Genomic DNA, 72,089 nt, shown 5'->3' on the forward strand with positions numbered 1-72,089 from the left:
AATTTACCACGTTCTTCCCGTTCATTTTCCTCTCTTGTTTTTCTGACCCCGTGTTTCCACTCCCATTGGGGTAACGTTTACTTTTCCACCTGCCGCCCCTCCTTGTTTGGCGTTGGATGTGGTGGCTCCTTCTCCAGCTTTGCCTCTTCCTCTGCCTTGTCCTCTAAATCCCCTTCCTCTTCCTCTGCCCCGGTCTATCTGCCAGTTCTGTTGTTGAGCTACTTGGGTCATCGTGCGAAATTCCTCCCAAAAATTTGATGGTTTAACTAGGTTCGCCTGTACCGGTATATTGCCATCTTCTGAAGCGTCACTTTCAATCGGTTCGTCTTCAGATACCCCTTCAGTTTGAACTTTGTCTATAGTTGCCTGTATCCCTTTCCTTTTCACATTATCGTACTTGCGGCTAAATGTAAAAATGCGACCTGTTTGATAATCAATTTTGTCTCTAAGGAATTTTCTCTCCTTTTTAGCCACAATCTCATCTTCATGTTTTGCAATTCTTTTCATTATTTTTTCAAATTTTTTGGTTAGGTTCTCAGGCGTATCATCTTTGGATATTTCCTCTTTTAACTCAGCAATTTCTTTGAGTAATGTCGCTCTATCTTTCCAGGCATGCTTAATCAATATAGACAGCATCCTGTTGGAGCAGTCCATCAGGTTCTCAGCCCATTCTTCAGCTAGTTCAACATCTGCTTCCTCATATGAAGGAGCTATAAGAATTCTCAGGCCCCTTGGCACTCTTTTCTCTTCTTGGTATTTTTCAAGTGTAATAGCTTCCCACCATTTCGAAATTTATTTTCGGATTAATTTCTCCAATCTAGAATATTTTTGTTGGATAGATGTGGGAAGACTGGGATTCGCACTGATGTTTTGTTGTGCTTGTGATGTTGTAGATTGAGTGAACATAGATTGTGCTTGCAGTCTCCTGTGCGACTCTATTTCTTCTTCCATTCCCGTTGTTTAGGAGAGTATAATTTATCTCCACATTTTTGAAACTTTGGTTATCAGCGATTTGAAAAAGTTGGCCAGAAAGAAGGGTTGGTCTAAAGACAATTTAAGTAAAAAGGAACGTCTTGCTATCAAATCATTAGAAAGTGATGCCTCCATTGTTATCCGACAGTCGGATAAGGGGGTTAATGTTGTTGTGATGGATGTGAATAAGTACATTGATGAGGGGATGCGACAATTGAGTTGGACAGACTGCTATGAGGTCTCTTCAAGCCAGATGGTTGAAAAAACGAACACAACTTATTATAAGATGTTGAAAGATTGGCAACAAAAAGGTTTATTAGAATGGAATGAGTACTCCTTTCTACTCAATCCCAATCCCAAAGTGGCAGTACTCTATCTGTTGCCTAAGCTCCACAAGAACGCAGAAAAACCACCTGGTAGACCTATTGTCTCCTCCATGGGTTCTTTGTTGGAGAACACGTCCAAATACATTGACTTTCTCCTTCGTCCCTTTGTGGAATCTATACCATCGTATTTTTTTATTTTTTTATTTAGGAGATTTGTTAAGCACTCAACTACCCGTGGGTGTCTCGGCGCTGAGTGAATGAACTGGTCCATGAGGAGTTATTGCATGAACAGCCAGGTTTTTATCTGTCTGCGGAAAGAAAGAAGGGATGTAGAGGTTTTGATGTGAGGTGGAAGACTGTTCCATAGTTTGGTGGTGGTAACTATGAAGGATCTGTCTCCCCAAGAGACTTTCTTGGTCCTGGGGACCTGCATGAGACCAGCGGTTGAGGATCGAAGGGATCTAGCAGGTTTAAACGGGCAAAATGAGTATTTCAGAAACGCTGGACCTTGAGCGTGAATTGCCTTGTAAGCAATGCAAAGAGCTTTAAACTTAGTTCTCTTCTTTACAGGCAACCAATGAAGCTCTCGAAGTGTGCCAGATATGGAGGCATACTTGGGCCATCCAGTAATCAATCTGGCCGCAGCGTTCTGCACCAGTTGCGATTTCTTTAAAACACCTTCTTGAGCATTAACTAGCAGACCATTGCAGTAGTCAATGCGGGCCATGACAAGTGCGCTGATCAGAGTTTTTGCCATATTCATGGGAAGATAGGGTAGAAGTTTTTTTTATCATTCTCATGGTATAGAATGAGGAGGAGACTACCGCATTGACGTGGTGCATGAAGGTGAGTTTGGTATCCGGTATAACTCCGAGATTTCTTGCCTTGGTCACTGGGGGAGGGGGTGGTCCTAGGGCATCAGGCCACCATGTGGGAGACCAGGCAGGGGAGAGGTTGCCTAACAACATCACCTCCATTTTATCGGAGTTCAGTTTCAAGCAATTTCTGGCCATCCAATTACTTATTGCCAGCATTCCCAGATTAAAGTTGGAGGTCACTTCATCTCCATTTTTGTTTATGGCTAAGACAATCTGGGTGTCGTCGGCGTAGGATGTTACCGCCAGGTGATGGATTTTTTATGATCCTCGCTAAGTCTGACACATAAATGTTAAATAGTGTGGGACTTAGCGAGGATCCCTGGGGAACACCACAAGGAAGAGTGAAAGGAGGTGAGTTGAAATTGCCGAAGGCAACGGATTGAACTCGATCGGCAAGAAATGAGGCAATAAGGTCTTTCGCCGCACCTGTGATGCTTGCCGCTGTGACACGGTCGATCAAGGTGGAGTGATCGACCGTATCAAAGGCTGCGGACAGGTCCAGTAAAATGAGCACTGCTGATCCTGCATCATCGAGAGTCTTCCTGATTTCCTCTGTGGCTTTAATAAGCGCAGTTTCCGTACCGTGTCCCCTTCGGAAGCCAAATTGTGTTTCATCCAGACAGTTTTTTTGATCTATAAATTCTGAGATTTGAGTGTTCATGATTTTTTCCACAATTTTGGCGGGGAGCGGGAGGCAAGCAATTGGACGATAATTAGCGACTATCGTCGGATCCAGTGAGCTTTTCTTGATAAGTGGTTTGACAATGGCTTTTTTCCAGATGGAGGGAAAGGTAGTGGACAAGAACATGGCATTAAAAATTTCAGTGAGTTTAGGGCCTATAATTTCAGGAAAGTTTTTGAGAGTGGAGGGGGGGCATGGATCTTCCGGAGATCCGGAGTTCGTGGTACATAAGAGATGAGAGACCAGCTCTGAAGAGATCTGGGTAAATTCCTCGAAGGAACCAGAGGGGCTTGATCGGGGGGGGCTGGTACAAGCCCGGGCCGGTGGAATATGGGCATTAGAAGTGGAGTGGGAATGCCCAATGCCAATAGCATGAGCTTTAAATTGGGAAAAAATATCAGTGACTTTTTTTTGGAAATGATTTGCCAAAGAGTTACATAACTCTTGGGTGTGTGTGATTGGGGTGGTCGCTGCTTGTCCAGAAAGGCGCGTCACTACCTGGAAAAGTTGTTTGGTCGAGTCTTGTGCAAGATTGATTTGATTGCTATGGAAGTTCTCCTTGATGATTAATTGCTTGTAATTAAACAACATGATTTTATAGAGGGCTTTTTGCTCTGGGTCGTAGTCACATCCCCATTTGCGTTCTTGGCGCCTGCATTGTTGTCTTTCCTGTCTAAGAGTGTCATTGAACCAGGGTGAGGACTTAATAGTCCTATTGGAGGATTGTTTCTTTAGTGGGACTGTTAGATTGACAGTGTTTAGTATCCAATTAGTATAGTTATTAGCACCTAGTTCAGGATCAGTCGCAGAGGGTGGCAGGGAGGTTAAAAGTGAGTACTGAGAAGCAGGAATGTAGATACTTTTCCAAGCTCTAAATTGATTCATGGGTGGGGGGTATTAACTCGGGGGGGAGTAGGTTGTAGTGAAAAATCAAAAAGGATGGCAGAGTGGTCCGTCCAGGTGAAGGGAAGGAGATCCTTTATCACTAGAGATTTCTCGCTAGAGAAAAGACCATCCAGAAGATGGCCCGCAGTATGCGTGGAACCAGTGACCAGTTGTGGGAGTCCTATTGCATCTAATTCAGATAACAGGGCAGTGGTATCAGGATTATCCAGCAGCTCAAGGTGGAAGTTAAAATCACCCAGAATGGTATACTGGGTTTCACCTGCCAGTGGTTCTAAAAGCATGGGTAAATTAGCAAGGAAAGGACTGCGAGGTCCAGGGGGGCGGTAGATAAATATGCCTTTGAAAGGGGGAGCATTTGGAACAGAGATAGTGAAAGACAATGCTTCGCAGCATGGGGAGGGAATGATTTCTGTTCGTACTATTAGGTTTCTACGGTATATGATGGCTAGTCCGCCTCCTTTTTTAGGAGGTGGTCTATCCAGTCTGACATTTGAATATCCTTCAGGGGTGGCTGTACCTAAAGGACAGTAGGGACTTCATTAATAAAATCAAGAATTTTGTATGGCAGGACAGTTATCTACTCATTTCGCTTGATGTTTGTAGCCTCTACACTTCTATTCGACACAAAGATGGCATAGATGCTTGTTGTCAATTCCTGAAGAAACGTTCCATCTCCTTTGGAGATCACACTACAATGATTTTAGACATGATGTTGTTTTGTCTCCAAAACAACTTTTTCATCTTTAATGAGGTATATTATAGACAACGACAAGGGACTGCGATGGGAACTTGCTTTGCTCCCAGCTTTGCCAACTTGTTCATGACAGGCTGGGAGCAGCAGGTGGCCGGAACCCATGTGTTATATCGCAGCCATGTGAAAACCTGGCTGCGATATATAGATGACCTATTTATCATCTGGAATGGTCCTCAAACACTGGCAGAAAGTTATATTCGAGATCTAAACCAGAATGATTTAAATTTGGGTCTGGAAGGTAAAATCAATAGCCAGTACATGGAGTTTTTGGATTTAAAAGTTGAAGTTGCTGGCAGTAAACTGGTGACAAAGCTATTCCGCAAAAGTACGGCGGGTAACACACTGCTTCATGCAGAAAGTAGTCACCCCAGATCCCTAATAGGCAGTATTCCGTTTGGTGAATTCCCACGGGCCCGGAGGAATTGCAGTAGGGATGAGGACTTTGTTTTGGAAGGAGAATGTATGAAGGAACGCTTCAAAGAACGTGGATATCATCCACAAGTAATTGAAGAAGCCTTTCTGAAGGCAAACGGGATAAGTCATGAAATGTTGTTGATTCCCAAAGAACAGAAGGAAAGTGAGGCACAGGAGGTGGTTAGATACAACTCCACCTACCACGCTAAATCCTGGCAGGTACAGAGCAGCTTGAAAAAGCACTGGAATGTATTAAAAACAGAACCTACGTTAACTAGTGTAGTTGGCTGCAATCCTAGCATCACATATCGGAAAGCAGATTCCCTTAAAGACAGACTGAGTAAAAACAAAATTACCACCAAACAAGGGAGAACATCTGGTATACAGGGCTTTTTCACGTGCATGACATGCAAGGCGTGTTAATTTAGCCAGAATGTCAAATCAGTATATTATCCAATTGAAGATAGAGAAAAGTCCATTAAACAACATCAAACCTGTCTATCCGAATATGTGGTGTATATTCTTGTGTGCCCGTGTTCCAAAAAATACGTAGGAAGCACGATGTTTCCTGCTAAGAAACGTATTTTGGAACACATGCGGGCAATTGAAAACAAAGATCAAAATTCACTAGTAGCCAGACACTTTGAAGAACTACATCGTAGCAATCGCAATCTGCTCAAGTTCTTTGTGATTGATAAAATTCCCTCCATGAAAAGAGGTGGAGATAGAATACGTAGGCTGCGACAGCTAGAGAGCAAATACATTCTGGACCTAGACACCCGTATACCTAGTGGGCTGAACTCTGAAGAGGATTTGAAATGGCACTTGGGCGAGTAAACTAGTAGAACTGAAATTAGAGCTCAATATATATATATATATATATGTGTTACGTAGTCTCCTGTTTGTGCTTCTCATGTTTTTAACTCACAATTTATGTTTATCACTTTTATTTTTTAATTGTTTGTTATGCACTGCTTTGATTCGAATCATTTAGGATCGATAGTGAATTTCAAAACTCAATAGCTTGTTTCTTTTCATACAGGCATTATCTGCTGAGGAAGAGTGAATGTACAAGATGGAATTTATTAATGGGCAACGTATACAGACACTAATTTGAAATTACCCCACTTGGGCACTATATTGAAGCTGGTTTGCCGAATTTCCCACTTGGGACTTACCAACTTGAACTCTTGTGTTTACGACTGATGGCGATAATTAACTGATAATACAACAAAGCTGCATGGTTAAAAGACAAGATGTTTAATATTTCCCTTCAGGGTCTTTAATTTTGTCAACATAGTCTTGAATGATAGAATTGTTGTCAATTTCACTATTAGGGCACTGTTCCAATATGGCTGCGCCATTCTGATACGAATCATAGTCCTTTGTTTATGTTCACACTAGGAAGTGGTATGTGAAACTTTATTTAATTATGTTTTTGAGGAACACAATTCACCCGTGATCAGACCGAGTGTTCGGTGAAACGCGTTGGGTTGGTTCCATGCACTGTTGTCATGCTGGAATAAAAATTTGGAGAATATGAAATACGATCTTTTGGTCTGAAGAAGTGGTGATTTATGCTCTATCAAGAGTGCATTGTTCGCTTTTTGAAGCGTCTTGTGAAACGGATTATTACTGGCAGGGAACCCTCTGACCCTGCTTTGCACCGCAGTCAATGTGTCCCGGTTTCGTTGGAGGAAGTGAAACGGATATATATATAAATATATATATATATATATATTCACTGAAAAAAACATAGGTTATAGACCATATATAGTTAGGGATTAGCATTTACAAAACCAAGAAAATTCACTGAAAAAACCATTGGTTATAGACCATATATAGTTAGGAATTAGCATTTTCAAAACCTTAATTTACTCGCACAAAACCATAGAAATTCGAATATATAGTTAGTTGCAATAACTATATATCGCGCACCCGCAATCCACTGCTGATGATGTCACATATTACATCATTCATGACATGGTCAGTGACATCACTGATGACATCACTGATGACAACATCCAGTGACTGTAAGTTTCTGTTAAGTTGAAATATGTCTTACATATTGAAGAATGAGTGGATGTATAAGTGTCTGGATGAAGGATTTAGTAGGTGCATGACTGACTGTATGAGAGAATGATTAAATGTGTCTCACTGAGTGCATGGGTTAGTGACTAAACTGTCTTAATTTGTGCATCATTATATCTGTTGTTCTGTAAACTGCTGCATGTGTTGATCAGTAGCTATATGAGTAACTATATGGGTTATTGATTGGTTGCCCAAGTATTTGTATGGGAGAGTGAGTGTGTGTGTGGGGGTGGCTGGGAGGTGTGTGACTCTGTGCATAGATGTGTGAGCAGTTGATTCACTAGATGTATGGGTTCAAACGTGCATGTGGAAACAGCTGTATGGGCAGTTGACTGTGTGCATGAGTGTATTGGTGAGTGAATGGATATCTCAGTGCTACATGTCAAAGTAAGTACATATGTAAAACACAGTACATGTGAGAGTTGACATATATAAATAACTGTGCATAAGAGCCAGTGAATGTGAGAGTGGCTGTATGAATCATTGTGAACTTGTATCAGGGATTGTATAAGAGAGTAAATATGTGTTAGAATATGTTTGAATAAGTAAAGTGTGTATAACTGTATAGTTGAGGAAATGGAGGTGTGATTGATTCTTTGCATGACTGACTAGGTGTGTGAGTAACTCCATGGATGAGTGACAGTCTGTGAGTGTCTGTTTACACTAATTGTATCTAACGTTATATTAGAGTCTGAAGAGGTTCAACGTATTATCACATGAATGATGTCATCAGTGTTGTCATAAGTAATGTCAAATGAGATGTCATCAGTGATGTCATTTGAGATGTCTTCAGTGATGTCATCAGTGATGTCATTTGAGATGTCATCAGTGATGTCACTGACCATGTCATGAATGATGTAATATGTGACATCATCAGCAGTGGATTGCGGGTGCGCGATATATAGTTATTGCAACTAACTATATATTCGAATTTCTATGGTTTTGTGCGAGTAAATTAAGGTTTTGAAAATGCTAATTCCTAACTATATATGGTCTATAACCAATGGTTTTTTCAGTGAATTTTCTTGGTTTTGTAAATGCTAGTCCCTAACTATATATGGTCTATAACCAATGGTTTTTTCAGTGAATTTTCTTGGTTTTGTAAATGCTAGTCCCTAACTATATATGGTCTATAACCTATGGTTTTTTCAGTGAATTTCATTGGTTTTTTAAAAGCTAATATCTATAGCTGTAACATATATTTTTATTCTAATTCACAAATATATTTGATATATATTTGTATTATATTTTTTTAATTCAATTTATATTATAGTTTAAATTATTTTTTCTTGTTTCGCTGCCCATCCGCGAACCGGTAAACGTTCCGTTAGTGCAAATACCGCGTTAGAAAGGCACATCGTGACGCGTCCCGTAAACGCAACATATCGCGTTACTACGTAATGCCCCTTATGACGTGCTGTGTTAGCGCACCCGGAAGCTTTCTGGAACGCGAACCAAGGCGCGAAACGTAAATCCCCGGAATCGATCCGAGGCGCGGCGCGGAACGCGGAACGTAAGCATAACAGGTCATGTGACTAGTTAATAAAACTTTTCATTGGTTGATTTTACTTTTAGTTTCCTAATGATGGAACGCTTGATCATATGACGTAAAACAAACACTTTTCATTGGTTTAGAACATTTTCTTTTCTCAAATGATGAAAGTCCCACCTTTTTTCCTCACTCCGACTTTCATTTTTATGAGAGAAAGACCTGTTTTTGTTTGCTAAGACATGGCATTTGTATTAGCTGCAGCTGGTGGATCTCCACCACCTCCACCACCACCAAATAAGAGAGGACCGACTAGCCAGGTCATCTTCGACCAGGAAGAAGAAGAAGAGGAAGACGAGGAACAGGAGCAAGGGACAAGTGGCATTCTGAAAGAAATGCCAAGAACGTCCCATGTGAAAGTGAATTTTATCTGGCAATTTTTTTCTTTTCCTTCTCATGAAAAGAAAGTTAATGCCAGGTTCGTTACTTGCCTCATCTGCAAAAAAAAACTCTCGAGAGGGACCCAAAAAAAATATAGCTATGGTAATCATACCATGCATCGGCACATGGAGAGGTGGCACCCTCTTAATTATTCTAAAGCTCAACTTCGAGATATGGTGAATAACCCCCGACCGGCAAAAACATCCACCAATGACTTAGCAATAAGTGAGTCAGAGGCAAGGGAAACGGTCCCAAATCTGCAAAAGAACTTTGGGCAGATGAGATTCACTTGTGTAGCATGTGGAAAATTAATTTCATGCGGAGAGATGAGTATTACTTTAATAAATAGATCATATGAAAATCATCAATGTCCAAAACGTCCTAGAAAGTAATTTTTTTTTTGTTGCTCCTGTTGAGCCCTTTGAAGCAAATCAGTTTTTGTTTCCCCTTCCTCAAAAAAAACACAAAAAAATATAAAACATCAAAAATATTAAAAAAAAAGTTCTTTTCAGAACTACCTTCCCTTTTTAAAAAAATTGCTAGAATGTTTAGCACTCTAGCATCCTCTATTTCTTTTGGTACGCTTCCCGGTTTGCGTTCCGGTACGCGAACCGGGAGCGAACTAAAAAAAAATATTTAAAAAAAAAGACGAGTTAATAAACAGAGAGTAATGTGAAAAGAAAGACAAATAGAAGGAGTAACACACAGTTACTGTTGAAAGAGGGACTGATAAAAGAAGTGAAAAGAGTAGTATAAATAAGTAATAGAAAAAGAAATGAAGGAACTAGCAAAGACAGTAACTAAGGGTTATAAAAAAGAAGCAGAGAAACTAATAAAAGTTAAATCTGATAGACATGTAACGTAAAGAGTACTAAACGCTTACCTTATAATTGTCATTACCGTACTGTATTATCATTTTTATACTTTTAATCTGTGTAAGAAAGAACAAAAAAATTTAAATTAATACAAGGTGGTAAAAAAAGAGTGAGCATGAGACAAAATGAATGTTAAATGTTAAATGTGGTATACTAGTAATGCGTACATCTGCCCTAGCAAAGAAGCATCCCGGCGCTGTATACCGCTGGGGAACCAATCCTGGCTTTCCCTGTGAGATGGTCCCTCCTGGGCATCCCCAAGGTGATGCCAGGCATCCCCGGCACTGATGGGGCTGTTAGTTGAGATTAAGCAAGCTATTGCCCAGAGTTGCTGAGTGGGACCCATGGTTGCAGTAGGCACCGAAGCGAGAATTATCGAGTCCGCTCACCATGGCCCAAGATCCTGCCACATCAGGAATCGAACCCTGGTTCCGGCCCGACTTCTGCTTCTGGGTCTGCCGCCTCTAACCAGTGAGCCACACCAATCCATATACATATTAGAAATCACAATTCAAAGTAGAAAATTAATTAAACATATTTAATGGTTTATTTTTGCTGTTATCAGAAAATATCAAATTTCACTGAAAACAGTGAGTTGAAGGTATTCATCATATAACAGCGGGGAAAAAAAAACACAATCAAAATGATTGTGTTTAAAAAACCCAAATAATATAAATAAGCAGAAATAGGAACTTCTCCAAAGTAACTTACTTTCTATGACGTCAAAGGATATCCTATGAACAGCTTATACTCTGTTGTGCTGTTACTATTTTCTGCCCGCCACTTTCTGAAAGATAAACTCAATTGATTTAAGAAAACTGAGACATACAAAGCAATTTCAAACAGCACACTAAGTTACAGCAACACCTAGAATCATTATAGTCCAATTACCTACCCTAAATTCTGACTTCAAAAAACAAGTCAAAAGGCAACATTGCTTCATACTCAATTAGTAATGTTTGCTGAAAGACTAGCCATTTTATAAATTTTAAATAAGCTGTGTAATATCCAGATGTTGTCAAAGGACCAGTATATTATATAATAGCTGCAGTTGCAAATGTTCTTCCTGAAATCGATGACTATGTAGCCAAAACATTTTTAATTAGACTGGACAACTTATTTTCTTCCAGTTTATGTAGTTGAAATTGTAAAATGACATTTCATCCATAAGTTTCCATAAATAATGTGGACAGCATTGCAGACTTACATTTCCTCTACTCCTTATTTTGATCTGCTGCTTGACTTTGCTTATAAAAACAAACAGTTTTCGCTCTGTACTACAATTATCCACAAGGCCATATAGAGTAGGAGCCATTAGAACATCTTGAAATTCCTCTGAACAAATCCCAAGCTTTTTTTCCTAAAATTGTGGTTGTAAGAACACCAGGTAAGAATTTTGAAGGTGGAAAGGCAATCTTTTTTGGAAAGTTAAAACAGAATCATTGCAGAATGACCAACCGTTTCCAGATTTCAAATAAGCTGTATAATGTCCTGAATTAGTTGAAGGACCATTATGATATATAATTGCAGTAGTTTTAAAAGTCCTTCCTGATATTGACAACTGCGAAGCCACAAAATTAATAATTAAAGTTGTCAATTTAGTTCCATCAGGCCTACATCGTTGGAACATTAAAATGACACACTGGCCATAACTTCGTTAAATTAACGTGGACAGCATTCCAGACTTACATTGGCTGCACTCCATATTTTGATCGGCTGCCTTTACTAGCTTATTGAAGGATACTGATTTACTGTCAGGCAAAGTTAAATATATAAATCTTTCTGAGTCTACACTATTAGTACTTGATAGCCTACAGTTCTCGCAGTCATGCTGCCATTGATAAGAAAGGCCAAATAGATAATCTACATCTACACCCTCATCTTGCAATACATCAAGCATATACATTAAAAAATCCTGACAATCCTGCTGAATATTTTCAGAGAATTCTGTTTGACCTGAACATTCGTCTAACAGAAAACGAATTTCAGACACACTTTCTACTCTCGTTTTATCAGCACTACATTTCTCTAACACAGAATTCAACAAACAGCATAAACTTTGTTCCGAATTGATCACAATCTGTTCTTTGAAAGTCTCTAGTGAAAAGAGAACATTAACAACTACATTAGCATAGCAGTTGACACCAGAACTATTTTCAAATTTAAAACCAACAACATTTTCAACAGAATTCATTTTATTCCTGCTTCCACTTTTGGGTTCATCGACTTTTGGTCTTTTTGCTACAACCTCCCTAGTATTACTGATATTTCTTCGTTTCCGGCCTACCACACATTTCTCAATCAAAGGATATTGAGGCAAATGTGGCGCATACTCTCTTCTTAACCTATTGTATTCCTTAACACAATCTAGATCTGCACAAATGTTTGTGACATCACAGTCAATCAAGTATAAACCCCATAAAGTTTTGACTCGTGACAATGCTACATAAGCCATACCCTCTTTGAATACAGAACTGCCAATATTCACTAAAGCAGTGTCTACACTTAAACCTTGCGATTTATGAATTGTCACCACATATGCCAAGCAAACAGGAAACTGCTTACGGCGAACATATAGGTCTTTAACAAGCAAAAACCTAGCAGAGCAACGACCAATTAGCTGTACTTCCTCAATGCCATCAAATTTAATTTTTAAAAATTCAATTCCATCTCTATTTCTGTATTTCTCAAAATCAACAACATTACCCATTGATCCATTTACCAGACCTCTTTCAACATGTAAATTCCTTCTCAAAATGATTCGGCAATTTAAGCACACATTCAAAGTCTTTTCAAAACCCGCAGTTTTGGATATAGTCTTCTCTAATGAATCCAATTTAGATTTCAAATTCTCCGACAAAATAATTGTTGCTCCCATATGCTCTATTTTGTCAATAGCTTCAAGTTTCACAATCTCTTGTTTTTCTAAATTCAACATTTTGTTGTTGAAGATGGAACATTCTGCAAGAGTTGGCATCAAACATATTCCAGATTTCTTCACAGTAATTTTCTGAAAAATATCCTCTGGCAAAACGTCTTCTTCTGGATATAAATTTGACAGTAAGCGTGCATGTAAAGCTTCTTTACCACGCTCAGTCACTCTCCCGATTCTAATATCTTGTAGAATATTCTTGTAATCTTCGTCCTTCGCCTGACGCATATTTTCACGCAGCTCAGCATAACTGAATATTAACCATATGTTAACGTTGCCAATGCTCCCTAGGCACTTCTTGGTATCTTCATGTGTAAGCAGTTTAAACACTGGTTGTCCTTTCACTGGTGTCAGCTGCAGATGATCACCAAAAACAATGATGTGTTTGCCACCGAATAACACATCATACTCTGTTTTAAGAACTTCCTGCATTCTTAAATGCACAAAAGCAAGGATGAGATTGGAAACCATGCTTACTTCGTCAATGATAAGAAGTTTCATCTTCTTCAAAACTCGAGATACTTCACAACAAGCATCTCCAGATAACTTGTGGTATTGTAATTTGTTATCATGCTCCACTGGCAGCATCAGTAACCGATGCAAAGTAATCCCTTTAATGTTATGAGCTGCCAGTCCAGTTGGAGCGGTCACAACACAAGACAGCGATGAATCAGTCCTTTTCTGCATATAACATGAAATTGCTTTAATAAGGAAACTTTTTCCAGTTCCTGCTTCTCCACTCACGTATAGTCGGACAGGCTTCAACGACGTACATGAGCACTCTTCCTTCTCATGACTTAATCCATGCTCAATTTGGTTGGTAACTTCGACATATATTTTCCTCTGCTCAATGTTAAGTTGTCTTTCCAATTCTTCTAAGTTAACCGCATCCTTCTGAGCATGTGCCATGGCTCTTTCCACTTCAATCATGGCAGTGGCAGCTTCATTTTCAATAACTGGTTCTCCTAGTGGATCCTGACTCAATGAAACAGAACTCTGACTGTCCTGAGAACTGTCTCTAGCAATCTCGGCTGCAATTGTTGCTTCCTGCTCAATTTCTGCATTCAACATTTGTAGATATTTTGGAAAAACAGGACATTCTATGGACTCCTTGGCTGCATTGAAAGAGTCTTCGTAACAGAGGAAATCCCCAAGCAGTTCCTCTTCTGCACGCCAAGGCTTGAAAAGTTGCAAAAGAGCTAAATAGAAAAACTCTTTTCTTTCGGGAGATTCGCAATCCAATTTTCGATGATTTATCAATTGACATTTTTTTTGCTTGACCAGACATCCCTCACTTCCAATTACAGCATACACTCCTTTATCAATATCTTCTTTGATGTTCCTCTTGAAAACGTAATTTTGAAGAACTTCATACAGACAAGCATTCTCCAGGTGACTGCTTCTATTTGGATAATATGTATCCAACATGTTGCTCTTCAAAATATCTGTACTGTTTGCCTCCTTCTCCGCCAAATACTCAATTTCCCGTACAGGTTTCAGAACTCGATTACGCGTTGCAGCAAGACCAAGACTCGCCCAAATGATACTCCTAGATTTGGCATAGAGACTTGCTGAAGATAACCGGTCAGAACATTCGTAAGCTCCAATTTCTCGATGCGACAACATCTTCAGACTGAAACTGTACAACTTCTTACTGAGGCTCTTTTCATGGGAAATATCCTCCCACATATCCTTCAGTTCTGTCTTTTCTTTTTTAGTGATGTAAGATGTCACATACCGAGCCACAGCCATACAGTTGTCAGCCACAAACTGTATATCCATGTTAGCATTCCACATGGACAAAATCACTGGGTTGTAGTCGTTGATGTACTTGGACTCTTCGTTTCTTTTTAAATTGTATGTGTTTTTGGGTGATTTCCTCGTCACATTATGTCGCAGCGATGACATCAAATTGTTAACTCTTCCTTTTGATAACACCGACCGTGGAAATGCAAAACGACATTTGGTGTAGTATTTGTCCTTGTTTCTGAATTTACGACGACAGTACTTTCCACAACGATGGCTTTGAAACCGTAAAACTTGTTCTCTTAGACTTTTGTCTTCGTTTGTCTTTGGAACAGCACATGTAGCATACTGTTCTATGAAACTCATCACTAAGTCATCCGGATCTGTTCCAAATTTGGGTGCATCTTTGATCCATAGTAGCATATGTATATGAGGAGCACCTCTTGCTTGATACTCCTTTCTCCAGAAGAAATCCAACACCTCTCCAAGAGGTGGATTTTTCTTGTTCGTGATGAAAGACATCATAGCTTCAAATCTATGATTGAAGTACCTGCATACATTCACAGGATCCAAAGAGCACAGTTCTCCGGGTGTCTTGAATTCAATATTTTCAATGTTTCCATTTACCTCTCGTAGAAATTCAAGTAAGTCTTCCCAGCCATACTCAGCGCAGCTGAGAGTGAGGAACCATGTGGGAGTTCCTAAGTTCCTCAGCATACATTTTAAATCACCATGACGGCGGTACCAATACTCATTAGTACCACGCTGACAAGCCATGAGATTAATCAGGTGAGAATCCAAAATACTGTCTTGCACATTGACTTTACCCATAAAGTCCCTTGCCGAGATATTTCGCAGTTGTATACCACTTTTCAAGATGTGGTTCACTGCATAAGACAATCCAGAGAGATCACTTTCAAACAATAGATGAAATAAATAGGGAATGCATTGTCGAAACCTAGGATCTTCTGTATACAATCGTAAAGTCCGGTATTCTGAAGCAGGAATTTGAACAGGTCGCTCATCATAACGTCCTCCTCGACCTGTGGGAAATAACTGTGGGAAACACCGAGCTTCCAAACTTTCCTCCCAAACACTAATGGGACTCCCTTTGGCTTGTTTCATTTGAAACAACTCAATAGCATTCCCCATGACTTCCTTGGAATGCAAAGGATGAACACTATAATGTTCATATATTTCTTCCTTTTTAGAGGCTTCTACTTTCTCAATTTGACCAGGACACAAATCGCTGTCCTCTTCTTCACTTACTTCCTCTTCTGCAACACATACATTCTTGTAGTACTTATTATTTTTTATCAAATACAATGTTGCCTTTTTAACTTTCCTAACATCCACTAAATCTTGCCAGATTTTCTTTTTCTTTGTCGGAACACCATTAACTATAATAACCAGAGGTTCCTCTTCCACTTTCTCTACTCCAATTGTATTAATGTTTTTCTTCAAATCCAAAGGCAAATAAACAACCCTTCCCTTTAATCCTCTCTGTAAATCTGATGGAGGCAACTTCCCTGTCTTTGGCTCCATTCGTACAATAGCCTGGAAGGGATGGACACTTTGAATCAAAATAGATTCATAAGTATTTAAATCCTTCAATTCATAAGGAATGTCATCTAATTCCAGATTATTATAAACCGCTCTAGCAGGAATCTGGTTTTGGTTTAATATGTTATAGCAATAAGTACACATACGTTGGTCTGCTCCCAAATCAAAACAATTTTCTACCATCAAGTATGTGGCAAAATCCTTCCATTCACTATTGTTTTCCATATCACTCTTTGCATATATATCCACTAACTTAGTCTGATTCTTATAATAAGTCCGTCGACAACACACACCACTGAAATTAGGCCTCTCACTTGATTTCACCATAAACGTGGAAATTTCCTTGTGAAACTTATCTGTACTGAAAATCTGTTCACTGTCTTCCACATTACCATCTTCTAGTGGTTCAATATCAACATTGTTCTCTTTACCAGCAAAATAACAGAACTCAATTTTTTGACAAATATTCTTCACATCTACTTCAGAACCATGCAAAAGAGCTCTGCTTAATTTTTTAAGCATAATTGCTGGACTCTTAGCATAATACAACATTCTAACTAATTTCCACACTTTATTATGATGCACTGCTAGCATCCTGAAATGATGAAATACACTCTGGCATACTCTCCTAGAAAGACAAGCCAGTGAATGACCACGCAAACCTGCCACTTGTCTCACTCTGCAAGGATCTAATTCTTGCAACAACTTTATTTTTTGCTTTACACTTTTCTTATGAAATGTCCGTATAAAATCACAAAGCAAATTGATGGAATCCTGTCGCACACTGCAAATAGAACTACACTTCCAGGTGTACACTGGTCCCTTAGGACGTCTCCCTAAAACCTCATCACTTAGCGCCTCTTCTGCATCTTCAGACACAAGTATTTCTTTTTCAACCGGATGACCATCTTTTACCTCATATGCTCGACCACTGCTGTCAACTGCATGCACCAAAACATTGTCCTGAAAATAACTCTCCTCATTAAAAAATGCCTCACTATTTGAACTATGCATCCATTCTCCTAAGAAAACTTCACAAAAATTACTTCGATTAACTTCTCTCTTCCATCTACTATTAGATTTGAAAACATAGATTACCTTGTTTAGTGTCCTAATTCTATTAATTACCAAAATAAATAACTTTCGCTTGATTTCGAAAGCCTGATCAATAATTTTCTCTACATTTTTCTTTTTCCTATAAAATGACACTTTCTGTTGACCTTTTTTAAATTGTTTTAGCAAATTGACAATTACCCTGTTGCGGAACATTCGCTTACGAATGTCCCTGAAAATATTTGCCCTTCTACTGCCATGCACAGAGTTATCTCCTGCTCTAGCACAAACTTTTTTCACGGGCCTTTCCTTTCCATTTAAATTGGCTCTCTTTTTCTGGACTAAAACTTGTTCTGTAGTTATACTTTTGTTTCTACAAATGTTTTTAAGGAATGATTTCGTTCTCTTACCCGGTGTTCTCTTTGTCCGTTGAGGTAATACTAATGTAGAGGACTGCTGCAAAATGTTAGGTAACTGCTGTCTTTGACGTTTCGTAGCCTTTCGAATTCTATCCTTAGACGGCATTGTCTAATTTCCAAATAATCTGCAGTTGAATCTGTGGTGAAATATAATAAAAAATGTTATTAACCACTATTATCAAACAGTAAATCAATAACAGTAAGAACTAGATTCAACAATGCTATAAAAATAAATAAAATAAAAGTATTCACAAGGGTGCAGGGGGTATCACTTTGACACCCTCTGGCACCCTCAAAACAGGCACAGGTGCCATGTGGCAGGCAAACCAGCCCTAAGGGCAGGTCTGCCTTTCACATGACATAGGTGTGCGAGCACACATGTGCATGCACACCGGAATCGGTATTTTACCATGAAGTTTGATTTCATGCTAAAATACCAATTCGTTAAGGCCTTTGGGACTCAGAAGACTCCCCCCTACATAGCAAATTTACAGAATCGGTAAAATTACCGATTCGGTATTTTACCGAACCAATAATTTTTCCGATTCTGTAAATGTAGATTTACCTACATGTGGCCTTGGATTTAGGCCCCTACATACCGATTGGCCATTTAACGGTCGGAAACGGCCGAAATCGGCCGTAACCGGTCGGTAAATGGCCTGAAACGACCACCTACATCGGGCCCTAAGTGTGCATGCATTTGATTTCAAACAAAGTTTTAAAACATTTTATGTAAAACAATAATACACCTACATTCAAGGGGAACAGACTTAAAATGCCCTAATACACATGAAAACGTTTTTTTAAGGAACTTGCACCTTTTTTTCAATAACTTTTAACATGGCTATGTAACTCAAACAATCAAAATGAAAATTTGCCAAGCACACATGGGGGCGTCTTTACAAGGGCCGTGCACTACGAGGAAAGTGACTTCAAATGACCAGACACACATGGGGACGTATTTACAAGGCCCTTGAACCCGGGGAAAGTGACTTGAAATTGCTAAGCACACTTAGGAGGGTATTTACAATGCCCGTGCAACACTTATGCATCATTTTTTACATATACACCGTAACATTAACAACACAATTGCATCATATATCTGTTTCGCAAAAGCGACGCATTGCAAGAGTCACATCATTTTACCATCAAAAACAATTTCACCGATTCTGTAAATGTAGATTTACCTACATGTGGCCCTGGATTTAGGCCCCTACATACCGATTGGCCATTTACCGGTCGGAAACGGCCGAAATCGGCCGTAACCGGTCGGTAAATGACATGGAACGACCACCTACATCGGGCCCTAAGTGTGCATGCATTTGATTTCAAAAAAAGTTTTTAAACCTTTTATGTAAAACAATAATACACCTAGGGCCAGATGTAGGTAAATCACATTTACCGATTTTGAAATACCGAATATTACCGAATTTTACCGATTCGGTATTTCAAAATCGGTAAATGGGATGTAGGTACCAACATCTGATTTATTACCGATTCCTTAAAAATTCGGTATTTACCGATTCGGTAAATACCGAATCGGTATTTCCTATTGAATCCTTTTGGCCTTGAAGCCCATAGGATTCAATTCAAATACCGATTCGGTATTTACCGAATCAGTAAATACCGAATTTGTCAAGGGTGCAGGGGGTGCCACTTTGACACCCTCTAGCACCCCCAAAACGGGCATGTGTGCAATGTGGCACACAGACATGCCCTAAGGGCACGTCTGTCTGTCACATGGCACATGTGTACATGCACAGATGTGCATGTACACAGGAATCGGTATTTTACCATGGATTTGTATTCCATGGTAAAATACCGATTCTGAAAGCCATGTGCCAATGGAAAATTGGCTACCCACATTTCAATCTTGCATTTTCGGTAAAATTACCGAATCTGTAAAATTACCGAATCGGTAAAATTACCGAATCGGTAAAATTACCGATTTTGTAAAATTACAGAAAATGCAACATTTAAGGGCCCCTACATGTCAATGGCCATTTACCGGTCGGTAACGGCCGAATTCGGCCGTTACCGATCGGTAAATGGCTATTTTCGGCCACCTACATCTGGCCCCTACATTCATGGGGAACAGACTTAAAATGCCCTAATACACATGAAAACGTTTTTTTAAGGAACTTGCACCTTTTTTTCAATAACTTTTAACATGGCTATGTAACTCAAACAATCAAAATGAAAATTTGCCAGGCACACATGGGGGCGTATTTACAAGGGCCTTACACTACGAGGAAAGTGACTTCAAATGACCAGACACACATGGGGACGTATTTACAAGGCCCTTGAACCCGGGGGAAGTGACTTGAAATTGCTAAGCACACATAGGAGAGTATCTACAATGCCCGTGCAACACTTATGCATAATTTTTTACATGTACACCGTAACATTAACAACACAATTACATCATATATCTGTTCCGCAAAAGCGACGCATTGCAGGAGTCACATCATTTTACCATCAAAAACAATTTCACCGATTCTGTAAATGTAGATTTACCTACATGTGGCCCTGGATTTAGGCGCCTACATACCTTTTCGCCATTTACAGGTCGGAAACGACCGAAATCGGCCGTAACCGGTCGGTAAATGGCCTAAACGACCACCTACATCGGGCCCTAAGTGTGCATGCATTTGATTTCAAACAAAGTTTTAAAACCTTTTATGTAAAACAATAATACACCTACATTCATGTAAGGGCAAGTCTGCCTTTCACATGACATACGTGTGCATGCACAAATGTGCATGCACACCGGAATCGGTATTTTACCATGAAGTTTGATTTCATGCTAAAATACCGATTCGTTAAGTCATTTGAGACTCAGAAGAGTCCCCCCTACATAGCAAATTTACAGAATCGGTAAAATTACCGATTCGGTATTTTACCGAACCAATAATTGTTCTGATTCTGTAAATGAAGAATGCAAAATCGCCTTTGAAAGCAGAATGCAAACACTTGACGCAAAACATCATTTTAAATACACAGCTGACTTTCTTATTTACGTAAAAAAGCATACTACACTTTAACTAAAATATATAAATGATAACTCACCTTTACAAATTCTTTTTGAAATTGAAAACAGTCTCAGAAAGACACCAATTATTCTGTACCAGAATTAAAGGTATGCACTCCAGAGGCTGGAACCAACAAAGGTACCGAAACGCTGATATTCAACACACATATCTCTCATGTCAGCCAATAAAAACTCTTCCCTCACTTTTTTCAAATCAACACCCTTCCCCCCTCTGCCCTTTCTACCTCTTTTCCATAGCAACTACCGCCTGCCTGACCTGTCATGGTCACAAGTTCACACAACAATGTTTCAAATGAACTCTGAACTCTCAGTACACCTGCTAATCCACTGCAATCTTTCATAACAACATTTTTAAATAACCATTCAAAATACATCTTTCAAAGAACACATCCATGCACCGTAACTTTCTGTTTTCAGCAATGGAAATACACCAATCACTGCTAATGAATCATTTGCACTTAAACTCCACAGTTTTTTACATTACAAACATCACTATTTCAACTGCCATTTCATTCCCACACTTCATCTGACTGCAGCAAAAACTCCTCTAGCTATGTTTTCAGTCTGGATTCTTGGACATAGCTACATCCACTGGGCTCACAGGTATGCTGATAACAGAAATTTACACAACCTCGATTTACAAAATGTGGAAATCAAATAGATTGGCCGAAGAGGATTGAAATGTCACCAATTGATACCATCGGTGAAAACCTTTTTACATTTGCCAACCCCTGACCTCATAATAGTGCACTGTGGAGGAAACGATTTGGGCACTTTGACTGGGGTAGGTCTGGAAATGCTTTTAAAGGACACCTTTGAGCAATTGATGACACTTTTTCCTCAAACTGCCTTGGTATATTCCAATATATGCCAAAGACAAAAATGGAGGTGGTCCAATCAATTTTGTCCACAAATTGAGAAATCGAGGAAGCATGTAAATAAGTCTGTTTCAGCTTACATGAGGGACCATGGAATGGGCTGCATCTACAACAATAACTTGCGTTACTACATGCAAGATATCTACAGAGGAGATGGCGTGCATTTCTCAGATGAGGGAAACAGAGTTTTCATACTAAATTTAAGAATGTGTATTGGTTCCTACTTATAAGTTTCTAGAACATACACAGAACCCAAAAGCTCTTTTCAGAGCTACCTTAACTTAGTGTACTCTTTTGAAATTTCGAATTTACCTTTTTTTCACTTATTTTCACCTATATTCGCTTCCCGGTACGCTACCCAGTTCGCGTACCGGCAGCTAACCACGCGAAAAAAAACAAATTTTTTTTATCGACATATATGAGCCTCCTCAGCCACCCTCAGAAAACTTAGGGAAACAGCATACGTCTAAAGTACCCCAATCTACCCATTCTGAACATTATTTACCCTCCATCTTATATCTCAATTCTACCGAAACACAAAATGGAGGACTCCCGTAACACTGCAAGTTCACGTACCGGGAAACGCACTGACAAGCACTCGTTTAAAAAAGGTGAGAAAGTAATTTACAGAAAAACCACTGGAGACACTTTCACCAATTAAACAGTAGCTCATACTACATACCAATCCCTACCATTTTCACAAATTTAGTTGGAATACCATTTAGCCATTTAGCATGTAGAACTCTCTAAAATCCCTGAGGTAAATTACTTCACAAAACATATCGGAAGTGTTGGAAATGACAACCAATTAAAATATTACTTTCAATTTCTACTATTATATCATGACAGTTGATTGGTTATGTACCTGAATATATATAAACAAAGAGAGAGAAACACAGGCATTTTGACTACTACTTCGTGAAGTGCAGAGCAACAAAAAATCAACTGATAACTTCAAGTTATATTTAAAAGGTAAGATATTATTTTTAAAACTGAAGTATGTTCTGTACTGAAAGCTAATTAGAAAAAAAATTTCAGACAGTTTTATTCTTTCACTCTGTAATACTTATAGAATAAAACAGACTTCTCTGTTTTAGTTATGGCAGGGCCAGTCCAAGGATTTGCGAGGCCCTGGGCTAAAAGGGAACGTGCGCAAGGCCCCCTCCAAATTACATAACTGGCCACTTACAAGGAGAACATGCACAGACACTGTGGGGGCCCCATTGTCCAGCATTTTGACGCCCCCACAGTTTTAACTTTTAATCCACACGCATTTCTCACACCTTCATAGGTGTGAGAATTGATTGTGGTCTAAAAGTTAAAACTGAGGGTGCGCCAAAATGCTGGACAATGGGCCCCCCACAGTGTCTGTGAATGGTCTCCTTGCAATTGAAGGAGCGTCTCCTTCTTCCTCCCCTATACCTCCTGACACCATCCATGAGAGGCCCAAGGAGGGGGCCCCCGCCAATGGACTTTAATTGCAGGCGACACCTTTCTTTGTGATAGATCTCCAGGAAAACAAAAGGACACATCACCAGTGCGTGGCCCCATGCTGGTGGGCTGAGTGCGAGGCCCTGAGCGGCAGCCCACGCTGCCCATGCCTAGCGCCGGCCCTGAGTTAAGGATAGAGTTAGACTTCTCTAGTATAATTCAGAATTGACTAAGAGTTTATTTGATAATTTTCTTCATATTTCTACTTCCAATTTGATACCATACACTGCCCAAAGAAAAAAACACTGTTTAAATAACCAAACTGCCTGTCTGTACTGAAACCCAACAGTGCCCTATCTGTACTGATATATTTATTTTTTATGCAATTTACAGCAAGAAAATGGAAGGACAACAAAATGAAATTAATATTTCATTTGAAAATAATATGGAAAACAATCCTAAGGAAGACAAAGAGGAAATAGACTTTATGGATCACTCTCTGGACCAAGACTTAATTAATTGTGTAGAAGAAATTGAATCATGGAATGAAAAGGAGGACATACCTGATGAATTAATGTTGGAAATTCTTTTAGATTTTGAAAAATCACAACAATAAATTTTTATTTAAAAATTAAAAATAGTTTGAGACATTGTTCTTTTTTATATGTAAATTATGAAATAGTACCAAAATAGATAAAATATAAAGTGAGACTTAAAATATACTGTGCAACTTTTTTGTGTTACATACTAACTTTGTTCATAGTTACTTCCTTTCTCCCACTATATAATCCCCAATGTGTATTTAACATCTCTTTATCATCTCCTGCCACCATGTTGTTTCGGCTTTCCAGACAGACTATGGTATGAATTCCATATACCACAATAACTTCTTTAACAACAAGCAAGATATCTACAAAGGAGACGGTGTTTATTAAATTATAGACTCTACATTGATACCTACATGTAGCTACGTAAACTAAAAAAACAACAAAAAAAAACAAAACGAACAATCAATAAACATACAATAAGTTAAAAGTCAATCATTCTTGTTTCCTTATAGTACGCTCCCCAGACCGCTTTCCGGTACGCAAACCGGGCGCACCCCATGAAAAAAACAATTTTTTTGTTTTTTTTTGGCCCCGCGGGGCACTTTAATATCCCCCTCATCAATCCTAGGGGGTCAGAAGGGGTCTACCTTGCCCCCTTTCCTTCATTTCCCCCTTCGTTTTGGCCTCCTCTTGTCTCTCGATCCTACCGAGAGACAAGATGGCGGCCGCTACGGACTGTTTAGAATGTTGACAGACACTGGAGAGCCAATCAGCTTCGCTTCGCAAAGCTCCGTTACGCGAAAAGTACGCGAACTGGTGCGCTATCCAGGACGCTGTCACAGATATATCTGTTTTTTTAAATGTTAATTTCTCAAAATCCAGTGGAGCACATATATTGAGACCCAGCAAAGGCACATCGGGCTAACAGTCCCTACAATTTTGCCAAGTTTCGTGCAAATCCATTCAGCCGTTCGAGCTAAAAGTGAGGCCAAACGCCCTATGGAAAAATGAATGGGAAAAACGCGTTTTGGGACCCCCCTTTTTCTCGGCCCCCCCTTGACAAAACCCCCCCAAATTTTCAGGGGCTGATCAGAAACAAAATGTGCCATTTTCCTGAAAATTTCAGCCGATTCCGTCCACAAACGCCAAAGTTATTAGACATAGAATTTTCAAAAGTTCCATAGAGAAAAAATCCTAACTATATATACCTACTGGCGATCGCCAGTAGGTAATATATATATATATATATATATATATATATATATATATATATATATATATATATATATATATATATATATATATATATGGTTTGGGCCCTGGGGGTCCTTGTCGGACCCCCTATGCAGGTCAAGGGGGTCAGGGTGTTTCTACCCTGCCCTCTTTTTACGTTTTTCGCACTTGTTGAAACTGTTTTCTGGTTTCTCGGTTCTACCGAGGCACAAAATGGCTGCCAACACTTCCTGGTTTGGAGTGTTGACAGCCAATTAGCATGCAGCTCATGATCTGGAGGGTGGTGGCAGGGTGCGCACAGGGTACGGAGATCCACCGCGGCCATTGAAATATATGTGATTTTACTTTTGATTTTCTCAGCAACTACTGAATGGATTTACACCATTTAACAAAAAGGCACACGTCTGAACCAAGGGCTACCTCTTTGCCAAATTAGATGTAATTCCGTTTAGCAGTTCGGGCTGTAGCTGCGACTAAAGGTTCCTATAGAAAATTGCAAGGGGAAAACGCGTTTTGGAACCCTCTTTTTTATCAGACCCAGCTTGACAAATCACCCCCAAACTTTCAGGATTGGAGCGGACCGGAGCACCCCACGAGTTTTGCAAATTTCGCAAAGATTCGTAGACCAGCGCCAAATGTATTGCAAATAAAATGTTGCCGATTTCCTATGTAGAATAGGTTCTAACTATAACTACCTACGGCGACCGCCAGTAGGTAATATATATATATATATATAGCCTGTCTAGATGTACAAAGGATGGAGCCAAAATTATCTTTCTCCACCTACATGCCACTGATTCAAATTACTGGAAGAAGTACTATCTTTCTTTTTGGGATAAAATTAGTTTCATCATGATACCAATGTGTAGCACTGAGGTAGTTACTACTATCACCTTGTATTAACCTGAATCATCATTAGGCATTGTAGACTTGAGATTAGATTATTGTCAAGAGATATTATTGACTGCCACAGAATGTGATTATAAAAAAGGCTTATCTCTCAACTTTAAGAAAGGTGTGAAAATGTAAACCATGTTTTTTAATTGTTTCCCCAAATGTTTTGACAGTCATTTGTGGCTCTCGACACTTGGACATTATGATCCAGTTTCCTGGTAAATTACTCTGGCCCTAAACATTGTAAAACACTGGCAGAACCATTTGGCTTGTCTAATTTTAGATGCGGACATAGTACAATCAATGGCAAACAATAACACAAATGTCATAAAAGTCAAACATGTGCTGCTGTACAAAATATGCATCAACTGCATGAGTAATTTTAATACTTGACTTAACATCTGCCATTGCCGGTGTGAACTTCTGTTAGCTGGACTGTAGCAGGGCATGTAACTCCGCTCTACCAGCGGAGTTTTCAGAACCGTTGCGAATGCGGAGTTAGGCAAAACTCTCCTCCGTGGCAGAGCGAAGTTAGCCAGCCCCTCCATTCTCACAAAATTACTTAAAAATTTAAAAAGAAGGCACTTACCTGTGTGGCTGCCTCCTTCTCTGCCTGGCGGCTCTCCATCATGGATCTAGCCTACCTTCTTCTATGAAAAAACCCTACGTTGTACACCTTGCGCGTGCCTACTTTTAAAAATTTTAATTAATTTGGGAGGGGGAGTGAGTGGAGCGGAGTTCCACATAGTTTTTTTCAAACTCCGTGGAACTCTGCATAAAAGCACTATGCCAGCTCCGCCCGCCCTTAATTTTAATATGCATACAAGCCATCATATGAAATTATATAGCCCTGTTATCAGTTTTTTGTAACTACTCTAGTTCAATAAGGAGTTTTGTATTTGCTGAGGGGAAGAGGAAATTGGCTTGATTTCCTATAGTCTATGTTAAACAGTGGATGAGTTGATGGTAGACGAGTCCTCTGTCTCAGAGGTGCAGTAGTCAATTTGGAGCTGAGCGAACATTGGGTGCTTGTCTTCTGTGTAAAGTTGTTTCAGTGTAATTATGCCCTTGGAGATCAAGTGGTACTGTGAATGGGCCTATGATCAATGAGTAGGTTGGAATTATTCCATATGGTGGCCTGGGAGAGTACCAGAGTGTTTAGGCAGATTTTCCTATGGATGCATTGCCGGACAGCTGTCATATTTAGTAGGATTTAATTATATGGGTCTTTAGTGTTCTTCAATCCTCTATAAAGTATTTGAGGACCTTTAGGGTTGCTTTGTGCATTCACCTTAAGTACTAACAAGGCTGGGGCTTCAAGAATTGAACAGTAGTGATACACAAGTTGGGAGAGCTGGTGCTCTGTTTAATAGAGTTCCTAATTTGGTAGTTCTTGAATTCTAGCTGTTGTTGTGGCATGCAGGTTTGTCATAGCAACTCTTGGGTGCAGGTCATCCACGATGAATGCTTTCACTGAGTTATCAATTCTTTGAAGTTGGGTTAATGGGATTTGTTGGGGGATCATACCAAAAAAATAGTTGGACCTGGGTGCCACTACCATTTTGACTGTCTGTATCATGCCCTATAAAGATAGCTGTAATCCCTTCCAACATTGGGAATCCAAAGTAATTTGCTTAATCAGACTATCTGGTATTGTTCAAGAGAGGTCAGTGAACATGAGTATGACCAAATATGTAAGCTTGGTAGGGATCAGTTTGAGCGGGGAAATCACTAATCGAGGCAACTGTGTATTTACTCAAGGACATGGCCTTGCATATTGACCAGTTGATCCCATAAACAGGATACTCAGAGAATTCTGTGGTAGTGTACATAGGGAGAGGCACTAATGACTTTTCCATACAGCATGATTTCTAGTTCCCTGTAGACTTTTGATACCTGAGGCTTGTCTACTTGCTATCACAAGAGACTCAAGAGCTGGAAGAAATAGCAGTGGGGATAGGGGGCAACCTTGTCTTATGCCTCTATGCATAGGCATGAGGTCTGAGAGGAAGCCACTGTAACTCATCATTGTTGAAGGATTGTAGTGTAGTGTTTATCAGGGAGATTAAGATCCTGCCATGCCCATCCGATTCATCACTCTAAAAAGATAGTCCCATTCTACTCTGTTGAAAACCTTCTCAGTATCTAAAGAGAGTGCTGCTCATTCTGTTTATTCAGCCTTTGACCACCAGAGTAGATGCAGGAGAGTTTGAAGGTGATTTCCTAAGGTTCTTCCATAGACAAAAGCCACCTGCCTTTTGTGAACTAAACTTGGGATAGCTCTTTGTAGGCAACAGGCCAGGACCTTTGCCAGGTTTTTTTTCTATCAATATCGATAGACCTCCTACTTGATGGACAGGTCCTGTACCTCCTTCCCCCCAGAGCCTTGAGACCCTTATGGGTGAGTAGGCGTGCTCAACAAACCCATGATTGATTGATTGATTGACGGTGTGTGCCAGGGCGAATAAATCAAATTCTACTAGTGGTCGTGCAGCACTGGTAGTGCCTCCCACATGACTAGCTTTGTTAATGTGTCTTAGACCTTCCACTGTAGTGTATGCGTGCACAGTTTTAAACTGCCATGTTGACCCAGCAAGTGAACCCACTTGCCAGGCCCTAACCTTATATTTTCTTACATGTGAGACACCCCTCAGGTAGGCCAAAGGTAACCCCATGGCAGGGTGCAGTGTATGTGAAAGGTAGGACATGTACTGGTGTGTCTAACATATCCTGATAATGAAATACTTTGTATTTCATTTTCCTTATTGAAAGGCTGCCTGTGCTATAGGCTATCATTGGGGCTGCACTGTAACATTTTTACATGTGTAACTTTCATTAGGGACACGAGGGAAAAATGGAGTTTAGGCTCTCTGACATTAGAATTTAATAATACACCTTTTAGTGAAGGTGGTTATTAAATTATGTCTTTATAAATGACACTTTTAGAATTTTCTTACTTAACCATTCTCTGCGTCTGTGACTGTTTGTGTATTCTCAATAACAAAATTCTATTGCCCCTCAAGGAATCATTTGATTTAGTCTTATTTTTCAAAATGTCACATTCGTGATCAATACTTGAATCAAAGCAGGAAACAGTCAACCAATACAAACAGCTAACTGTATCAAAAGACAAGCTTTATTCTTGTATTTCCATTTTTCTTATTATATTTTTTCTTTATACTTAGGCAACATACACAAAACTGAAAATTTACAATTGGTTACAGTCGTGTAAAATAACTATTTGCCAAAGATATGGACTTCTGAAATACCATAATATGTGACAAAATCATAATCATACGTGTATTTGTGTATACTCCAATTACAACATATAAGCAAAATGGTGATATGATGTCGACGTTTCGGTCCTCCTTTGGTCTAAACAATCCTTAGGACCATCATCAGGACGATGTAGTTGCACATATATATATCTTATTCATGGTAGTTCCATCCCACAAGAGACCGGGATACATCCCTCTGTCAAGTTTCTCAGATAGTGGTATCGAAGATTAATGATTCGACAATGACTGAATGAAGAGTGTTGACTACTGATCACTTGGATGAACAGCAGGATGCGTCTGATAGATCGCCCCGTCAACTCAGCTGCCGAGTATTGATCACGAATGTGACATTTTGAAAAATAAGACTAAATCAAATGATTCCTTGAGGGGCAATAGAATTTTGTTATTGAAAATACCCAGTCCCTGGGGGATAATTGGGTGGCTCTCTGTTTTCTTGTTTGTGTATTCAGCATCTGGTTTTGAAGTGACAGGAGCAGGGGATGTGCATTCACAGTAGACAGTCACAAGGAGTAATAGACCTAGAATGCTTTTAGAGTGATGAGAGGAGCTTCGCTAGCACCTGAACGGGCTGTGTCCTCTTTTCACAATGCTGTCTCCACCCCCTGCAGTCATGCTGAACCAAGGAGGACAGAACTAGTTTGGATTGAGCTCAGAGGCTCTGAAGACAAGAGAACAATGACAACATGAGGTATACATATGAGACCTTAAACCCCTGGGCTTTAGATTGCTTCAAGAAACAAAAGAAGGCTGCCAAGTAGAAGAGTGAAAGAACTATGTGAGGAGTGCTGCCGGTCTGCAGTTGCTGCTTCTGTCTATGGTGGAGGAAAAGAACTGACTCGTTTTGCCCTGCTGTGGTATCCTGCTTGTTAGGGATTTCCAAGGGCCTGTGTGTGCTTGACTGTTGTTGGAAGTTTCAGGGAGATAAAAGACCACATGAAAAGATCCTTGCTGGTTCTCAAAGTAAAACTGTCTAAAAGGAAAGCTGAAGAACTGTGTGGGGGGTGCTGTCCCTAAAATGTGGGGTGGGACGACCTGTAATTGCTGCTCCGGTCTGGAGCAGGAGAAGGACAGGATTGTTCTTCAACCTGTTTATTTTCAAGTGCATGGGGATCACTGTTTATTGCCTGAAGAGTTTTTCCCCCTTAATTTATTCATTCTATAAAAAAAGAAATCACGCAAGGAGCGCTTTTTGGTTGCCAACCAGCACGTGGAACTCTTTGCTTCTCATGGTGAACAAGGAAGCATGTGGGTAATGCTTTCTGGTGCCGGACGTTTGTGTCCTACTTGCAGGAAGTCCAAGTGTGTTTTGCTTTCGGTCAGGTTCACTGGCCTTTCGCTGGCCTGATCCCCACCCATTCTTGACTGAGCTGTGATCAGTGATTGGCAATCAAAGGCACTGCCATGCCTCAACAAGGCCCCAGCACATTGCTGCAGCAAAAAGGGAGATGCGAAGGAAACCCAAGAGTTGGACGAGACCAAAGAGTCAGTGTAGAGTGAGGTGTGCGTCAACTGATAGACCGCCGATACTGCCAAGCCTCTGATTCCCTAAGGACAGAAACCTGGCACCTCAGAGGCATCACTGGAGTGGGTTTGGTCTGTGGGTAAGGAGGCCAGCGACCTCCCAGCTAACTTGGGCGGCTGTGCGAGAAGTTGAGTGCAAGTAGCTCCATCTGCCTGGTGTGGTAGCAGCTGCCCTAAACAGACTGGACATATCTGGCCATAGCGGAGACCGAAAGAGGTTTCCCCACCAAGGGAGCTGGTCTGCCCCTCCCCTGTCCTGACGCATAGCTTGGGGGCATTTCTTTGTGATTACCACAGCCACTGTGCCGGCAGCAGCTGCACCGCACGTTCGCAAGCAGCAGCACTTCACTAAGTTTGCATATGCAGGGGACTGAGTTACGTAAAACTTGAGTGAGTGCTTCCTCTGCAAAGGAAATGACTGGAAATTGCCCTGTAAGAAAAGTGCAGGAGGACTGTGGCTTTAGTTTGGGGGTGCAATGTAATGTAATTTAATGTTATAGCAACTTCCTTCTTGGTAAAGTGATTTATGATCTACGTGATTTTATGACAATTGGCAAGTTGGCAAAGTGATTTGTGTGATTGTGGTCTAATGTGTTTTATACACAATATATGATATATTTTTATATAACCTGTTGTGAAGTCTCTTATTGTGGTGTGTGTAGTGTGTCACTGGTGTGTGTTTGCTGCGCAAACTCTTCACACATTGCCTCTGGGATAAGTCTGACTGCTCATGCCAAGCTACCAATGGGGTGAGCAGGGGTTATCTTGGGTGTGTATCTACCTTACCCTGACTAAAGTGGTGTGTTCTGCCTGGCCTAGGTGCATACCCTTGCCATCCAGAAACCCCATTTCTAACACATACATTTTGAAACGCTCTAATACCTTAGAGATCAAGTTTGCTCTATATGAAACTCAACCATTAAATAGATAATAAATACACCTGAAGCTCCCCTGAAATCCTCTTCTCTGAGTTCTGACCTGCCAGTTAGTGCCAACTCCAGTTCTGGGCCCTTGGAGGTGGTTTCGCTACTTCAAGAGCTGAAAATCCAAGCATCGCTCTTCACTGCCATTTTCCCTGTCACAAGCTTGCTGTGCGGTCGAATAATCAACTCATCGCCGCAGAGCAGCCAAAGAATCGACGTAGTGCCTTTTTGCTGCTGGAAGAACTGCTGCAGCTCAAATGCAGGGCACTTTGTTTCCGATGTCCAAGACCCCCGTTTCACCATCTCTACATCGACTCCAGCAAATCCATATATCCTATTCATCACAGGGTGGACAAGATGATAGAGTAGAAAAATCAACAAGAAAGACTGTACAGAAGCCAAAAAGACTTGAAGAATGTGAGCCACGTCTCCCCTGATTCCAATTAACATTTTATTATTTTACTTCTGGCTGTATGATATATCTTGTTTGATACAACATTTTATTTCTGTAAACAGTACAATTTTTCGTCCTGTAAATAGCTTTTGTTAATTTACTAAATATCTCAGGTTTGTGTTGATAAGTTACAGGAGAGAGATGACTTACAAGGAATGTTCTGAAAACTATGCTGCTTGCTAGAACACCTGACGTGAAAGCAGAATAGTTATATTTGTACCAGGGCAGTTGGATGGGAGGGGTGTATCAAAGAGGTGCCTCTGGGAAGTTAATCTTGTGAACTAGTTCAGAACATTCCAGTATTGTGACTCTTTTTTTGAAGAGAATGAGACATCAACCGAATCGCCAAGGACATTTCTTCCAGGTATGTATTTGTGCTTTCTATTTTTTTAGTCAGTTAAATTGCTTTGTCCATTGGTGGGATTAGGCGTTGTTGACAGACTACTAAGTTATTTTAAGGATAGTCTTTTCTACTACTTGCCCTCAAATGATCCTCATTTCAAATTCTTTATATTCACACCTGAATGCCAAAACTCTTGAAGCGCCAGTAAACTGTGAACTACCCAGGTAACTGTTGTTTTCTGTAAAATTGATATAGCTCCATTATGATGTTTCTATGCAGTTTTGATTGCGAGAAAAACAATTTAATAGTAGAGGCATGTTCCTAAATACTCTCTACATCACCTATAACTATCTAATTAGGTTTTTCTAAATTTTCTCCCTTCTGGTCCTAGCAGTGCATACTTTGTGTGTCAAACCTTCATCTCCAATAGCTTCTAGATGCTCAAAGCGTTCTTTCTATTGTTCCCAGTCAATGTTCAGGACCCCAGGTTGTAGAAGAAAAGATAGTCTTGGTAAAATGCTCTGCTTCATGTTCACCTGTAAGTAGCACTGATTGAAAATAGAACTGTTTTTGAAATGCAGGGTGAAAGGATTCATACAAATAATTGCTCTATTACGATTTAATAATGCGGTTCACCCCACTAAGTGGTTTTGATGTCCCCCTTATATCCACCTGTTTTAGGTACAGATGCTACTTGGGTAAACGTGAGCCCGTTACCATGTCTGCAAGGTGTTATGTTATGTTAAAATGTTAAAATATTTATAGAGCGCATGGCTGCCCCAGCAATGAGACGTTCCAGCATTGAGACAGCAAGGAGAAGTTAGTGAGCCGAGCAGACTAACGATCAGAGAAAAGCCAAGTCTTCACCGCCCTTCTGAAGCCCAAGTGTCAAGTCAGTCAAGAATGCTTTATTCAACAACTTAATGTCATAAAAGTAAACATATCATACAACAGTGCAATTCATTAACAATTTTTTTAAATTCAGTATTTTAAAAAATTCTTTCATAATATCAACCAGGAAACCAAAGTTTAAAATACAAATGACACAAAGACCTTTTATACAATGCAAAGTGCAAATGAGCAAAACATAATCAAGTACAATTAGACTTCATTCACTGAAGGTCAAGTAATTGGAGATACTTCTGGTAGAGAGGGGCAAAGAGTTCCAAAGAGCCAGCGCAATCGTGTGGAATGAACGCCCTCCGGCTCTGCAAAATCGGGAGACCCGAGCCAGGTGTAGACCCGCTTATGGTATAGCGCATGTGGGGGTGTAAGGGAGGCACAGATCACTCAGAATCTCTGGGCAAATGCCAGAGAGAATCTTATGAGTGAAGAAAAAGGCTTTAAAGTGAATTATCTGCTCTATAGTGTAGTGTAGTTCTTATATTCCCAATAGGCTCTGAACATTGGAATAACATATCCTATAGACGTGACGTAGAACTGAGGTCTACTAGGTCTTTATCGAATTTATTAGATTTAATTGTGATTGCCAGCTAGCTCAGAGATCACTAGAAACTTTCTCGAATTCACAAGAAGGCATTAGTTTCTGACAACCGCATAAACATGACAACTTTGTTTCCCCAAGATAAAACTGATCTTCAGATTAGTGGAAACAATAGATAGATATTTCACTCAGTCAATCGTGCATGCTTCATTTCACTAGAGGTGCAGAGAAATAGATAGACAGGCGTTTTCAATAAAAAGGATTTATTGAACAGTCTTCTTCCTCAAGCATAAGAAATGAACTGCTACAATCGTAAAACTGGCTGGAAAATATAATACATACAGTATAAAGAGTAGAGTAAAATAATACTGTAAGAGCATTGTATGGTTCCTAAACCATAGATAAATACATACATAAGTAACAGAGGCTTAAAGTACTCATGGAATGAAGAAGGTCAGTCTTGGAACTCGATTTCCCAACAACCCGCAAGGGTAGCTTGGAAACACTGGAGCTGGATTTCTCAGCAGGAGAAAAGACAGCGTCTCTCTCAGTGCGTCTGCTGCAGGGTCGGCTTCCTTCGGCACTTGCAGTAGCAGGGCGCGTCGGGCAAGTAGATAGTCGAACTGCTCCAAACCATTGTGTGCTTTCTAAGGCAAGTGTGGGCATATTTATACCTTGGAGTTGCCGAGTTTGACGTAAAGGTGGACATAATAACGTCATTAAAGACTCTCGGTTCTTTGAAAACTCCATGAGTTCTTGGACAAGTCAGTTCTTGAGCAAGGGTAAGTCCCTAGCTGCTGAAGCCGAGTTTTCCAAGAAATCGTTGTAGATTTTCAGAACTTGTGGAAGTAGTCCTGCCATATTTGGACTGTATGAGCTATGTCTAAATATGGTTATGATTCTTATGCCTATGTAAGGATATAGTGATTTATACCTATATAAGGGCATCAATCTGGAAATTTACAATAGTGTCCTAAAATGATTTACAACAATAGGCAACCAGTGAATTCGGCAAAGAAGACCAGACACCAAGCAATTCATGGGGAGGGAAAACAGAGTACAGGTTGCAGTATTCTGTTTGCGCTGGAGCCTTTTGATCACTGACTTATTAGAGCCAAGGAGCAGCTCATTACAATAGTCCAGCCTAGCCAAGACAGTGGCTTGGAGGATCATCTGTCAGGTGTGGGGTCGAAAAGTCCTAAAATGGGTTTTAGACCCCAGAGGAGGCTACTAATTTGGCATGAGCGTCAAAGGAGAGGGGGCTATCCACCCAGATGCCCAGGTTCTTCATAACAGTTTTTGGCAGGGGGGGTGCACCAAGCTCGGTAAGCCACCAATTGCTACCCCAGACATGGGGGTCTCTTCCTTGGAGAAGGATCTCTGATTTAGTTGAGTTCACTTGAAGAAAATTGGCTGCCATCCAAACAGAGATGGCAGTCAGATCCTCCTGAAATTTTGCAGAGCCTTGGCTAGGGTCATTGGTGAAAGAAAGCACCAGCTGCGTGTCATCAGCATAGGACACCAAGAAGATATTTCAAGCTTTAGCTAGCAGGGCCAATGGCCGGATGTAAACATTGAACGAGGTAGGGCTCCGTGCTGAACCTTGGAGGACTTCCCAGCACAGAGGATGTGTAAAGGAATAGAAAGAGGGAGCAAAGACTGGAAAGGTCCTGTCAGTCTAAAAAGAAGAAAACCAGGACAGGGCTTTGCAGATAATCCAGATTTCCCGTAGCCGATACAGCAGGGTATTATGGGAGACCGTATTGAAAGCAGCACTTACGACGAGTAGAATCAGTGCTGAGGGTCTGCCCTCATCCAGGGAGGCTCGTAATGGCTCAGTGACTGCCAATAGAGCTGACTCAGTACTATGACGAGGCCTAAAACCATTTTGGAAAGGGTCTAGCATTGAATATGATTCCAAGTACTGAGTCAGGATAGTGTTTACATGAGATTCTGTTATTTTGGCCAAGAATGGGGGCAAAGAAATGGGGCAGAAATTCTCTGGCCTAGTGGCATCCAGTGAAAGCTTTTTTAGCAGGGGAATGGCTTTGGCATGTTTCCATGATTCCGGGGTAAGTCAGTTCCAGGCAACCAGGTAGAAGACAGTCTTGGAACTTTACAAAGAGATCAGGTTTAAGAGGGTCATTAGGGGACCCTGACTTTATCTTGGTAAACAAGGCCTGAAGGATTTCTGAGGAAAAGATGACAGGGAGTGGTTTGCAGTGGTATGTAACTGTTACCACGCAATTTTTAGCACGCAGTACCGTTACCACGGATCCATTACCACGCAAAACCCATTACCACGGATACCTTTACAACGCATTATTCTACAACGCAGGTACTATTACAACGCATACCATTACATCGTAAGTTTAGGTAAGTTTATAGGTAAGTTTATCTTTTTTAAATAACATTTATTAGGGGTATTGGTATTTTTAGGGATCAGTGTTGGGTTTGGGTTTTGGGGTACAGGGGTATTTTTAGGTTTTAGGGCTGGGTTTGGGTTTTGGGGTACAGGGGTATTTTTAGGTTTTAGGGCTGGGTTTGGGTTTTGGGGTACAGGGGTATTTTTAGGTTTTAGGGTTGGGTTTGGGTTTTGGGGTACAGGGGTATTTTTAGGTTTTAGGGCTGGGTTTGGATTTTGGGGTACAGGGGTATTTTTAGGTTTTAGGGTTGGGTTTGGGTTTTGGGGTACAGGGGTATTTTTAGGTTTTAGGGCTGGGTTTGGGTTTTGGGGTACAGGGGTATTTTTAGGTTTTAGGGCTGGGTTTGGGTTTTGGGGTACAGGGGTATTTTTAGGTTTTAGGGCTGGGTTTGGGTTTTGGGGTACAGGGGTATTTTTAGGTTTTAGGGTTGGGTTTGGGTTTTGGGGTACAGGGGTATTTTTAGGTTTTAGGGCTGGGTTTGGGTTTTGGGGTACAGGGGTATTTTTAGGTTTCAGGGCTGGGTTTGGGTTTTGGGGTACAGGGGTATTTTTAATATATATTTACACATTTAAAAATTACAATTTTTTTTTAATTAATTAACTAATAAATAATTAAATATAATACTTCTAAAATAATTATTTACATTATAAATTAATATTATATACTTAGGGCTGGGTTGTGTTTTGGGGTACAGGGGTATTTTTAATATATATTTACAAATTTACAAATTACAATTATTTATTTATTTATTTATTTAATAATAAATAATTTAATAAAATAATTCTAATATAATTATTTACAATATAAATTAATATTATATACTTACCTATAATTATACTTACGATGTAATGGTATGCGTTGTAATAGTATCAGCGTTATAGTGTATTGCGTTGTAAAGGTATCCGTTGTAACATGACCTGCATTGTAAAAAATCCGTGGTAATGGTATGCGTGCTAAAAGTACGCGTTGTAACATCATATATCCTTTGCAGTTCCTGTGTGGTGGACTCCCAGGGGGTCAATGTCTATACTCTCAGGACAGAAACTGTCATAGATGCGCTCGACCTTATTGATGAAGGAGGTGTCCCTTCCTGCACATAAACCATCATTAAATAATGGCGATTTGCTATTTCTATGTGTGCTACATTCTGCAGCACACATAGAAGGGATAAATAGGCATTATTGATTGTTTATGTTCATGAAGGGACAGCTTCTGCACATAAACAAGCCTTCTCTGCAATGCAAGTGATAGAGCAAAGATTCAAGAAAACAAAACTTGGTCGAAGAAATCCCTCATTAACAGTACTAATTGTTAAAAGTGGTGAAGAAGACAAAATTAATGTATGCACAATATCTATACACGGGAAAATAGCTTAACACCTTAGCTGCGTGTAAACATCTCTCCCCAGTGCTGCGCTGTCCATTGGAACCAGTGCTGAATGGACGTCCAATGGTCGTGCGCAGCACTGGGGAGGTAGCGCTGCTGATGACCGTTGGCCGTCAGCAGCACTTAAGGGGTTAATGCATGCTTAAATAATTAATTGCAACGTGCCTAAAACCCGATTACCTGGCTGCTTAAAAGCAGTAGCCGCTACTTGTGTGAGTCTGGAACAGAGTGAATCGATAGTGATGGGACATCCCGTAAAAGGTGTATGTGCCACATTCAGCCGAAATCCATTTAACAAGGACTCGTACACAACATTTGACCCCTAGTCGGCTGAGTATGAATAAGTAATATTGGGTGCCGAGAATGTAAGTGTGACAAGATGCACCATGATGAATCCAGCAACCTTGTTGCCAGATTCATATTGTGAAGAAGTGAAAGAGGAAGTTGATCATGATTGTTTGGATGTGACAGAAATGTGTACCAAGCCCAGACCAGATATAATTGATGTCCCCTTAGAAGAGTCAGGCTTTGTATTGTTTGTTGATGGTTTATGCTTGAGAAGGGAGAATGGAGAATTTATGTCTGCTTATCCTGTGTGTACTGTGTCAGGTATTCAATAAGCTTCCTATCTACGAGGAGTCAAGTCTGCACAAATAGCTGAATTGTTTACTTTAACCAAGGCCTGCAAAATTTGGAGGAGATTGAGAATAACCATATTTACGAATAGTTAATATGGTTTTGGGGTTGTGCATAACTTCGGCTAATTGTGGCTACAGAGGGGATTTCTTACTTATTCAGGATCTCCCATCAGAAAAGGCAAAAATGTTAAAGAACTATTGGAAGCATTGCAATTGCCAAGGAGATTGCAGTAGTCAAATGTGCCGCACATAAGTCAGGAAATGATTATGTGACACTTGGTAATCGGTACACTGACCAAGTTGCACAATTTTGCGCTCGAAATATAATGTCTTTGAACAGAGGGTTGGAAAAAAAAGTTACCAGTTGCCAACTAATGTTTTTCTCTGCTTTTGAAACATGGGACGAGGTTAGACAGTTACAGGATGAAGCAGACGTAAAAAAGAAGGGACACTGGATCAAATCAGGTTTAACAAGAAGAGCGGACAATGAAGTGTGGGTATATCTAGATGGTAGGCCAATTATTGCCAGGTAGTTTGTTGTCACAAATGGCTAGTGTATATCATGGAACTACACACATTAGGAAGGATGCCATGATTTGACATTTCAGACAGACATGGTATAATCCCAAGTTTAGGGTAATTGCAGAGAGTCTCTGCCAGAGATGTTTGAACTGTCAATAGCAAAACCCAGGTAGAAAGACAGTAGTCAGTTTGAGAAAAATTGGAAAAGCGAAGGACCATTCACAAGATTGCAACTTGACCTCATTGAGTTGCTACCATGCAACGGTTTGAAGTATGTCCTTGTCATTGTGTGCCTGTTTTCTCTATGGGTAGAAGCCTATCCCACGAGGAGGAATGACAGTCTCACAGTTGCCAAGCTTCTGTAGAGAGAGCTCATTCCAAGTTTTGATTTCCAGTCACTTTGGAATCAGATAGAGGACCTCATTATAATAATGATGTAATCAAATTGATTTGTACAGCTTTCAAAATTGAGCGGAAATTACATTGTGCCTATAGACCAGAAACCTCTGGAGCAGTTGAGCAGCTCAATGGCACCATACAATCCAGGTTGGAGAAAGTGTGTGCATCCACTTCACTGAAATGGCCTGATGCTTTGCCCCTTGTATTGATGAGCCATAGAAGCATCCCTGACGAAAGAACAGGATTAAGTCCACATGAGATCCTCATGAGAAGAGCAATGAGACAAGCATTTTACCTGTAAACAAATTGAGGAATATAACTGATTATCTAGTGTTGGACTATTGTAAAGGACTAGCTGGTCTGATACAATCTGTGTTTCACCAGGTTGGAGAATACGCAACTACAGTACAGCTGAATCAAGCTCATGATTTGTGTCCTGGAGACTGGGTCTGTGGTGAGAAGCACACGAGGAAATCGTGTTTGGAACCCATGTGGAAAGAATCTCATCAAATCATATTGGTCACAAGGTAAGAGGATATGGCAAATTCCGCCTGCACGTAGTCTCAGGTGACCATCGCCCATTCCGCGCTTAGAGGTTGCCGACCACTGGTGCAAGGCTGTGGATGTGCGGGGACTCCGGACTGCGACTGCCAATGCTGCTGCTCTTTGTGTTGTTCGAAGGAGGAAAAGGAATGCATTGTGCAGAGGTGAGGCAGAGGCAATTCTAAAGGCGTCCGGTCACATGTTTGCTTCGGCTCTAGGTGCCGAAAACATTCCAGACGCGGAGTAGTCTCTGGAAACTTGGAGGGCGGCGCTCAGAGGGCCTGAGATGGCATCTAAAACTCGGGTTTCTTGATTGAAAAGGCCTCGCTCCTCTGGGTTTTTTTTTCTGACATGGTGTGTAAGAACTGAGTTTTCCTCAGCGGAGCTGTGCGCCTGGAGCCCCACTTAGCTACTGGATGTAAAAGGTAAAAGGTGAAAATGGTGCAAGACTTCAAAGGAGAGTGAAATTTCATCAGCTTCGCCCGGTAAGCGTGCTTGGAGTGAAAGGGAGTTGACAGCGGATTTCAGGATATTATTGGATTTAAACTAAGAATAATTTGTAAAAATTAAGAGGGTTGGAATTTTGTTTTTAGCCCCGTTGAACTCTAAATGTCTTTGAAAAAGCAGACTGGGGAGTAAGGAGGAGGGGAAGGAGGGAAATGGAGAAGTATGGGAAAACATTTAAAAATTAATTATGTACTGGCTCAACCAGTCTTGAATATGGTGCCTAAGACTAAATCTCGGCTCTACACAGCTTAAGATGGGCTCTGCGACAGCAAGAGCTGAGTGTGCACAGAACACTTGCGGTGGATCGGCCTTATTACCAGTCCCATTAGTTCTGAAGATGATGTTTTGGAACATATTGAGGGGGGTCAAGGGGCCATTAGTCAAGAGAGTGCCCAAAGCCCTAGCCAGAGATGAATAAATTTAACTTCAGAGGTATTAGAATTTGGCAATGTATCATCTGTATAGGCAACAATGGGAGAAAGTCTAGACAGTAACTCTCCCGTGGTGAATCGAGATGGAACAATGACTCAGGAGAGCACTCAGCAAAATTGTTCTAACATGTCTCTGGGTAAGGTTAAGGAATATTCGTTATTTGCAAAATCAAAGGTGCCTCCAATTCCTCTGCGTGGTACAATAAGATAATATCACAGTGGAACACGTTCATTAAGGCAAAAGATTAATCTAAAGTATTTAATCAAAGTCATGCACCACCGTAAAGTCTTCCCACAAATGCATGTGATTTTATTTCATCACCACATTGAAATGAATCAAGGTATAAGGTACAAGACATTTCATATTTAGATATTTAAAAAAACAGGTGCACACCGGGTAAAGTGATAAGTGAAAGGGGGGGTTTGTGAGAAAGGAAAATAGTGCACATATATACATCAACACGTCAATAAACAAACTATCCAGATAGATTCCTGTTAGATACATTAACTACTTCGATGCTACTGACGGAACCGTTCCGTCACGCCCCTCGGGTGGGCTGTGCTCATGACGGAACGGTTCTGTCACGGCCCGGCCCCCGCGCCTGCGCGGCGCTGATTTCGCGCCTGCGCGGCGGGTTTGACGGGGCTGTGACGGAACCGTTCCGTCACAAGCACAGCTCGCCCGCGATCCGTGACGGAACGGTTCTGTCACCAGCGCAGGTGAGCCGCTCGCCCGCCCGCGACCATTAGCGCTGCGGCAGAATAGCCGCTGCAGCGAAGGAGTTAAATGTCAAATCATAACATAATTGCAGATACACATTCTTTGTCATATAGGTTTGATAGTGAAGTAAGGAAGTGTCAATGTTTCGACCCCTAAACGGAACCGCACGCTTTGTGCATTCAGGGCGTGGTCTTCATCAGGAACAAGGTGGAAGTAGGGAAGTGGGCACCAGTAAAAAGAGCGAGATCTCTCCTGGCTGCGAAATAAAAAGCTGGGCTCAGTGGGCTCTCAGACTTCTTCCATGATGTCCAATGTAATTGACATTAAAGAAAAGGCCCAGGTTGATCAGTAACCTGTGGCTGATGGCTGCTGGCAGGGAAAGTAAATTCAGCAGGGTCTTAGCTGTATTTGCGAAATAATTATATTTATTTAGGCTGATACTGGATACAAATGGTACGATGGTAGTTTGTTCTTTAATGCAATATGGATCCAAATCTATGGATGATATCTGTAAATGTTAACTGGATCTCTAACAAGAAAAAATATAGTGGGTTGATTAGATGACTTACAGCTTTTTCTCCTCAGATTCTGTATCTTCTGGAGACCCACCTGAAAACTAATGCTCCTAAACATATACCTATATCTTACTCTTGAGCCTTCTTTGCCTCTGCAAGGCTCACTGTGAGGGGGTAGCCATTTATTTTGCTCAAGGAATTAATTGTGAGATACATCAAGTAACGAGAGACCCTCAAAGGAGGTGGATTTGGGTTACTGCTAGGGTAAACAGGGAACTGTTTAATTTTGTAAATTACTTTGCTCCAATTAATGATGATACAACACCTCTTATAAAGATTAATGAGCTGGTTAGAGGCAAAGAGGACCCGATAGTCCTAGGAGGTGATTTTATTTTTATTCAGGATCTGAAAAAGGATACTTCCAATAAAGGGAAAAAAAACTATTAAAACCGAGGACAAAAGGGATTTTAGGTTCTATGAAACAGGATTATCTTTTGACCGATCAATGGCGGGAGCTACATCCAGGTGACACACAGTTTACCTGTTATCCCAGTGGTACTATTCAGCCTCTTGGATAGATATTTTTTATTCTTCGTTATGTGAATTTTATGAATGCTGAAATTAGAGCAAATTCCTTTTCAGATCATTCTTTGCTTATTATTGAGATTAGAATAGAGGGGGCGAGCAGGAGAAATCCAGGTGGCAGATGGATCTGCTCCTCCTCTCGAACCCTAAATGGGTAGAAGAGATGAAAGAATGGATTACTGTATTTTTTTAGGACAATAAGGGTAAGGTGAGTCTTTTCCCAATATGGGGGGCGTTTTAGGCTACAACAAGGGGCCAGATGATAGCCGTTTCGGCATTACTATCTAAGGTACGGAGGAACCAAATAATTAAACTACAACACACCGTAGATTTAGCCTTAATGCAGAGGGATAGTTGCAAAGAAGAATACACAGAATTGGAACAGCAACTAACAAGAAAAAACTAGAATAAAGGCATATTTTTACTCTTGAGGAAATAGCCAGCTCTGGGACATACCAACAGCGCGTATTTGAGAAGAGTCAGTTAGTGGGAAAACTCCTTGCCTAGTCAAGCAAAGCTAAGCAGGAATCAATGTTAATTTCAGAACTGATAGAGCCTGAAACAGGAGCATTGATTATAGGTAAAGAAAAAATAGCACAAGCATTTTTCAGGCATTATCACAAGCGTTATGCAACTTAATCTACGGTATCTAATGAGGCGATCACCCAATATTTGGGAGAGATTGATCTTCTGTCTACGACAACGGATCAGGGAGTTGAGATATATACTGACATTACCTCAAATGAAATTAAGGAAGTCCTTGCTTCAATGCCAGGAGGCAAGGCCTCAGGAAACAATGGCGTACCGGGAGAGATTTATAAGGTATTTTCATAAGATATAAAACCTTTCTTACTAGAGTTATTCAATTTTGTAAGAGTGTTGGGAGAAGTTCCTTCTATTTTTTAGGAGTAAACAATAATACGTTTTGTCAAAAAAGATAAGTGCCCTAAAAACATTAATTCATACAGACCAATTAGCATGCTGAATGCTGACTATAAAATTCTAATGAAGATTTGAGCAATTCCTTTTTCTCCTTTAGCTCGGAAGATTACCCAAAAAGATCAGATGGGGTTCGTCTGTGTGTCCAAGCGCTTGATTTTTTAAATTCAAATAAACTACATCTTCTTATAATGACGGTCGATGCTGAAAAAGCATTTGATCTAGTTTATTGGGAAACTCTTTTCTTAATTCTTACAAAGGTCGGTTTCCAAATTCAAATTACACAAATGCTGGTGATTCTATATCAAGGGGCTCAGGTGCAAGTTATATTAAATTTGCAGATAGAAGGAAGAGTGCCTATAAGGCGAGGAAACCGTCAGAAATTTCCTCTATCATCTGCTTTATTTGCATTCTTTATAGAACCTCTTGCAGCAAAAAGAGCTAACTTGCAGATTTAAGCGCCTCTGGAAGGAAGGCCTGAACTAAAATTATTAGCTGATGACATCATTCTTTATCTTAGGCTAGAGGAACAGAATCTCAGGACAACCTTAACTGAATTTAAGCAGTTCGAACCTATCGGAGGGCATAAAATTAACCATAATAAAACGGAAATTATATTACTCAATGCCAGTAGTCAAAATTTGCATGAGTTCTTGCAACGGCAAGCCCAATCTTCATTGCCTATTAGTTATTTGGGGATTTATATAACAAAGAATTATGAGGATTTTTTAAAATTGAACTACTTAGCAATGGCTAAAAAAATTAGAAACGTATTAGATAGATAGACTCTTCTACCACTCACAATAATTGGTAGAATAGCGCTTATAAAAATGTCCATTTTAGTATTATTAATATTTTTTTTTTCTAATGTTCCTATTAAAATGAATACTACATACTTCAAGCAGTTAGATGTTATAATCCGTCAATTTATTTGGAATAAAAAAGCATCAAGTGTAAGACTTCCCGTTCTCCAGCTTGATATCAGACGAGGGGGCTTGGCACTTCCAGAGTTTCAGACTTTCTATGAGGCAACTCTGGTGGACATAATGGTTAGAATGCTAGATGTTAAAGAATCTCTGCATAGTTTCTGTATGGATAAGATTCTCCAGGAAGGAGAATCGTTTACCTCAGTTTTTATTAAAACAGCTAAACTTCTGAAGAAGACTCACAATAAGACATTGCAGGGGCTAGGAGCAAGAATACGTTTATTTTACCATACTAAGGCGAGTACAGGGAGTTATGAGTTTTTGAAACTTATGGAGTGCAAAACACTGGGCCTTTATGTTAGAACTAGTCAGATAAGATTTTGGGAAAGTAAAGGCTTTAAAGAGCTAGGTAAATTTCTGGTTGCGGGGAGATACATAAAATGGCAGGAGATTCAGGCTAGATGTGGAAACAACTGTGGTTTGTATTTTTTTAGCTTTCTTCAGGTTATGCAATTGGTAAAGACATTCTGTGGTGACGAGGTTTCTAGATAAAGTCTCCCAAGAAACTCAATGTACGTTCTCAGAATTAGAGTGGCAAGTAATCTCATTACAGGGCCACAAATTACTAAGAGCTGCTAATTTTAAAAGAATGTTTTTTTTATCCCGCTGGATGTCCTATTATACACCAGCTACCCTACATAAGATGTATCCTGAGCTAGAGGACAAGAGCTTTTTTTGTCAACTGTCGGGGTTGGGGGGCTGGCTCCATATCTTTTTTACTTGTCCGTCTTTAACCCAGTTTTGCGGGGAAGTATTCTCCGCTGCTAATGAACATTTACGAAGAAAACTTCAACCAGAACCAGAGATAGCATTATTTGGTTTTATAAAACAAAGAACGATTACTCAAATCCCCAGAGGAGAAAGATCATTCTTTGAAATCTCTGCTTTGGTGGCCCGTTCCCTGATCCTTCAGAATAGGAAGGCAGCGAAAATCCCAACCCTACTTGATTGGTGTAGAAAAATGCATTGAGGGTAGAGGCCTCTAGGAAATATTTAGCAGTTTTTTTTTTTAGTTTATTTATTCGTTTTCAAACTGGCACAGCATATACAAGTCTCAAATACACAGTATATTGGAAGTGCATATAACTGTACAAACACAGCCCCCTAACCCTAAACCCCCCCTTTCTGCAGTACAATATAGTTGACGCATTGTCCTTATCAAAACAACTGCTCACATCAGTGCAGTATGAACTCAGTCAGTCCAGAACCAAACAAGGTAAAGACCAGACAGCAAGCCAGTCCTGTCCGGGAACGGCAGGGCTCAAGGCTCAGGAAGGGCAGTCGGGTTGCTCACTGCGTTCCAGCAGATATTCCCGCAGTGGGGCCTAAATGTCTTTAGGTCTTGATGCCGCCGGCAGTTCCTCCACATAGAGCTCCAACTGTTCTTGGTTGGCAGTATATCACGTCGGTGAGCTATTTGGTAGCCCGCGGACTCTGGCGTCCATCCCATGTAAACAACACACGTCGCTTAGCTAGCAGTAGCGCCACTTTCACAAAGCAACGCAGAACACCTTTTAGTCCCGGCACATACCCCAGCAAGCATTTCAGAGGCGTACCGTCCATCATATGGCCAGTCATGCTATAAAGTAGCTCAAGCACCTCCACCTAGTATAACTGCACCACCCTGCACTGGCAAGATAAATGAAGGATGTCGGCCCCCTCCTGCCCACAACGCCTACAGCAATCTGTGTCTCTAAGCCCCATCCTATGCAGTTTCTTGGGAATGTGATATGTCTGGTGCAGGAATTTCAGGTGAATAATGCGGAGATTACTATTAGACTACAGCCTCCCCGTCAGCATACAGATCTGCTCCCACATATCTACTGTGACCTGTTAGTCCAAAACCTTGTTCCACCGCCCCAAACTTTTATCCTCTGGGAGAACCATCTCATCCTGTACAGCCCTGTACAACCTAGTAAGGAGTCTTTTTTTATGCAGCTACAATGACCATCTGCAGAGCTTTTGACATTACCTGCTCCTCTGGAAAACAAGTGTAGTGATCACGGACAACTCTTTGTAGCCTATAACAAGTGTATTGAAACAGTGGGGTAGGATTTGTTATGTAGCTCAAGTCCAAACTCGTAAGATATGTCCCCTCTTTGTAAAGATTGCCCACCTTCTTGAGAGAGTTAATCGGCCCGCGCTCCCCCGCCACCGACAAGGCCGTATGTCCTTCAATGCTCATAGCCGGGGCATACAGGGGCAACCTGTTCGTCTGCCTACCTATTTCCTGCCATGCGGAGACCGTGATGTCTATCGTATTATTCTCTGACCTAGGCATCTGTCTATGGACATGTTTGACGATGCTCTTCAGCGGCACTGGGTCTGCGTCGCCCTCCTCAACCGCCACATGATGAATAAAGCCATGCCGGCAGAACCAAAAGTAAACATATTGAGCTTGCCCGCAGAGATAATACGCAAAGAAATCCGGGGCATTAAACCCACCCCTTGCAAAAGGCAACGTCAACAAGGCCCAGCCAATTCTCTGAGGCTTCGCCCCCCACACCAGCCGAAGTAATTGAGTTTGTACCTTTTTGAAGAATTGTTTGTTCAGTCGAATGGGGATATTACAAAATAAATACAGAAACCTAGGGAGAATAACTATTTTTAACACCGCTATGTGATCCGCTAGCGAAAGAGGCAGTCCAACCCACCGGTTAACCCATTGTACCAGATCTGAATAGGCCCTCCCGTAGTTTTCACGAACTACTGTTTCAGCATCACAATGGATCCAAATACCGAGGTACTTCACTGGATCCTCCGACCATACTAAGGGGTATTCTACCTGAGGTGGAACCGTGGCAGGCGTAAGAAGGACGAGTACCGATTTCTCCCAATTAATGTGCAGCCCTGAAAAAAGGCCAAATCTAATATATTCCCAGAGGGCCTGTGATAAGTACGTCTGTGGCTCCCGGACGTAAAGAACCATGTCGTCCGTGTAAGCAGATATACCCACCGGGCGATTATTAAAATTCAGGGCAGCAGCCCTGTGTGATTGGTGGTTTTTACGGGCGAGGGGCTCTAATGCGATTGCGAAAAGAAAAGGTGACAACAGGCACCCCTGTCTAGTGCCCCTCTGAATTGCCAGCGGATCCGAGGTAAGCCCGCCGACCACCCACATCCTCGCCGATGCATCCGTGTATAAGACCTGAATCCAGCGTACGAACACTGGAAGAAAGTCCATCCTGTATAGGATGGATATCATATATTGCCATTCGATTGAATCGAACGCCTTGGCCGCGTCCAATGACACGGCCACAGCAGGCAACTCCGGGTTCAGAACATGGAACATGGCAAATATCGTGCGAAGATTCCATGGAGTAGATCGATCCGGAATAAAACCAGATTGATCTGGTAGAACCAGAAGAGGCATCAAGGGATGCAGCTTAGTGGCCAGCATCTTGGCGAGTATCTTCCTGTCAATATTAATCAATGATAAGGGGCGATACGACTAGCATCATGAGGGAGTCTTGTCTTTTTTCAGCAATGTGATGATCAGTGCCTGTCATAAAGAGGGCGAGAGGTAACCCACCTCATGCGCCTCAGCACCATCGCCAGAATGTGCGGCGTAAGAAGGTCCACATAGTGATTGTAAAACTCTGCGGTCAATTCGTCAGTCCCAGAGCTTTTTTATTAGGCAATGACAGAATGGCCTCCCTTATGTCCGCCTCATTAATCGAGAGGCTAAGGTATTTTCTATGTACATCAGATAGCCAGGCGCAATGCAGAGTCGGGCATACCCCACCGGGAAGTATAGAGCATCTCATAGAAAGCGCAAAATTGTGCTAGAATATCGTCGCTAGAAAAGTGGTCATTACCCAGCTCATCCTCTATATGGTCTGCTATAGGAGCGTTAGTTCTGTCACGAAGTCGGCCAGCTAAAACCCTACCGGGCCTACCACCCTCCCCATATGCCCTCGCCACATGTCTCTTCGAAAGATATTTTATCTCCATATCCGCTACAGAATTATACTCTTCAAGGTACTCTCTGATGTGTGCCAGCATTTCAGAGGAAGGCGTATCGTCATACTGGGCTTCCAGCTCACGCAGCCTACACTCAATGAGTTTGAGTTGACCCCTCAGATCACGTAAAATTCCCGCTGATGTACTGATGCACACCCCTCTGATCGTAACCTTAAAGGCTTCCCATAGGGTGGCCTGGCTGTCCACTGAGCCCACGTTAAAATCAAAATATTGTATAATAGCCTCTCGAATAGCATCCTCATACATGGGTCTAGTAAGGAGTCCGCACGAAAGCACCATGTGAAAGTATGCCGTACATTAAGTGGAACAGATAGTTGAAGTATGATAGGGTTTTGATCCGAGAGGGTCCTAGGTAGTATACAGACCTTTTCAACCCACCCATTAGCTTCCCCAGCAAATAACCAATAATCCAAGCGAGACCACGTGTTGTGAGCGGGATTGATATGTGTGCCCTCTAAGACCCCTTCATTTCTCAGACGCCAAGCATCGACCAGCCCCTCCTCTTCCATAAATTCACTGACACATTGCCCCACTTTGACCATGCGCACACTGGTGGAGACGGATTTATCTATCTGCGGATCTAAATGTGTATTTAGGTCCCCTCCAATCAACATCGCATATCAGGCCAGCACCTGAAATAATTTCATGAATGACTCAGGCTCATCAACTACCGGTCCATAAACATTCACAATGGTCACCAGGACTCTCCCCAATTTTCCCTGCACCACCACCCACCGACCTTCAGCCTCAACACAAGCGTCAAGCAGTTGGAATTGTGTCCCTCTCTTTATTAAAATAAGAACCCCACGAGCATAGTTAGAATAGGAGGAAGCCAATTGGAAGGATGCCCAATGTTGTGCAACTGAGCCCTCCGTGCATTTGGTCAAGTGGGTCTCCTGTAAAAGAGCAATGTGGACATCATGTCTATCCAAATATGCTAATAGCTGCCTAGTCTTCCTGGGTGTGTTCAGGCCACGAATGTTCCAAATGATACAGTTATACCTCTCTCCCCCCATAAGACAGACTACAAAAAAGGCTCAAGCTTGCAATGCGACATAGCAATAAACATACCGCCTCATGTGAATAATACTTGTGAAAGATAACAATGGTGAACAATAATCCCAATATGCAACAAAAGTACCAACCCCCACAGCCCTTCACCCACTTTGGCAACCCCAATCTGCCAAAGACACAATGCACCCTCCCACCCCAGCCCAGTAGTAGCAATAACATACAGCATGAAAAAAACAGCCCCCTAACCCCCCACCCACTTCAGCAACCCGAAATCGCCAAGGAACCCCTGCATCCCCCCCCACAACCAACACATCAGACAGTGAACTTTGTGGGTAATACCCATCAGGGAATGTAGTGGTGAAGTCCACCGCCAACTCTAGATGGGTGGGGGCCACCGAACATCAGGTAAAGAAGCCCAACACTGGGATCAGTTAGCATCTAGCAAAACACCGGACAACATGGAATCATTAGACAGGTATTCATTTTAGCATAATAACCAGGAGTGCAGGGATCACAGTCCCATATCCACATCCCTTCCAGGCACTTAGCGTAATATCAACGGGCAGTATAAACAGGCCGACCCACCACGTCCGGAGACAGGGAGGGCCCGTCAATCATAGATGCAGCAAAGAAAATAGAACCGGGCCGAGGCCTGACCAAACCATGTCAGATGGACGCCGAAGCGAACCACAAAACCAAGATCACATCCTTGATGCAGGTCAGTCATCTATATCCGATGTGTTGTCTGGTGCCTTTCGTCTGCGCCGGAGGGATCTTGCTTACTCCATCGCCTGCTTCGTGTTTGCAAAAATGTTCCCCCCAGCAGGCTCTCCAATGCGCAGCCTTGCAGGGTATAGCATGGCGTACGGTATCTGGTCTTTTAACAACAGATTTTTCTCGTTTTGAAACTCCTTCCGAGTTGCTTGTACCTGTGCGGTAAAGTCTGGGTAAAAGGAAAGGACATTATTCTGATAATTGACCGAGCCCTTCTGCCTGGTGATACGTAGAATGGCGTCGCAATCCCTATAATTTAGTAAGCAAGAAATTATAGGCCGTGGCGCCGCGCCAGGAGGGGGCCGGCCCGCCAGCGATCGGTGGGCCCGCTCAACTGCAAACATAGGGGACAGCTCGTCTGCTCCCCACACCTCCCGCAGCATTGTTTCCATATAATCTTCCAGGCGCCCCACATTCATTGACTCCGACAGGCCTAAGATGCGGATATTGTATTATATGTTGTGCCTCGACCGCGCCTCCATGTCCTCATTTTTGGCCTGTATAACCACCAGGAGTTCGGTGATATCCGTCGTTATCGCCACTACTCTATAATCGGATCATTACTTTGATCGTGAACTCCTGAGGCGGAAGCCGGGAGTTTTAGGACTCTCAATTTTAAAAATAATATTGTATTTTGTTTCATTTGTGCCGATATTTACTGCACCATTTAAAATTGACTAGTACCTTTTTAAACTCACCCCACACGGCCACCACTTGCCGTATCTTACTTTAGAGCCCTCTGAAACCTCAGGAAGCCGATTTTCGGGCTCCTGGTGATTTTCGCCCTCACTCCCTTCAGGCGCAGACTTCGGGCGCCATATTGGGAGAGAGCTAGGACAGCGCTCTAGTGTCTGGGCGATTTGGGCCTAGACACTATAAAATGAATATCCCCTCCCGTACGCGCAGCGGGCGGGCGCAGCGGGCGCGCCGATGGTGTGCCGGAGGCAAGCCCGTCTGTGCCCGTCCGTGGCCGAACGGGGACAGGGGCACGAATCCCTGCCCAATATCCTCTAGACTCTTTAAAAATAATAACATACACTAAAGAGCAGCTAGAAGGCATCTGTCCACCTGGGGAATGTGTAAACACTCATGGAAGGCTGAAATGCTGCCCTTAAGATGTAGGACCTGTCTTCAAAATTTTAACAGTAACAATGACTATAAATATAAGACGAAACCTTTAACAATGCTCCAGATTAATTGTCGTTCGTTACGTAAACATAAATTTGAAATATTTGATATACTAACAGAACAACAACCAGAAGTCCTGTTTTAACGGAGATGTGGCTTGATGATGAGTCCACCCCAGATATTTTAGAGGCCCTACCCAACAGCTATGGCATACTAAGACTCGACCGAGATAAACAAAGAGGTGGGGGTATTGCCATCATTCATAAACTCGAACTAAGATGCACTTTGGAAAAGGTTTTGATCAAAGATAGCGAAGCCGCCTTCTTCACAATTAAATATAGACTCAATATAATCTTCAATGGCTATCTAATCTATCACCCTCCAGGAGGGATTACAAAATTTATAGTAAGTTTGACAGAGACCATTACCCAGTCTGCTCTACGATATAACAAACTACTTATTTTAGGAGACTTAAATCTCCATCTTGAAGACGAAAATAATAATGATGCCCAAGGATTTCTTGCATCTCTAGAAATGTTTCAACTCAACTACAATCCCTAAAACCTACCCATAAGGCGTGTCACTTACTTGACCCAATCTTTGCGAACTGGGAGGGACTGGTGGTCCAACCCCCTATCCAGGTATTATGGTTGGACCATTTCCTGATTATTATTATTATTATGTTTTTTATATAGCGCCTGAATCGACCCCCGAAGGGGTATCTCCGCGCTTGCCTTGGGAACCCGTCCTGGCTTTTCCCTGTGAGATAGCCCCTACAGGGCATCCCCAAGGTGAAAGCCAGGCATCCCGCCGCGGGGGGACCGTTGTGGAGATTAAGCAAGCTTAATGCCCAGAGTTGCAGAGTGTGAACCCATGATTAGGTCAGGCACCGAAGCGAGATTTATCGAGTCCATGGACATTTCAGCTCAAGACCCTGCCGCGTCGGGAATTGAACCCTGGTCCTGGGTCTGACCTCTGCTTCAGGGTCTGCCTGCTCTAACCAGTGAGCCACACTTCTCCACTCATCTCACTATCCCTGGAGAATATAAACAGATACAACAGGCCAAGCAGATAACATCTAAATGCAGACAATGGGGGAAACTTAAACAAACTGATCTAGAAATCGCTCTTAAGACTAACTGCCCCCCTCTGAAAGAAAATATAGAGGAAGCGTGGACAGACTATGAGAACTGGCTTACAAGAGCACTTGATGCTACTGCACCTTGGACCACTAAAACACCTATAAGACGTCTTAAATCAGCAAAATGGTTTGACACTGACCTGAAAGCTACCAAATCAAAATGTAAAAAGTTAGAGCGTATCTGGCGTACCAAATATGATGAAATAGCCAAAAATGAATTTAAAATCAGTATAAAAAATTATCATAAAAAGATCAGAATAGCCAAAAGAAACTTCTTTAGTAAAAGAATTGAATCAGCTGATAATTCCACTAAAGAACTCTTTGTCATTTACAAAGAGCTTCCCTCAGCCGATAGGACGATAGCCCCTGATATTCATACTACGGCAACTTGCGAAGCGATAGCTGATTTCTTCGTCCAAAAAGTAGAGAATATCTACAAAACCTTTCCAAAGAAAGTGGATGACATGACTATGAATCATGCCTCTAATGATGAACCCACTGACATTTGCCACCTAAACCAATTCTCTGTGCCAGATAACACGGAAATGCTAAGAATCATTCGCAGCATACAAACAGGCTCCCCCAATGACGTAGCTCACCCTAAGATCTTTAAGAACCATGCTGAGCTACTGGTAAATCACATAAGCCATATGGCCAAACTATCATTCCAAACGAGCCACATACCACAAGATTGGAAAACAGCTCAGGTCATCCCTATTAAAAAAAAGGCCAATCTTAGTATCACCCAACTGGATAATTATCGTCCCATATCGCTCCTACCATTTTGTGCTAAGGTAGTGGAAAAGATAGTAAATGCACAACTAATAAAACATCTAGAAGAAGGATGCCATTTCCACTCTTCGCAGTCAGGATTTAGAAAATACCACTCTACTGAATCAGCCCTTCTTTTTTCCACGGAACTGCTAAGGGCCAGAGTAGATGAGGGAATGACAGCTGCGCTCCTCTTATTAGATCTGAGCGCGGCATTTGACACCGTCTCCCACCCCATACTACTCTCACGTCTCAGCGAAGTTGGAATTGATGGCCTGGCTCATGAATGGATGCTTACATTCTTAGCTAATAGACAATTCCAAATCAATTGTCCCCCTTTTAAATCTGAAGTCCGAGCACTTAGACATGGGGTGCCGCAGGGCTCAATTTTGAGCCTTACATTATTCAATCTATATATGGCCCCCCTGGCTGGGATAGTTGAGACATATGGAGTCGAGATAGTGTTATACGCAGATGACACTCAGCTTGTGGTGACACTGTCTCGACCACCCGAGGAAGCCTCAGCTAGCTTCTCGGCATGCCTCAGCGACCTAGCTAGATGGATGAATACCAACTGTCTATGCCTCAATGCAAATAAAACGGAACTTCTTGTGTTAGGGAAGGCTCCGTCTATTTGGTTGACTGCATGGTGGCCATCTGAACTTGGCGCCATACCAAAGCCCTCTGAAGTGGTGAAAAACCTAGGAATCAGATTAGATCCTACCCTGTCCCTCGAACTCCATACTAGGGGAATTTCTGGCAAATGCTATGGAATCCTTAAAACTTTACGTAAAACTCTGGATTCCCTTCCTGCAACACATAGGAAAACCCTGATCCATGCTCTAGTAACACCCCATCTTGATTACAGCAACTCACTGTACTTGGGCTTGAGTAAAAAAGGTCTCCAGCGTCTGCAATGCGTCCAAAACGCAGCCGCCCGCCTGGCACTTAATCTATCAAGAAGGTCATCAGGGAAATGCGCCTTAGCCACCCTTCACTGGCTCCCTATACATGAGCGCATTACATTTAAAACAATGTGTGTGACTCATCGTATCGCCCAAGGAAAAGGACCAAGATATCTCCAAAAATAACTGACCAAATACCAACCCAGACAACTCTTAAGATCCCAAGGATGTATGCTCTTCCAAGTGCCCAGAATTTATCGGGCACACATGGGCGGTGGATCTTTCAAATATTTGGCCAGTAAACAATGGAATGCACTTCCCTCTGAGCTCAGAATGGAACCCTCAGAAGAAATCTTTCGCCAAAAACTAAAAACTCATCTGTTCCCGAAAGTATAAGCCCCCTCCTCAGTTTCCTTTGACCATTTCTTCTCCTGTTTTATCTCATTATCAGCTCAGTCCTTGTTTCAAAAAGCGCGGGGACACACTGTTTTCTAGTGTAACCAGGCGTTATATAAAAGACTTTTATTATTATTACTTGTTGCAGCCCATCTTCCGCAGCTGAAATTCGCTGTTCAGCTTCACCTACACGGGCCGCCTGCTTATCCAATTTTGCAGAAAACTGATCCATCCGGCCATTAAGAGCCTCAATCTTGCCATCTATCGCTTGGAGACTGTCATGAATGGCCGCTAGCGACTTCTCCAGAACCGTGGATCTATGCAAGGCAGCCTCCATTTCAGAGGCCGCGTTTTGTGTAGCCTTGCCGCCCTTCCGGAGCTAAAAGTAAGACACAGCTGTGATTTATCCAGCCTCCAATGAAAAGTATCTCAAGAGCGACCTCCTGGTCACTAGTAGCTCTCCCCTGTGCGATCTCTTGGGCAGGCAAGGGTGCAGCCGCGTGGGTCTCCAGCACACTATACACACACTGAGGGCCACACCACCAGTAGTCACAAACTGCTCATGCTATAGGGGGCGGAGGCAACCCCCCGAATCTCTTTGCACCGCCACTCCACAGTGAAAAAAAAGCACCCAGGCTCTCAGTATTCCGTCAGCCGGTACCACACTGGCAGGCCGCCGGCAGCAGCGTTTCCACATGGCAGCCTGCCGTCAGTACCGGAGTAACTCAGCAGGAGACACCCCAAGCCATGCAGCAAAAGTCGAGGGGGGCACAAGAGCCCAAGCAGGTAACTGTTACAAGCACCGGGGGGACACCACGCAATCTGTTCCTCAACAGAACTGTGTAGCCCAGGCACCTTGAAAACGCCCCCACTACCGCACCTCCAACACAGTAAACAGCAGCCACACAAGACTCCACGGCGGGCACTTACAGCAGTAGTGATGCGGTGGTAAGCGGGAAATCGCGGGCAGCCTCAATACCTCCGACGAGGCACAACAAGCCTATCAAGCCCACCCGGCCTACGCATGGCCTAATCCAGCATCTGACGCCGGCCGCTTGCATGGTCGTGCACCCAGGCGCCTACGCATGGCCTAATCCAGCATCTGGCACCGGCCGCTTGCGTGGTCGTGCACCCAGGCGCCCTCCGTCACCAGCTCGCACACCTCCGGCGGCCCGCAGAGGCTCCGCAGTTCACCCCTTTCCAGCGGCCGGCCGTCCACAGCGACCGGAGTCCTTCGCAGCAGCAAAGGGCAACATCCGCACTCCCACAACAGCAGCCCCAGGACGTTAAGGCGCGGGACAGTCCGACTCGTCAGCGTGGCGCCACCATTATCCAGCGTGGCCAGCCTGCCGCCTCTGCCGCCAAATAGCTCATTCGAGCCCCGCCACACTCCGGACGGCAAAAATCACCACCGCTGGTCTGGTGTCTGCTCAGCAGCACAACCTCATCATATAGGTCCCTAGACTGGCTCAGGATGGGCAGGATTTTACAGGATTGTCATTGATGGCCGGCAGAGCAGCACTACAGTGCTGCCATCTCACCGGATGCCAAGCCAGGCCCCCTCAAATATTTAGCAGTTTGGAAATGTAGGACTAAAAATGGGAAGTAAAAGCTTTAGATCTAATGAGAAGAGTTGAGTGAATTAGTAGGAAAAAGTTTCATGTTTTACAGCTGAAATGTTATTATGCACTGCACTTTATTCTATGCATCTAGAGTGGTTGGGATTGGCTCCCCCTCTGGGAAAAGTTGTACTTAGCTATTTGATTATGGTAAAAATTATAATGCGCTGATTTTATTTCATCATGTATCTAGAATGTGAGGGATTATGGTAAAATGGTCTGCACATCACTTTTCTGCTCATTTTTTACATCACACCCTCTTTGATAGGTGCTTGAGAAAAATCTATAGGGGATGAGAAAAAAGGGGAAGGGATCTTAGATATAAGTTAAGAGGATAGATCATATTTCATTTATTCAAATTAATTACAACTGTTGGTATTGTTAAAGATGTGCATTGTAACTTTTAATTCTGCTCAATAAAAATAAAATCATATTGGTCACAACAACATCAGTGAAGTGTGCTGGCTTGCCAAATTGGATCCATGCCAGTCATACCCAAAAAGTCCAAAGCTCACCTGAACAACAAGAGCAGCAAGTTGAAGAGATCAGAGAAACAGACTCTGAATAACGCATTGACGATGAACAACCAAGTACAAGTCAAGTAGAGTGGGCACCAGTTACTGGGACTGAAGAGGCTGCTGTAAAGACCAAAGGAGAGCATGAACTTGAATGACCAGAAAGATTTGAGCAAAATATAGAACAATCCATTTCAGAAAACCCTGATCAAGCTCTGTCAGAAAAAGAAAATTAATCCATTGCAGAAAATCCAGATCCAGCTCAGTCAGAAAAAGAAAAAGAATCCATTGCAGAAAATGTAGATCAAACTAAGTTAGAAGAAGAAAAAGCAAGACCTGAGGGTCCAGAACAAATACAAACAACAGAAGGAGAAAAAGCATAGAATTCAGAACCAGTCTAACCAAAAGAAAGAAAGAGAAAATTAAAGGACACTTGAAACAGGTGAAGAAGGTGAAAAGGCAGTACAGACAAAAAGGATTAGAAATCGTGATCACTGGCCGTGTGGAGTGAAAAGACTGAGATGCGTTCTAAGAAGAAAAACAGGGAAAGAATTAGAACAAGTAAATGAGGTGTCAACTCAGGTTGATTTCGAAAGAGAGGGTACCCCACTGTCACCAGGGAACAGGGTGTAAGGACACAGAGTCAAAGGGAAATCCCTGGGATGGATTTTGTTGGGTTGTGATGTCAAAACCCTTGCAGTTGCACTATAGTATCTAGTTTACAGACTACTATAGATCACTGTCTGGCAGGAAAAGATTAACATAATGATTTCCACAGAGAAAATATTTGTTAACAATCTAGTACTTTATTAAAACAAAGAATATTTTACAATAAAAAGCATACATTTAAAATTTCAAAGGAACTTTCCCTGAAAAGTAAAAGTTAATAAAATATAAACAGACAGTACGGTAATAAAGCATATAAGTTCATACACAACACATTATATATCATACACAATGAAAGATACCAAAATCAACATATGCAGCAAAGCAAACAGACCCCTTTTAAAACAGTGGTACTTAAGTATTTTCACCACTCTTGATTTTTGGATCCACTGGCCTAACGTTACATGTGCGATCTTACACAAGAGCGACAAAATTGCATGTACGTCCCGTGTGTATTTAGGCTTGAAGTGGATTCTCTCGTTTGGAAATGCGTCGACGCGTTTTGGTGCTATACACTTGATATGGTGGCACCTTCCTCAGGACTTCATAATTGGGGTTTTCCTGTACAAGCAGGACTTCGCTCTCCCTGTTATGAGGGGCAAAATAATATCATATCAGTATCTAATATCCTGATTACATGTTTCTATTATAGACAGATTGTATCCCTCGTCTCATTTTTCCACAGTTGTCATGGTGGTACATTCATACATCGTGGTTTTATATGTCATTGAAACCTTGAATTATCTAATGACTGGTTATCTACATGTTTTCCATTGGACTATGAGGGTATGCCTCCTAAGTACCTGCCCCCAAGTTGGGGATCTTATCAGCAGTTTAGTGTTCAGATAGCATAGAGATTATATTTCTTTGTACATTTACACTCATTTTCTTTATTCTATTCCTTGAATTTCAAAGGCCCTTACGTCCTCCAAATATAATTCATTGTGGAAACCATTAATTTGGGGCTCTTTGATTCAGAGTGAGCGGGTTATGGCGTGTATGGCCTTGCCTACATTCTCACCTTTAATAGGGGGAAGGATGTTTCCTTGGATCCTATAGCAACAGATAGTGACTGGGCGCCTGTGGCGTCGATCCAGAACAGTTATTTAGAAAATGTCTGGCTGGTTTGGCCTGCAGACAAACATATATGCTTCAGTTACATGAAGGAAGGTCAACACCATGTAATCTAGGCGGGCAACTTATGGGCATTGTTTACCTTTTTGTCTTCTTCAAGACTCCTCCTACGGGGATCTTTTGTCTCCAAGTTTGTCTGATATTTTTCTTTATTAGGAACACGTATCTAATAGAAAGCAGAAGTATATTTCTGATTGTCTCTTCTAATTTTTATAGAACCTTATAACCCACGCTGACAGTTCTTGGTTAGTGGTTACCTTTTTGTCTTTTGAAAGACTCCTCCTATGGGGTTCTTCTATCTTTGCGTCTCTCTGGTGTTTTTATTATTTACAAACCATGTATCTATTTAAAGAAAAAAAGGGGGATTTTTGTTTCCGGTTGTATGTCTATTAGTTCTTTTTGACCCAAAGATTATTTTGTTTGTAATTGTTCTACTTCGAATCTTACCTGGAATCGTTTTAAAACCCACTTCAAACGGGCATATATTGACTTGGTGCCTTGCATGAACTGGATATATTCTAGTAGAATCAAAGGAACATATGGGTCGGTTAAGGTTAAAGCATCGATCTCTTAGACTCATCATTAATTCATGTAGTAATATTCTCAAAAGCCCGAATTTTATTGTTTTGCTTTATTATTCAGTAGACCCCCGTTCCTTCTACAGGACTCAGGGTCGGGCAAGTGTGGCAGTCAAATTTTACTTTACAAACTTGGAGACAAAAGATCCCCGTAGGAGGAGTCTTGAAGAAGACAAAAAGGTAAACAATGCCCATAAGTTGCCCGCCTAGATTACATGGTGTTGACCTTCCTTCATGTAACTGAAGCATATATGTTTATCTGCAGGCCAAACCAGCCAGACATTTTCTAAATAACTGTTCTGGATCGACGCCACAGGCGCCCAGTCACTATCTGTTGCTATAGGATCCAAGGAAACATCCTTCCCCCTATTAAAGGTGAGAATGTAGGCAAGGCCATACACGCCATAACCCGCTCACTCTGAATCAAAGAGCCCCAAATTAATGGTTTCCACAATGAATTATATTTGGAGGACGTAAGGGCCTTTGAAATTCAAGGAATAGAATAAAGAAAATGAGTGTAAATGTACAAAGAAATATAATCTCTATGCTATCTGAACACTAAACTGCTGATAAGATCCCCAACTTGGGGGCAGGTACTTAGGAGGCATACCCTCATAGTCCAATGGAAAACATGTAGATAACCAGTCATTAGATAATTCAAGGTTTCAATGACATATAAAACCACGATGTATGAATGTACCACCATGACAACTGTGGAAAAATGAGACGAGGGATACAATCTGTCTATAATAGAAACATGTAATCAGGATATTAGATACTGATATGATATTATTTTGCCCCTCATAACAGGGAGAGCGAAGTCCTGCTTGTACAGGAAAACCCCAATTATGAAGTCCTGAGGAAGGTGCCACCATATCAAGTGTATAGCACCGAAACGCGTCGACGCATTTCCAAACGAGAGAATCCACTTCAAGCCTAAATACACACGGGACGTACATGCAATTTTGTCGCTCTTGTGTAAGATCGCACATGTAACGTTAGGCCAGTGGATCCAAAAATCAAGAGTGGTGAAAATACTTAAGTACCACTGTTTTAAAAGGGGTCTGTTTGCTTTGCTGCATATGTTGATTTTGGTATCTTTCATTGTGTATGATATATAATGTGTTGTGTATGAACTTATATGCTTTATTACCGTACTGTCTGTTTATATTTTATTAACTTTTACTTTTCAGGGAAAGTTCCTTTGAAATTTTAAATGTATGCTTTTTATTGTAAAATATTCTTTGTTTTAATAAAGTACTAGATTGTTAACAAATATTTTCTCTGTGGAAATCATTATGTTAATCTTTTCCTGCCAGACAGTGATCTATAGTAGTCTGTAAACTAGATACTATAGTGCAACTGCAAGGGTTTTGACATCACAACCCAACAAAATCCATCCCAGGGATTTCCCTTTGACTCTGTGTCAACTCAGGTTGAGCAAGAACAATTGAAAAGAAGATCATTGAGGTTGTCAAAAATAGTGGGGGTTCCAAGTAGAAAACATAATGCTCCAGAGTGGACGTACATCATCTAGATGGAGAACCAGAAAGTGGCACTGTTGAAAGATCTGATGAAAGGGAATTGAAACCACTTTAAAGAAAAGCCTTTTGCACAAAAGGTGGATTTATTAAAAAATTACTAACCAAAAAGAAGAAAAGATCCAGAGAAAAGGGACTGACTAAAATCTGAAAGCCTTTGAAGTGTGGAATCACATAAAGAATGTTTATATTTTTTTTAGAGAGAAAATACATTTTAGAAATAATTTTGGATACTAAAATGGCAGAAGTGAAAGTGCCTGAACATCCGAAATCTAGTTTAAAACCGAGATGTGTTAAATATTGTTTGTGTAGTTTCATAAGACTAATGTTGATGTGATTATTGTTAACTGTTGTGATACCTGTCCTAAAGGGGACTAATAATCAAAATAACACAAATACTAGTGGAAGAATGAATGCACTTACTAAGAAAGCTGCTACTACAGATTTAGAACAAAGAGATAAGAGCATGTATCAAAATGACAAATCAGATAGAGATATGTCATTAAGGGCCCGATGTAGGTGAACTCCACTTTACCACTTCTTAAATACCGAATCATACCGATTCGGTATTTAAGAAGTGGTAAATTGGAGGGGGGGAAATGTAGGTAATCCAGATGTTTTGATTACCGATTCGGTAAAAATCGGTATTTACCGATTCGGTAAATACCGAATCGGTAATGCCCATTGCTTCCTATGGGCTTTGAAGCCCATAGGAATCAATGGGCATTACCGATTCGGTATTTACCGAATCGGTAAATACCGAATCCATCAAGGGTGCAGGGGGTGTCACTTTGACACCCTCTGGCACCCCCAATACAGGCGTGGGTGCCATGTGGCAGGCATACATGCCCTAAGGGCAGGTCTGCCTGTCACATGGCATAGGTGTGCATGCACACATGTGCATGCACACCGGAATCGGTATTTTACCATGAGGTTTTATTTCATGGTAAAATACCGATTCTGTAAGGCCTCTGGGACTCAGAAGAGTCCCTCCTACATATGTAAAATACCGAATCGGTATGAATACCGATTCGGTATTTTACAGATTCGGTAACTTTACCGATTCGGTAAATATACCGAATCGTAAACAAGGTCCCCCTACATCTCATTGACCCATTTACCGGTCGGTAACGGCCGAAATCGGCCGTTACCGACCGGTAAAGGCCACCTACATCGGGCCCTAAATGTATTTACTAAACTCCTTCATCAATATGTTGATACGATGGATGTGAGTGACTGTTATGCCTGCATTAAATTACCTACTTCTGTCTCCGAAGGTGTAACCTAGCACTATCTTCCATTAACTTTTAGTGTGTCCTGTAGTGTTGTGTCGAGTTTGTTCTATGTAACTGGCAAGTTACAATATTACTACTCAAATTTAGATTTGCTCTTTTCAGAAATCTCTATACAAAGAAACTTAAATCCAGTGCTTAGTAGTAAAGATGCAGAGTTTATGGGTGAATTTTTCCTAACAAAGAATCCCATAGGTATAACACATGCTCATAGAAATAACTTAACTTGTGTTGCAAGATGAAGAGAAAGATTTTCTAAATGTAATAGAGGAAAGAAGACAGGATTTCCAAAAGAAGGCTGTTGAGCAGTAGTCACATGTACAGCCATGGGCTACTCAGGAGGGGGACTATAAGAATGGGGAGACTCATGCTGCAATGTCCCTAGACTTGTCAAAATTGGGGAAATTCTGCCTACATAGACTAAAAACAGAATATATTATTTTCATTGGTACAAGTGAATGTGAACATACCTTCCTAGTCATGGGGGGATGGGGACTAAAAGGTGGAACATATCCTGTATTTCCAGGTATCTATTACGTGTGTGGTTAAAAAGCCTACTATAGGTTGCCTGCACGATGGTATAGTAGTTGTTTTTTTGGCATTGTATTCCTGAAGGTATATCACATAACTAAGAACAGTGAAATGGATGTAATAAGTAAAGGACTAAAAAGAAATAAAAGAGCAGGTTTTTCTTAAATAGTATTTGGTGCACTAATACCGTCAGCTGGAGTCGTATTGAACTCAAATAAAATATTTTATTGATACTTTATTGGCAAAAGAGGGTGGAGTCTTTGTCATGTTGAAAGTTTAACACTGCTGTATATATATCCCAGACAAAAGTAAAGGTATTGAAGGATATATCAAGAATATTAGAAAGATTCATAAAGATTTGACCCAACTGGAGGTTGACCGTGTTTGGGAAAGACTCAGTAAAAGTATTTCCACTATAGGTAGCTGGTTTTCGACTTTTGGGAGTAGCTTATTCGGAAAAAATGTATCCCCATAATTTCAATAGCATTAGTGATTTTGATGATAATAATAACCTATAAGTGTTGCAAGGAAAAGTTGAGAACTGGACTAATGATTGAGAACAAAGAATAAAATGTTGGGTAGAAAGAGAAAAAGGGAAGAAATAGAGTTAGAAGAAATGAAAGAAAATCTGTAAGACAAAATGAAAGAACTAGGGAAGAAAGAGAAAAATATAGAATGTGTAGAGGACAACACAGGTACCAAGATTAAATAATAAAGTTGGCACTTGGTAATGATGGGTATTTCATGATGGCTCTAAAATGCCATCAGAGGGGGGATTGGTGGAGCAAGGATTCAAGAAAACGAAACCTGCTTGAAGAAATCCCTCTTTAACAGTACTAATTGTTAAAAGCAGTAAAGTTTAATATAAGCACAACAGTTATTCGCGGGAAGAGAGCTTTATGCATGCTTTAATAACAAAGAATAAATTGCAACGCAACTAAAACCCGCTTTAAACTGGAAACCGCTTTCACGGATGTGCAAACCAGAATTACTTAGATAACAACGTGACTACCCCGTTTGAGAGGGAAAACTTTCACGCATGCGCAAAAATTATTAACATTAGGTCCTAAGGCACCGCATGCCTGGCATATGCTTGCCCGATTTTTAAAGAGAGCTGTTGCTGCTAATGATTTTGCTTAAATAAAGAGATAATAACAGGGGACAGAGTAGAAGAGGGTGGTGAACAGTGATAATTCCATATTTGAGAAATGAACATCTGTTTATGATTCTTTTATTAATAGTGTACGTTTGGGCCTGTTATTGCATGCAAGAGAAAAAGATGGTGGTGGAAATGGAGGTAAGCTAAGTATGCGCAGTGTAATCATCATGAGACCAGCTGAGTGTGTCGCGTGAAAGCTCTTCTCGACTGTGGCACTGCATTGAAACTGTTTTTTGATTTGCAACATTAGATATATGGGAAAGGAAATAGGACAGAATAATGAATGATTTAAAATAGAAGGGTTTGTTAGACAAAAGAGTTTATTAAAAAAAGTGAATATGTCAGCATGAGGTGATGGCAACTCTCCTGTCCCTGCCCAATCACATTCCGTAATCCACCGATATTAGCAACTTTTGAGGGTGGGACATGCAGAAATAAAGACTATAACTAGAATGACTTAAAAATAAGGAAGAGAACTTATTGCAAGTAGAGTTTTATATGCATGTAAGCGAGGCGAGGCAAGCACGAGTGCAGGAGAGAGAGAGGTGAGAACTACTGCTGCTATGGAAGGAAAGAACAGACTGGGAAGATTTACCTCTGAAAGACAACCTGATTAGTTTGAAGATTCCGGAAGAATATCGAGGAGGGAGAGAGTCTAGGAGAGGGATGCACCACAGTGCATCTGGTCTGTAGAGAAGTTTAGTAAGTATTGCCCTGTCCTGATCCTGTCCTATAATCTTTGTCTCCTGATTCTTAATCCGGAGACCCCCATCAGTCCTTTGGTTAGAGGGCTGGCTTTCCCATTATCACCATTGGGTAACTATTATTCTTTCTTAAATTTACATATCCTTTGCAAATGAATGATTTTATTATGCCTTTTGTCTCTACATCTATCCACACTTAATACGTTCATTTGTTGAATGATTCTGTGAATTGAATGTATTGCTAAATGCATTTTCTCTCCCATGAAAATTGATGGAGTTTGCACTGTAAATTTGTACTAATGAGCATTCATTTATGACTTAGATTTAGATAAAATTCATTAAATCTTACCCACAGTCTGTGTTTTTTTCACTAAAATCAATAAGTTAGTTAGTTGATTGTTAATATCACCATCAACTACTCAATTAATGGTCCATCTACCAGTGTTGATCAGTGAATATCAGTTAGACATTCAATACATTTCACAATTAAGTTTTTAAGTCTACAGTGAGTTAATTGAAGTGAAATTACAAAACTTGACCCCCAGCTAAATAGCCAGGAAATTTGAATTTGTGTATATGGGCCCATTGAATTTTTCTTTGACTGTGAAGTGTTTCATCCCTGGCTTTTCGCTGGATCGCAAGCACCCTTGCACTATGGCACAAGGGTGTTCATATTGACGCTTGGCAGCTGTTTTTAGTGTCAGCAAAAGACAAATCACAGGGGTGTGCCATATTATTTAAATAGGGCTCATCCCTGCATTTTGGAAATAATGCAGCACGGCACATCAAAATGTGCTGTGCTGTGCCATTTCCTTGTAGATATGCCCCTTGAAACAATATGTATCACTGAATATCGGGTAACCTATTGACGTGAAAACCCTGGCATTAAGAACCAGAAAAAATACATTGATGTGCTTAAATATGGTGTGCATATTACCTTAACATGTTGATTGCTTGCTAACAGGGTATTTGGAATGAGTCACCTAGAAATGACGTCATAATGTGATGATGTCAAAACAATGGTGTGATGATGTACTTGAGGAAAAATAGGTTGATACGCTTGGTGTGTGTATTTCATTGACTGGCTGCACTTCGAAATGGTGTGCTGATGTGATGACATGTACATGGAGACGTGTGTAATTCATGTTGTAGTGATATGAGTTGCACGATATTGAGTGGCTGAAACACCAGCTCCCAGGTAATTTTATTACCCTGGGGTATTCTGGCAATCTGTTGAGCATCTTCAACATGCCTCATCTGCATCTACTTGGGATCGGCGTGCCTCCAGAATCTTCTGACAGCCTGTGGGGAGATTTGGTGGTAGTGACACCAGATCTCGAGAAAATCAGAACTGGGTACTCAAGCTTGTGGGTAATATGGGTTTGCCAGCTCCGTGCCACTGAAAAGTAGGGTTGCTATGGTGCTAAGAATAATTATTTCTTGGAGTTATACAATTGGCAGAGCCCAGGTTCAAGGGCAAATCCTCTTAGAACTATCTCACTTTAAACATAAGTATTCCATTTGGAACGCACACATGCCCACACACTTCGCGTTGACTGCACACTCCAAGACCTAACAGGACTTATTTCGAGTTTGGGGGAACTGATAATCCTCAATTGTTGGAGGAAACTCAACATATGAAGTAAAATCTACCAAATGTACTCCACAATGCTGTTACTATGGTGATGGAAAATCAGCTGCATAATTGTACTCCTAGTTAGTTTCCCCAGAAATTGGAGAAGTTTAAGTTTCCTCCAAACTCTAAATTTGGCCCTAAGCGTTTATGTGTGGAATATTTTCTGTATGTGGTGGAATATTCGAATGCAAGAGATAGACTATTATTGCACTTATGTTTCTAATGTATGCAAATGACTTTGAGAAGTGGGCCCAGCACATTTTGGACCCTATTTTGTGTTGGGTGGATGCAAAAGTAGGGCAGACATATGCCATAATAAAAGTGCATTGATGTCAGCGGACTCAAAATATGGAGGATCGGGCATCCGTCATTTTTTTGGCGGATGTCCTGCTCTAGTAAATAAGATCCTTAGGGGCATATTTACAAGGCCTTTGTGCCAATTTTGCATCATTTTTAACGTGGGATAAGTGACGCAAAAGTGGGGCAAGGGGCTTGTAAATCTGCCCCTTAGTGTTTACACTTTATTGCGAATGTGCTACGTTACCAAATACTGTTTTGCATAAACGTCAGCCTGTCTTGTGCTCTGGCTCTGATTGTCTGTCGTGACTAATTAGGTTTGTCACTGCCTTTGTTAAGGACTCATTTCATCTGAGATATTCAAATGTACATCTTTATACCTATTCAGAAGATAAGTGTGTCAGGAGCACAGTCATTAAACAGAATTAAACGAATGGGATTTCACAGTGTTGTACACAGGATCAGGTAAAGAACACATGACTTCGAGGTGTTTGCAGCTAACCAGTCTATAGAAAGAGGCTGGATGGTCAGGAAGCCTTTTAAAGATAATGAAAGAAGGTTTACATTAGAAGTGGTCTGACGGGGGCTATTTGGTGAGTGCTGTTCTTGTATGGGTAGTTCAGCCACCACACCTCCATTTTACTGAAACCCTAAACACAGCCAATAGTACGCACTGAGCGACATAGTAAAACTGTCTACACCCATACCTGGTCCTAAGGCACTCTCTCCTAAATTATATTTTTTTTTCCAGCGCTGGAATACTAGAAAACAGGCTTCCGAAGGGGCAACATTGAGAGGATTGTCAGATTGTGAAGTAAGTCACGCTACCAACATGCTGTTTTCAGACACTGATAAAGAGAGACATCTGTCTACCCTGTTAAACACAATATGTTGCTTGTCTACCAGACGGATAGAGAGAGGCGAGAAATGCGGTTTATTGCTTGTCTTACGCTGGCAGACACAAGAAAGGCTCTCAGACGAGTTAGCGCGCTGAAGACCAGCCCAGCCGTTCAAACTGAGGCCAAGATTTTAGGGAGAATGTGTCAAGGAAACTCTTGCAGTTTGCAAGGGACAGCAGCATTCCATGTCCGATCATTTAATTTTCTTTATGCTGCGACAGTTTTTTTGACCGTAATATAACATTTTAATCGAAAGGGTTTGGTGAAGGAAGACATTTTGTTCAGTATCCGAAACAGAGGATTGGAGGCAATTTAGCTATTGCTTTCTGGTGATCACAGATGCTTTAAGAGTGACTTGTCATACACCCTATTCAAATTTCCGGAATTTTACCACCTTATGAATTGTGACAGCAAGAAAATATGTTAAACTGAAATATTGGAATAATTACATGCTTTATTGTGAGTTGGTTCTTCCTGTGTCCAGGCCAGAAGCACAAAGAGCTAACCAATGTATTCATAATATCTCCTATGGCAAGGGACATTTGTTGATATTCCTAAGTTTAGGTTTAGCGGTGTGTGTTATGGAAGGTGCTTTGGTTGTTCTATTTTGCCACCTCTAGGTAGTTTAAAATTTTGAAAGTAAAACTGGTACATTATTTTACTTCTGCGTCCTAGAATGTATGAAGTTTTTCACAACGCCTATCAGGTATAAATGTATATCCGACTGTGACAAACTTAACCTACAGTTGCTACTTTATTGAACTGGTCTGCCTCTAGCGTCCTAATTCTTGTTTTATTGCAATTACAATTTAAAATTGTATTTTTAATAGTGTACCATTTCATGCAATAATATAGCCATACAGTCTCTGTCGAGGGCTACTCGGGTTGTTAAAGGCCCAGAAGTTCTGAACCCGAGTTATAGTTATACTACCTGTTTTTCAGTTATGGCAAATTCAACCAAGAAATTAAAAGTCCAAGACTAAAACATCCTTACATTTGGAAAGGTGTTGAGAAGCTGTGGGGAATATATCTCATCAAATTAAATTGATGCTACCAAATGCATGCCTCTGTGGCAAGGTTTCCATGGAGAAAAAATCTAGAAATAAATTAAGGGGGATATTACCAAGGAATGGCGATAACTATCGCCAACCTTGGTTAGCAGTATTTTTTTGTATTACCTTCTTTCCCTGATATTTATCGCCTTGTTAGCGACGTATTATCAACACATGGGTAACAGACGATAGTTTCAGGCAACAGTGTAGAAAACTCCGGCTACCTTTTTTACGATGGCGATAGTCATTTAGGTGATACCTAACGATCACCGTGTTAGCAGCAGAAAAAAGTGCCGCTTGCGTGCTGATAATTTGCTAAACGAGAAAGGTCAACCAAGGTTATTAAAACGAGGGCAGGAAGTAACATGAGTGATGCTATAGTCTTCATGGCTGCAGTATTACTTACCAAGCACATAGTACTTAGCACACATAGGGGGAGACCGCAACCCCAATCAGTATTACTGACCCCGGGATTTAATCAAATACTGCTCCTTCTTTGCACTGTACTTGGCTTCAATCTTCTGCAAGTGACAGTGATATTGTATGAAGCACCGCTCGGAGTGCTGACGTGATCCGAGCGATGCTACTGTTTCACTACTTATGCATGTTTCAAGAAGGCCTAACATAAACCACCTACAAGTCACTCACCAAGGCCTGCATTACATCCAGCTATAAATTACCTGAGAAAGTATTTTTTTACCTCAAAGACTTCTAAGAAGGAAAGTTAGGAGCGAACGCTGCCAAGGCATTATGCCACATTAAATAGATGCCCAAAGGAGTGGGTGGTACTAGAGGTAGCAAGGCAGGGCACACCTCTATCAATGCCACGAAAATGTTTTCTGAAGTGTATGCCTCTCTTTGAATTGCGCCTGTTGTATATAAGGTCAGCGTGTTTGCTTCCTACCCTATCATTGCCCCAATCTCTGGATAACACGTCAATCAACTGGAATGTTGGTTTATCCACACATATGTAAATCGTGTAGCAAGTGAGTAAGCAAATTAAGGTAAAAGGAAGAGACAGTGGGGGATATTACCAAGGAATGGCGATAACTATTGCCAACCTTGGTTAGCAGTATTTTCTTTAATGCCTTCTTTCCCTGATATTTATTGCCTTGTTAGAGACGTATTACCAACACGTCTCTAACAGGCGATATTTTCAGGGATCAGCAGGGAAAACTTCCGCTATCATCAGCGCAATGGTGATAGGAAGACCGGCGATAGTGGGCGGAATCTAGCAATAAGCCCGTAGCAATATAAAAACCCACGCTAGGCAGCAAGAGTGGACTTTAAAAAAATATCCTATCAGTCAATCTCCCATAGAAAAGATGTCCCAAAAAAAGTTTCATGCAGATTTGAGCATCCAGGGCCAAGTGCAGCACACATCAACAACACCCTCAAGCCACCCAACATCCAGGATGACCAGGATTAGAGCCTGGATGCCCAGCTGGACCTGTTTCTGTAGCGTGGATGCCTCGCTGGACATGCGTCTGGAGCCTGGATGCCTCGCTGGACCTGCGTCTGGAGCCTGGAGTCGATGAGCCATGGCGGGAGACATTGATGCTCGACGGTCGCCCGTACTTGGTGGTGAAGTCCGGCAGGTTGCATGGAAACACATTGCTGACCTGTGTGAGAAGCCCGCCTTGCGCACCTTCGAGCAGTTAATGGCAGAGGCGCTCCTGTGCACCAATGTGGTGAGGTCTGCATCGCATACTACAATCCACCACTACACTGGGTGCACAGATGGGATTACCAACGGTGGTTGCCCTCTTCCTGCATCACATGCCGGATGATGTTGGGCTGACCGTACGTTGTGGAGGCTGAGGCCCCTGTGCTACGCCAAACTTGTGTGGCATGAACGCTGCAACTTCACGCCTAAGGGAGCCCTGCTGCATCAACTGCATCATGACGACCACCAGCGGACTAGGCGGCACTGCTGTACCCAGCCTCGTGAAATCACACCTGGCTCAGGCTCCTGCTGTCTGAGTCACAGATTTGGACAGATTGCAGTGTCAATGTCAATGTCCAGGTAAGGAGAAAGTGGGACGCATAGCCCAGGAGGGCTGGGGGTGAGTTGCTTATCCCTATCATACATAGATGACGCACCTTCAGCGGCATCTCAATCCGCTATGGTGGAAGAGCGTTGCCCCACTGCCTCAAGCAGTGCAGAACAGGAACAATCATCACATGATGATAACTCAATCAATCAATCAGGGGAATTGTAAGTGCGCCACACACCAGTGAGGGTCTCAAGGCACTGAGGGGGGGGGGGCGCAGATATGTTAGCCGAAGAACCAGGTTTTGAGGGTCTTCCTGAAGGTGTTCAGGGAGGAGGCACCTCTGATCTCTGCCGGTAGCTCGTTCCAGGTGTTGGTTGCAATGTGGGAGAAGGAACCTCCGGCTGCTCTGACTCTGTGGATGTAGGGGGTTTTGGCCAGTGCTAGTTTGGAAAATCGGATGTTTCTTTTGTGTAAGTGGAAGTTGATTCTGTCGTTGAGGTATTTGGTTATGTTGTTATGTAGGCATTTGTAGGTGTGAGTGAGGATTTTGAAGGTGACTCATTACTCCACGGGGAGTCAGTGGAGTCTACATAGGTGTTGCCTGATATGTTCGTGCCGGGGATACCGAGTAATAGTCTGGAGGCAGTGTTGTGGAATGTCTGGAGTTTGCGGACTTGTAAATGCTGGTGTAGAGTGCGTTTCCATAGTCCAGTCTGCTGGTGATGAGTGCATGGGTGACTGTCTCCCTTGTCTCTGGGGGATCCATATGTATGTCTTGCGGAGGATGGGGAGGGTGTAAAGCAGCTGGAGGTGACGGGGTAGACGTGTCGATTCATGGTGAGGGATGTGTTGAGTACAATGCAGAGGTTTTTGGCGTGATCCGAGAGGATAGGTGGTCTTCCAAGGGCGACGGCCACCAAGTGTTGTCCCATGCTGAAGGGGTGGTTCCAAGGACGAGGACTTCTGTCTTCTCAGCATTGAGCTTCAGGCAGCTGTTAGGCATCCAGACTGCGATGTTGTGCATTCCTTTCTGGAAGGTGAGGCTGCCAGTGGTGGTATCTTTGGTGAGGGACAGAATGAGCTGGGTGTCATCAGCGTAGGATATGATGTTGAGGCCGTGTTGTCAGACGATGGCGGCGTGGGGGCCATGTAGATGTTGAATTGAGTTGGGTTCAGAGATGACCCCTGTGGGACTCCAATGGTGATTTACGTGGGATCGGAGAGGAAGGGTGGCAGTCTGATCCTTTGGCTTCTTCCGATGAGGAATGATCGGATCAAGTCTAGGGCTGTTCCTTGTATGCCGGCGTCATGTAGTCTGGCGACTAGTGTGCTTTGGGAGACGGTGTCGAAGGCCGCTGAAAGCTTGAGTAGGATGAGTGCTCTGGAGTGGCCTTGGTCCAGGAGGTTGCGGATGCCTTCTGTGATGGCAAGTAGGGTGGCCCTGTTGCTGTCGTTGCTTTGCAATCTGGATTGGGATGGGTCAAGGATGGCGTTGTCATCAATGAATCATGTCAGTTCCCTGTTGACAGTTTACTCTGCAACTTTGGCTGCGAAAGGGAGGAGCGAGATGGGCCGGTAGTTCTTGAGGTCGGTGGGGTCCAGTGTGGGATTTCTGAGCAGGGGTCTGATTTCTGCTTGCTTCCAGTGGTCAAGGTAGGTGCCTGTTTTGAAGGTGGTGTTGATGGTGCAGAGGAGGGCAGGGGTCGCTGTGGATCCCTGAGTGGATGCCTTTCATGGTTGAGGCGGTGTCTGGTGTCCAGGTGGAGATGGTGGACTGGCTGGTGTGTCTAGGGGGCGGGTGGCCCGCTGTGGTGTCTGCTGCATGTTATGCGAAGTTGTAGAGTTATTTGATCTTGAGGAGGAAGTAGGTTCCACGCTTATCGCAGAGGTCTTGGAATGGGGTGGTGTCTGTGGCTTTGCTCCGTGGGTTGTTGAATTCATGAATGACACTGAGGAGTTGCTTGGAGTTAGTGGAGTTGTCAAGGATTTTGGTTGTGATAGTCCGACATGGCGTCCCTGAAGGTGGAGTAGATTTCGGGAGTCTTGGTGTTTCTTTAGTTTTTCTCCCGACATCTTCAGGTGCGTCTTGCTTCTTGGAGATCAGTGGTGAACCAAGCGGCTTTCCTGGGGTGCTCTTTGTAGGGGTTGCATAGTAGGGCGAGCTTGTATGTGCAGTTGGAGATTCAAGTGTGTATTC

The sequence above is a fragment of the Lissotriton vulgaris genome, chromosome 3_1 (assembly GCF_964263255.1).
Source record: "Lissotriton vulgaris chromosome 3_1, aLisVul1.2, whole genome shotgun sequence".
NCBI lineage: Eukaryota > Metazoa > Chordata > Amphibia > Caudata > Salamandridae > Lissotriton > Lissotriton vulgaris.